General features: G+C 44.1%; 4 protein-coding genes and 1 long non-coding RNA gene across 8 annotated transcripts in view; 1 reads left to right on the top strand and 4 right to left on the bottom strand.

The window, feature by feature from the left end:
- The window catches only part of LOC110503351 (forkhead box protein N4-like), a 26,304-nt gene extending 8,260 nt beyond the window's left edge, over nucleotides 1-18,044 (bottom strand). Inside the window, exons 1-6 of one of the 2 annotated variants that reach the window (XM_090218464.1) lie at nucleotides 17,639-18,044; nucleotides 16,839-16,934; nucleotides 8,113-8,278; nucleotides 5,105-5,467; nucleotides 4,739-4,846; nucleotides 3,910-4,040 (exon numbers count right to left, since the gene is read on the bottom strand). In XM_090218464.1, the coding sequence (XP_090074590.1) occupies nucleotides 3,910-4,040; nucleotides 4,739-4,846; nucleotides 5,105-5,467; nucleotides 8,113-8,250 (740 nt within the window). In that variant the 5' untranslated portion in view covers nucleotides 8,251-8,278; nucleotides 16,839-16,934; nucleotides 17,639-18,044. Of the gene's footprint in view, nucleotides 1-3,909; nucleotides 4,041-4,738; nucleotides 4,847-5,104; nucleotides 5,468-8,112; nucleotides 8,279-16,838; nucleotides 17,144-17,638 lie in introns of those variants that run through there. The other variant, XM_021581716.3, reaches the window with a different exon arrangement.
- A 7,492-nt stretch (nucleotides 18,045-25,536) lies between these two features.
- On the bottom strand, nucleotides 25,537-40,349 carry LOC110503851 (solute carrier family 13 member 2). Of its 2 annotated transcripts, none has more exons than XM_036962058.2 (13): nucleotides 40,033-40,349; nucleotides 38,587-38,715; nucleotides 38,125-38,261; nucleotides 36,962-37,209; nucleotides 36,719-36,781; nucleotides 31,026-31,206; nucleotides 30,435-30,557; nucleotides 29,881-30,090; nucleotides 29,477-29,571; nucleotides 27,291-27,406; nucleotides 27,021-27,182; nucleotides 26,627-26,764; nucleotides 25,537-26,270 (listed from the first exon to the last, which is right to left on the bottom strand). In XM_036962058.2, exons 1-13 carry the CDS (start codon nucleotides 40,132-40,134, stop codon nucleotides 26,142-26,144), a joined length of 1,833 nt encoding a protein of 610 aa, XP_036817953.2. In that variant the 5' UTR covers nucleotides 40,135-40,349; the 3' UTR covers nucleotides 25,537-26,141. The 2 variants fall into 2 exon arrangements, with proteins under 2 accessions (XP_036817953.2, XP_036817954.2); XM_036962059.2 differs by having other exon boundaries at nucleotides 40,106-40,287.
- Nucleotides 40,350-47,617: 7,268 nt separating this feature from the next.
- On the bottom strand, nucleotides 47,618-50,095 carry LOC118944076 (uncharacterized). Its single transcript, XR_005039384.2, has 3 exons — nucleotides 49,977-50,095; nucleotides 47,968-48,031; nucleotides 47,618-47,793 (listed from the first exon to the last, which is right to left on the bottom strand). It is a non-coding gene; the product is annotated as an uncharacterized LOC118944076 (long non-coding RNA).
- Nucleotides 48,450-57,449, top strand: slc46a1 (solute carrier family 46 member 1). 2 transcript variants are annotated; one of them, XM_021582410.3, is made up of 7 exons: nucleotides 48,450-50,460; nucleotides 51,410-51,644; nucleotides 51,879-52,035; nucleotides 52,206-52,690; nucleotides 53,180-53,263; nucleotides 53,446-53,602; nucleotides 53,703-57,449. In XM_021582410.3, exons 1-7 carry the CDS (start codon nucleotides 50,140-50,142, stop codon nucleotides 53,758-53,760), a joined length of 1,497 nt encoding a protein of 498 aa, XP_021438085.3. In that variant the 5' UTR covers nucleotides 48,450-50,139; the 3' UTR covers nucleotides 53,761-57,449. The 2 variants fall into 2 exon arrangements, with proteins under 2 accessions (XP_021438085.3, XP_090074588.1); XM_090218462.1 differs by having other exon boundaries at nucleotides 53,708-55,255.
- An 885-nt stretch (nucleotides 57,450-58,334) lies between these two features.
- Nucleotides 58,335-71,189, bottom strand: LOC110503849 (NAD(+) hydrolase SARM1). Its single transcript, XM_090218463.1, has 11 exons — nucleotides 69,801-71,189; nucleotides 67,982-68,369; nucleotides 67,597-67,827; nucleotides 64,070-64,096; nucleotides 63,175-63,360; nucleotides 62,339-62,430; nucleotides 62,012-62,205; nucleotides 61,803-61,935; nucleotides 61,444-61,633; nucleotides 59,306-59,427; nucleotides 58,335-59,069 (listed from the first exon to the last, which is right to left on the bottom strand). The coding sequence occupies exons 1-11, from the start codon at nucleotides 70,277-70,279 to the stop codon at nucleotides 58,901-58,903; spliced, it is 2,211 nt and encodes a 736-aa protein (XP_090074589.1). The 5' UTR covers nucleotides 70,280-71,189; the 3' UTR covers nucleotides 58,335-58,900.
- Between the last annotated feature and the right edge of the window lie 527 nt (nucleotides 71,190-71,716).

Raw genomic sequence — 71,716 nt, 5'->3', positions numbered from 1 at the left:
CCCTCCATCCACCTCACAACTCACGCCGCACACCTCACACCTCACACACACCCAATCCACCTCACATCTTATACACACACCCCATCCACCTCACACCTCACACCGCACACCTCACACCTCACACCGCACACCCCCCATCCAACTTACACCTCACACCCCTCCATCCAACTCACACCTCACACCCCTCCATCCACCACACACCTCACACACACCCCATCCATCTCACACCGCACACACCCCCCATCCACCTCACACCTCACACCTCACACACCTCATCCACCTCACACACACACCATCCACCTCACATCTCACACACACATCTCATCAACCTCACACCTCACACACACCCCATCCACCTCACACCTCACACAGCCCCCATCCACCTCACACCTCACACAGCCCCCATCCACCTCACTCCTCACACCCCCCCATCCAACTCACACCTCACACCCCTACATCCACCTCACACCTCTCACCCCCCCCCATCCAACTCACACCTCACACCCCTACATCCACCTCACACCTCACACAGCCCCCATCCACCTCACACCTCACACCGCACACCCCCCATCCATCTCACACCTCACACCTCACACCTCACACAGCCCCCATCCACCTCACACCTCACGCCGCACACGCTGCACACCTCACACCCCCCCATCCACCTCACATCTGATGCACACACCCCATCCACCTCACACCTCACACCGCACACCCCCCATCCAACTTACACCTCACACCTCTCCATCCAACTCACACCTCACACCCCTCCATCCACCGCACACCTCACACACACCCCATCCATCTCACACCGCACACACCCCCCATCCACCTCACACCTCACACCTCACACACCTCATCCACCTCACACACACACCATCCACCTCACATCTCACACACACATCTCATCAACCTCACATCTCACACACACCCCATCCACCTCACACCTCACACAGCCCCCATCCACCTCACACCTCACACCCCCCCATCCAACTCACACCTCACACCCCTACATCCACCTCACACCTCCCATTCACCCAATCCACCTCACACCTCACACAGCCCCCATCCACCTCACACCTCACACCGCACACCCCCCATCCACCTCACACCTCACACCTCACACACCTCATCCACCTCACACACACACCATCCACCTCACATCTCACACACACATCTCATCAACCTCACATCTCACACACACCCCATCCACCTCACACCTCACACAGCCCCCATCCACCTCACACCTCACACCCCCCCATCCAACTCTCACCTCACACCCCTACATCCACCTCACACCTCCCATTCACCCAATCCACCTCACACCTCACACAGCCCCCATCCACCTCACACCTCACACCGCACACCCCCCATCCACCTCACACCTCACACAGGCCCCATCCACCTCACACCTCACACCTCACACCGCACCCCCCCTCCACCTCACACCTCACGCCGCACACGCTGCACACCTCACACCCCCCCATCCACCTCACACCTCACACAGCCTCCATCCACCTCACACACACTCCATCCATCTCACACCTCACACCTCACACCTCACACCTCACACCTCACACAGCCTCCATCCACCTCACACACACTCCATCCATCTCACACCTCACACACACTTCTCATCCACCTTACACCTCACGCACACCCCATCCACCTCACACCTCACACACACCCAATCCACCTCACACACACCTCATACCTGACACACCCCTCATCCACCTTACACCTCACACAGCCCCCATCCACCTCACACCTCACACCGCACCCCCCCATCCAAATCACACCTCACACCCCTACATCCACCTCACACCTCATGCCGCACACCTCACACCTCACACCTCCCATTCACCTCACACCTTACACCCCCTCCATCCATCTCACTCCTTACACCCCCTCCATCCACCTCACACCTTACACCTTACACCCCCTCCATCCACCTCACACCTCACACCCCTTCCATCCACCTCACACCTTACACCCCCTCCATCCACCTCACACCTTACACCCCCTCCATCCACCTCACACCTCACACCTTACACCCCCTCCATCCACCTCACACCTCACACCGCCTCCATCCACCTCACACCTCACACTCCCTCCATCCACCTCACACATTACACCCCCTCCATACACCAAATATACAGTATATACTTTGGTTCCCTTTCAATCTAAACTGGTAAACTGGTTTTAGGGGTTATTAAAGAACTGACATGCTTACAGTTCAACTGATTTTTGTTTCGCCCTGTAAACATGACTTCAAACAGGCAGAGAAAGAGGAGTAATCAATATTGAGAAATGGGTTTGATTGAATAAGGTCTTGATTAAATAAGTTCTTGATTAAATAAGGTCTTGATTGAATAAGGTATTGATTAAATAAGGTCTTGATTGAATAAGGTCTTGATTAAATAAGGTCTTGATTGAATAAGGTATTGATTGAATAAGGTCTTGATTGAATAAGGTCTTGATTAAATAAGGTCTTGATTGAATAAGGTCTTGATTGAATAAGGTCTTGATTGAATAAGGTCTTGATTAAATAAGGTCTTGATTAAATAAGGTCTTGATTGAATAAGGTCTTGATTAAATAAGGTCTTGATTGAATAAGGTCTTGATTAAATAAGGTCTTGATTGAATAAGGTCTTGATTAAATAAGGTCTTGATTAAATAAGGTCTTGATTGAATAAGGTCTTGATTGAATAAGGTCTTGATTAAATAAGGTCTTGATTAAATAAGGTCTTGATTGAATAAGGTCTTGATTAAATAAGGTCTTGATTAAATAAGGTCTTGATTAAATAAGGTCTTGATTGAATAAGGTCTTGATTAAATAAGGTCTTGATTGAATAAGGTCTTGATTAAATAAGGTCTTGATTAAATAAGGTCTTGATTGAATAAGGTCTTGATTAAATAAGGTCTTGATTAAATAAGGTCTTGATTGAATAAGGTCTTGATTGAATAAGGTCTTGATTAAATAAGGTCTTGATTAAATAAGGTCTTGATTGAATAAGGTCTTGATTGAATAAGGTCTTGATTGAATAAGGTCTTGATTAAATAAGGTCTTGATTGAATAAGGTCTTGATTAAATAAGGTCTTGATTGAATAAGGTCTTGATTGAATAAGGTCTTGATTGAATAAGGTATTGATTAAATAAGGTCTTGATTGAATAAGGTCTTGATTGAATAAGGTATTGATTAAATAAGGTCTTGATTGAATAAGGTCTTGATTAAATAAGGTCTTGATTAAATAAGGTCTTGATTAAATAAGGTCTTGATTGAATAAGGTCTTGATTAAATAAGGTCTTGATTGAATAAGGTCTTGATTAAATAAGGTCTTGATTGAATAAGGTCTTGATTAAATAAGGTCTTGATTGAATACAGTCTTGATTGAATAAGGTCTTGATTAAATAAGGTCTTGATTGAATAAGGTCTTGATTGAATAAGGTCTTGATTGAATAAGGTCTTGATTGAATAAGGTCTTGATTAAATAAGGTCTTGATTGAATACGGTCTTGATTGAATAAGGTCTTGATTGAATAAGGTCTTGATTAAATAAGGTCTTGATTGAATAAGGTCTTGATTAAATAAGGTCTTGATTGAATACAGTCTTCATTGAATAAGGTCTTGATTGAATAAGGTCTTGATTAAATAAGGTCTTGATTGAATAAGGTCTTGATTAAATAAGGTCTTGATTGAATACAGTCTTGATTGAATAAGGTCTTGATTGAATAAGGTCTTGATTGAATAAGGTCTTGATTGAATAAGGTCTTGATTGAATACGGTCTTGATTAAATAAGGTCTTTAATATATAATTAATGTTACGCCAAATTCCAAAACCTGATTGTACGGATTGGTAATAGATTGTGATTATGAACATGTATGGAGTATCGAAGTAGCGTGTTCACCTGTATGAGTAGATGGGCTTGGGGAAGAGGGACTGCATGCTACTGTCCTGATGGGTTGGAGTGGAGAGGCACTGGAGAGAGTACTGAGAACTTTTGGATTGTCCACTGGTAGAATACACACCTGGTGAGAACTAGAGAGAACACAAACACATACATACACACATTGTTACAGCAGAACTTGTATTACTTTAGTAACAAAGTGAGTACACAGTGAGGTTTTTCCAAACCGCACAGCTGTGTTCTGCCAACCCTATACTGTTACAAGTTCACGGTATGATATAACCAAGCCCTGTTGGCAAAGTGTTGTTTTCCTTGGCAAGGAGTTTGACAAGTTATCTTTTCAAGGGCCCTAACTCTTGAAAAGATATGCAGTACCGTTGGTAGTTTCTGTGTCAACCAACCTATACAGCACCAACATTCCACCCAAACCAACAGTTTGTAGACCTAAAAAATATAAATGAGTTTTGTTCTTTGAGAGAATATTAGTCAGTTAACCGGACATTTATGAATTATGAAGCCTTTAAGTGCTTTGTGTGCTTGTTTTGATTACATAAATGCATCAAAATTCAATATTTTTACGTTAGCAGATTAAGATTCTCTCATAGAACAAAACATATACCATAAGATCTCCTAAACCCGTGTTACCATAGACCTTATTTTCTGTGTTTATCCAAAAACCCTACAAAATCCCCTCCGTTAGTGCCTACAAAAAGACACCATTACTATTGCGCTCTATAGCCTACCTAAACCACCCTATTGAGTTAAGCTCCTCTAAGAACCTCCCCCTTAAGTTAACCCCTCCCCCTGTACTTTGGTCCTGCCCACTCACCTGCTGCAGTGGGGCTAGGGGGCTGTAGGAGGCATGGCCTTGGGACAGGAAGCAGGAAGGTTCCTTGGGTGCAGCCAGTGGTTCTGGGTAAGAGTGCTGGGAGCCCTGCTGTGTTGAATGAAGGGAATGAATGAATATAAATGCATTATACAAGTAATGAAATCTGAGGAAACTCATTGGCAGCATTGTGATCAAATCAAATCAAATGTTATTTGTCACATACACATGGTTAGCAGATGTTAATGCGAGTGTAGCGAAATGCTCTCCTCAATGGCCATGTACATTTGGGTATGGTACTACAGTTCAGCTGTTAGCGTGTACCATGAATTAATAGCCATTTAGAGTATGAATATCACTGTATCATACCATCAGTCTGGAAGCTTGGAAACTCCCGTTGTATGTATCCCAGCATGTCTGTTCCTCACTGGTAGATGTGTCTGTGAAACTATCTGGAGACTCCACCTCTCCGAGACTGATGAAGGGATGAGACCCAGGGGGACCAGGGGCCAACCAACCCGTGGCAACCCCACCGTTGCTGAACTGACGACGGTAGGGGTGGAAGCGGTCAGCTGACACTGACCCTAAGTTTGACCTTTGACTCTGTGTTACCATGGCTCCATCAATGCTGTGCCTCCTGCAGGTCTCTGCAGCGGCATTTCTCTGTCTGTAGGTGGCGCTTTCTTTCTCACGCTGGGCAGTGGTAAATGACACAGAACTGCTGTCATCACACTGAGGAGAGATTAATATACAAATTGTTAGCTGGTTATTTAGCAACATCCAGAATCTCCTGGCTGGCATCTGCAATCATGAAACAATGCAAGGAAATAGACAAGAAACACATGCATTTTATCTCCTGGCATTGCCTGTATCCCAAATGACATCCTATAGGGCGCTATTTGGGACGCAGATATAATTTGGGTTTAAACACAACATGCCTGTTTTGGCGGGGGGGGGGGGGGGTATTTACATCTCCTTATAGATAGAGATCTCCAGTATTTACTGGCACATTGCTGCCCCAGGGGTGGGTAATTCATTAGTCCAAAAGAAGAGGAACGTGATTAATGTCAGGATAAAACTTAACACATTTCCTCCAGGGCATCTTGTCCTTGAAAAGGTCTTGTGTATGTGATAAGTAGATACAGTGCCTTGCGAAGTATTCGGCCCCCTTGAACTTTGCGACCTTTTGCCACATTTCAGGCTTCAAACATAAAGATATAAAACTGTATTTTTTTGTGAAGAATCAACAACAAGTGGGACACAATCATGAAGTGGAACGACATTTATTGGATATTTCAAACTTTTTTAACAAATCAAAAACTGAAAATTGGGCGTGCAAAATTATTCAGCCCCCTTAAGTTAATACTTTGTAGCGCCACCTTTTGCTGCGATTACAGCTGTAAGTCTCTTGGGGTATGTCTCTATCAGTTTTGCACATCGAGAGACTGAAATGTTTTCCCATTCCTCCTTGCAAAACAGCTCGAGCTCAGTGAGGTTGGATGGAGAGCATTTGTGAACAGCAGTTTTCAGTTCTTTCCACAGATTCTCGATTGGATTCAGGTCTGGACTTTGACTTGGCCATTCTAACACCTGGATATGTTTATTTTTGAACCATTCCATTGTAGATTTTGCTTTATGTTTTGGATCATTGTCTTGTTGGAAGACAAATCTCCGTCCCAGTCTCAGGTCTTTTGCAGACTCCATCAGGTTTTCTTCCAGAATGGTCCTGTATTTGGCTCCATCCATCTTCCCATCAATTTTAACCATCTTCCCTGTCCCTGCTGAAGAAAAGCAGGCCCAAACCATGATGCTGCCACCACCATGTTTAACAGTCGGGATGGTGTGTTCAGCTGTGTTGCTTTTACGCCAAACATAACGTCTTGCATTGTTGCCAAACAGTTCAATTTTGGTTTCATCTGACCAGAGCACCTTCTTCCACATGTTTGGTGTGTCTCCCAGGTGGCTTGTGGCAAACCTTAAACAACACTTTTTATGGATATCTTTAAGAAATGGCTTTCTTCTTGCCACTCTTCCATAAAGGCCAGATTTGTGCAATATACGACTGATTGTTGTCCTATGGACAGAGTCTCCCACCTCAGCTGTAGATCTCTGCAGTTCATCCAGCGTGATCATGGGCCTCTTGGCTGCATCTCTGATCAGTCTTCTCCTTGTATGAGCTGAAAGTTTAGAGGGACGGCCAGGTCTTGGTAGATTTGCAGTGGTCTGATACTCCTTCCATTTCAATATTATCGCTTGCACAGTGCTCCTTGGGATGTTTAAAGCTTGGGAAATCTTTTTGTATCCAAATCCGGCTTTAAACTTCTTCACAACAGTATCTCGGACCTGCCTGGTGTGTTCCTTGTTCTTCATGATGCTCTCTGCGCTTTTAACGGACCTCTGAGACTATCACAGTGCAGGTGCATTTATACGGAGACTTGATTACACACAGGTGGATTGTATTTATCATCATTAGTCATTTAGGTCAACATTGGATCATTCAGAGATCCTCACTGAACTTCTGGAGAGAGTTTGCTGCACTGAAAGTAAAGGGGCTGAATAATTTTGCACGCCCAATTTTTCAGTTTTTGATTTGTTAAAAAAGTTTGAAATATCCAATTAATGTCGTTCCACTTCATGATTGTGTCCCACTTGTTGTTGATTCTTCACAAAAAAATACAGTTTTATATCTTTATGTTTGAAGCCTGAAATGTGGCAAAAGGTCGCAAAGTTCAAGGGGGCTGAATACTTTCGCAAGGCACTGTAGTTGACTTAAGCAATAAGGCCCGAGGATGTGTGGTATATGGCCAATATACCACGGCTAAGGACTGTTCTTAGGCACAATGCAACGCGAGTGCGTGGATGCAGCCCTTAGCCGTGGTATATTGTCCATATATCATAAACCCCCGAGGTGTCTTACTGCTATTATAAACTGGTTACCAACGTTACCAGTGGTATACGGTCTGATATACCACGGCTGTCAGCCAATCAGCATTCAGGGCTCAAACCACCCAGTTTATAAATCCTTTTAGATTCACTTAAAAACAATCTCCATGTTGCAAGCAGACCTGGGTTCAAATAGTATTCACTTTAAAAAATATACTTTATCTGTCACAATGAAAATGACCAATGAAAAGCAACCAATGGAACCAAAAAATACTACTTGAACCGAGGTCTGGTTAGTCAAACAGCTATGGGCTTATGCACTAAGATCACAATGTGGATTCTGGAATTACCTCTGGAGGAACAGCAGCCTAATGCAGGTGCAGGAAAGGAGATGAGATGGGTAAAGCATGCATGGCTTTGGGCTGAATCAAAATGGAGGGAGTGTATTTCTAGGTGAAACTGTAAAATAAACCGTTTTCAGTGGATTCTGGTACCTGTGAGTGCACCATCTGCTGGAGGGAGGACCCTGGAGGCTCACAGGTGCGTAGGGAGGAGATCTGAGGGGCTGGTGTCGTTGTCAGGGACCTGTTGGCACTGTGAGTACACGTGGAGCTGGTAGATTCTGTAGACATGATGATGTGCCTATGAGGAAATCTGCACCTGGGAAGAAAAGAAACGTGTTTGAGTTTGGGGCGTGGTATACACTGAGGTTATAAAATATTAGGAACACCTTCCTAATATTGAGTTGCACCCCCATTTGCCCTCAGACAGCCTCAATTTGTCAGGGCATGGACTCTACAAGGTGTCGAAAGCGATCCACAGGGATGCTGGCCCATGTTGACTCCAATGCTTCCCACAGCTGTGTCATGTTGGCTGGATGTCCTTTGGATGGTGGAACATTCTTGATAAACATGGAAAACTGTTGAGTATGAAAAACCCAGCAGCGTTGCAGTTCTTGACACACTCAAACTGGTGCACCTGGCACCTACTGTTCAAAGGCACTTAAATATTTTGTCTTGCACATCCATGTCTCAATTGTCCCAAGGCTTAAAAATCCTTCTTTAATCGTCTACACTGATTGAAGTGGATTTAACAGGTGACATCAAAAGGGGATCATGGCTTTCACCTGGATTCACCTGGTCATGGAAAGAGCAACATACCATGGTGCTCTTGTCCATGTTTTGTACACTCAGTGTAGTTGAATGTGTGTTATGAGTCACAATCGCATTTCCTGTGTTTTTTTAATCTATGTTATTTGGAATTGTAAATGTGTCATGCCTAGCTTTCACAGGTTCATGACATGTACTGTATGCACAGTGGCTTGCATGATTAATCTGTGTGTGGTTGACGCTTGCCAGTGCCATCCATGCGTTACATCATATCCTTATTGTATCTTTCATAGTCTGTGTCATTCATAGTATGAATGTACCTTTCAGGTAGGCTACAGCATTTAACCCCAGTGTAACATCTCAGCGGTCTTCTGGGCATCTCTGAGTTATCATTGTTAACAGACTAGGGGCTATACAATATGTGATCTTTTAGTGTACAGTTATGGGTACTGCAGGCTCGATGAAAAAGTAGCCCAGGCACAGATTAAGCCTAATCTTTGACTAAGAAGCACTTTAAATGGAGAAACATTTAGTCTAGGACTAGGTTTAAGGGATACTGTGAGATTCTAGCAATTAAGCCATTTTTCTACTTAGCTAGTTAGCATTGGCTCGCAAAACTACTGTTGAAGTCAGAAGTTCACATACACTTAGGTTGGAGTCAATTAAACTTGTTTTTCAACCACTCCACAAATGACTTGTTAACAAACTATAGTTTTGGCAAGTCGGTTAGGACATCTACTTTGTGCATGACACAAGTAATGTTTCCAACAACTGTTTACAGACACAAATACATTTAAACTCAGTTTTTCACACTTCCTGATATTTAATCCTAGTAAAAATTCCCTGTCTTAGATCAGTTAGGATCACCACATTATTTTAAGAATGTGAAATGTCAGAATAATAGTAGAGAGAATTATTTATTTCAAGTTTAATTTATTTCATCACATTCCCAGTGGGTCAGAAGTTTACATACACTCAATTAGTATTCGGTAGCATTGCCTTTAAATTGTTTAACTTGGGTCAAATGTTTCGGTTAGCCTTCCACAAGCTTCCCACAATAAGTTGGGTGAATTTTGGCCCATTCCTCCTGACAGAGCTGGTGTAACTGAGTCAGGTTTGCAGGCCTCCTTGCTCACACACGATTTTTCAGTTCTGCCCACAATTTTTCTATAGGATTGAGGTCAAGGGCTTTGTGATGGCCACTCCAATACCTTGACTTTGTTATCCTCAAGCCATTTTGCCACAACTTTGGAAGTATGCTTGGGGTCATTTACGACCAAGCTTTAACTTCCTGACTGATGTCTTGAGATGTTGCTTCAATATATCCACATAATTTTCCTGCCTCACTTCACATCTATTTTGTGAAGTGCACCAGTCCCTCCTGCAGCAAAGAACCCCCACAACATGATGCTGCCACCCCTGTGCTTCATGGTTGGGATGGTGTTCTTCGGCTTGCAAGCCTCCCCCTTTTTCCTCCAAACATAACGATGGTCATTATGGCCAAACAGTCCTATGTTGGTTTCATCAGACCAGAGGATATTTCTCCAAAAAGTATGATCTTTGTCCCCATGTGCAGTTGCAAACCGTAGTCTGGCTTTTTTTATGGCAGTTTTGGAGCAGTGGCTTCTTCCTTGCTGAGCGGCCTTTCAGGTTATGTCGATATAGGACTTGTTTTACTGTGGATATAGATACTTCTGTACCTGTTTCCTCCAGCCTCTTCACAAGGACCTTTGCCGTTGTTCTGGGATTGATTGGCACTTTTCGCACCAAAGTACGTTAATCTCTAAGAGACAGAACCCTTCTCCTTCCTGAGCAGTATGATGGCTGCGTGGTCCCATGGTGTTTATACTTATTTACTATTGTTTGCACAGATGAACGTGGTACCTTCTGGCATTTGGAAATTGCTCCCAAGGATGAACCAGACTTGTGGAGGTCTACAATTTTCTTCTGAGGTGTTGGCTGATTTCTTTTGATTTTCCCATGATGTCAAGCAAGGAGGCACTGAGTTTGAAGGTAGGCCTTGAAATACATCCACAGGTACACCTCCAATTGACTCAAATGATGTCAATTAGCCTATCAGAAGCGTCTAAAGCCATGACATCGTGTTCTGGTATTTTCCAAGCTGTTTAAAGGCACAGTCTGTGTATGTAAACTTCTGACCCACTGGAATTGTGATACAGTGAATTATAAGTGAAATAATCTGTCTGTAAACAATTGTTGGAAAAATTACTTGTGTCATGCACAAAGTAGATGTCTTAACCGACTTGCCAAAACTATAGTTTCTTAACAAGAAATTTGTGGAGTGGTTGAAAAACAAGTTAATGACTCCAACCTAAGTGTATGTAAACTTCTGACTTCAACTGTAAGTTGGCTCTATGGCACTGGCAAGGTGCTTTTCCATCTTCATCAGTTTACAGTTCTGTTATCAGATCCCAGCAGAGGTGTGAGACATGTGGCAGAGGTTCCAAGAAGCGTGACCTCATACACACACTTATACACATCAATGCACGCACAGACGCACACACACACACACACACACACACACACACCTCAAAGCTCATTAAAATGGGCAACAAACCGTGAAGATTAGATCACTCACAACCAGCTATTGCTGAGTTGGGTTGAAGGGGGAAATCAAGACCCTTGTGTGTGTGTGTGTGTGTGTGTGTGTGTGTGTGTGTGTGTGTGTGTGTGTGTGTGTGTGTGTGTGTGTGTGTGTGTGTGTGTGTGTGTGTGTGTGTGTTTTGCATATCCCAACTCCCCCTGAGACACCCTCGTGAGTGGTGTCAGGTCCAGGGTCACGGCCAGGGTCAGCCATTATTGATGGTGACCTGTTTTAGAGAAGTAGAGCGCGCGAGAGAGAGAGAGAGATTCAATACAAAAGTAAAAAAGGAAGTGAAATGTCAGAGTTGAGACAGCCTTTGTTCTGTTGCAGCAACTGCTCCTTTGCCCTGCTTGACACAAACCTCTGATTGGCCATTTGGAGTTGCACTGACGAGGAAGAATGGTTGATCAAGAGAAAAAAACACTGTGCTGTCATTTCTTTGGCCATAGAAGATTAACTACATTCAAGGTGGAGCGGGATCTGTGGGAGGTTGAGGACTATAGTGTGACATCCCTGTTTGTGTGTGCACTGTGACCTCTGACAAAAGGGCTGGACCTTCATGGCATAGGTGAAGTGTACTTACCATGTGACAAGTACACTTTCACATTCACCTCATGTGCATGTATGGCTTTTTCAAGTTTTATGTGTGCTTGTTTTTTTAAATGGTCAAATAAAATAAAATAAAACTAAAAACAGCAGGGTCATTCGTTGGGAACTAACCAATATACTGCAATACATCTACAGAATTAACCTTAATGTCAAAATGATTTAACTCTAGGAACTGTGTATTGATAATGCTCCCCACAACCAGAAGCTAATACTGACAAATGTATGTGCCGTTCAGATGAACAAACGCTGCCATTGTCTGTGAGTTGATGTGGGAAAAGGAATGACACCAGTCTGCCAACTCTGCCATGTTATCATAACTCTACAGAAAACTACCAATTTAAAAATCAGATATTAAAATGTCCACAGTTTGTCCTGGGGATATTCCCACAATTTACAAGCCAAAATGTATGAATGAATGGTTCCCATCTGATTTAAAGACAAAAAGATATATGTGAATAATTTGATACACCAATGTTTAGTGGTGTTGGTTTTCCTCTAAGTGTCCAGTTCCTCTTTAAAGCTTTTCTAAAGCTGAATGGTGTGTTGGTTTCTGACAAGACCTGGGTTCAAATAGTATTTGACATAATTACGGGTACTTTATTTGTTTTTGATTGAGTATGCCTGGTTTAATGGACCAATAGAATAGTTCCAATACTGCAAAACCCACCCATCTGGCACTCAAGGCAAGCTAGAGCAAACGCTCAATGTATTTCAAAGGTTTTAAATAGTATTTGAACCCAGGTGTGCTTGTTTCTGAGCATGTTTCAGTGGTCCCAGTCCTGAGGTGTTGCCATAACTAACCCTCACCTTTACACCATTTGATTGGCAGTTCTAATGGACCAAGAACGTCTACCTTTTCACTTTCATCCATCATGTAATTAGGAAGTACTTATTTTCATCTCCTTCTTTTATTCTCCTTTGCTCTGTCGGTTCCTGTGTTGTTATAACTAAAGCCCAGAGTGCCAGCAGTGAGATGAGGGGAGAAAACGAATATTATCTCAAAGAACAAATACTAGGGACTTAACCCTTGTTCACTTTACTTACAGTTTTGTGACCTGTTGACATCCGAAATCCTCCATCACAGACGTTATAAGCTTCTGTGCAATATCTCTATGCTCCTATATGTCATGTCACAGACAGTAAGACATGGGTGGGCAACTTCTGACTCAACGCTAACACAACTGTTTCAACTACTACACGTTTAAATTGAAGATCATGATTAGTTGATCTGTTGTATCAGGTGTGTTAGAGCTGTGCTGGAACCTAAGCCTGCAAATACTGGGGCTACTGTTTCCTGCCCCTTAACTATATGCCTTTCTTGAGGAATTTAGATATGCATTACATACAAAATATGTATGCAGGGTGTTCCTCCAACCTGTTTACCATGAATTAGTCCTTTTGGGGAAGTTTTTCCTGGGTAAACCCTATCACTGAATTAATGTCATTATTGAAACACACCATTGGGTAGGCTCATGAAACCGGGCTAAAACATAATCCCAGAGCCTCTCCTCTCTGCACAGTCTCTTATGCCTGCATGTGAATGTGCTGGCTGGGCTGTTGTCAACCATGTGATACAGTAATATATGCAAATCACAGTGCTCCTGTTAGGTCTTTGTTTGACTATTATTTAGTCAAACAAACACTGGCAGTGTTCCAAAATGCATACTTGTGTTCTATCTAGAACGTATAGCAAGTACGGAAATCAACTGTCATTTTCAAGTGCGGTTGCAAACATAAGAACGTGAAAAGACAAGTATGTGCTAAGTTTACCGGATGTTCTATAAGCGTACTTGGGAGGTCTGGAAAACAAAGTACACATGGAAGCATACTTTTTTGTTCTTTTCGCCAGGGAGGCTATCCCATAACACCTTGCGACACAGCGAAAATGACAAAAACTTCTGAATGAATGGCGGACTGAAGTCCCCGCTTGGGAGAAAATGTTCCAGTTCAATCTAGGCTTGCTAGACAGCCAAGTTATTTGTGCATTCTTACGTGATCAGTCAGACATGTAGTGTCTGTTTACCTAACGTTAGCTAGCTAGATAACTTTCTTCTTGTCACTTTGCCCTCCCTTGTGTTTCACCATTGCATATAAAGAAAATGTATGTGGAATAATGATATGATAAATTAACAGTAAATCGGTGAGAACTTGACCAAGCTTATGAATATGTAACACTGTTTACAAAGCAATTGCACATTAAAAAAGGTAGTTGTGGTTCTCAGCAACTTGAACCAGCACTGAAATTTGAGCAGTGAGGTTAATGTATCCTCCCTTGGCCTTATGTTTCTGCTCTATTTTCCTCAGGTTGAAGCACATCCCACCCCATCACCCAGACAGATGGAAAGAACTTGGGAACCTCCTGTCCATCAGGAAAATCACCCTATCACAGGACTTTAGTCAGGAATTTATTCAGCAGTGTGCAACATTACTATGTTAGAAGTAGATCCACACATTGTTCTCTATCATGCAAAATTGTCAGCTCATGGTAATATATGACGGTCATTGTAAAATACAGACATGCGTGATTTCTGCCACTGTGCGCAGGATTTTATTCCTGACCCCAACTATTCATCATCTACAATTTAGACCACAATAAGCTGAATGAGGTGTTAGTGAAAGACTGGAACAAAAACCTATAAACTCCTGTCCTGTGTATAAACAGCCTGTAAACTCCTGTCCTGTGTATAAACAACCTGTAAACTCCTGTCCTGTGTATAAACAACCTGTAAACTCCTGTCCTGTGTATAAACAACCTGTAAACTCCTGTCCTGTGTATAAACAACCTGTAAACTCCTATCCTGTGTATAAACAGCCTGTAAACTCCTGTCCTGTGTATAAACAACCTGTAAACTCCTGTCCTGTGTATAAACAACCTGTAAACTCCTGTCCTGTGTATAAACAACCTGTAAACTCCTGTCCTGTGTATAAACAACCTGTAAACTCCTGTCCTGTGTATTAACAACCTGTAAACTCCTGTCCTGTGTATAAACAACCTGTAAACTCCTGTCCTGTGTATAAACAACCTGTAAACTCCTATCCTGTGTATAAACAGCCTGTAAACTCCTGTCCTGTGTATAAACAACCTGTAAACTCCTGTCCTGTGTATAAACAACCTGTAAACTCCTGTCCTGTGTATAAACAACCTGTAAACTCCTGTCCTGTGTATAAACAGCCTGTAAACTCCTGTCTTGTGTATAAACAGCCTGTAAACTCCTGTCCTGTGTATAAACAGCCTGTAAACTCCTGTCCTGTGTATAAACAACCTGTAAACTCCTGTCCTGTGTATAAACAGCCTGTAAACTCCTGTCCTGTGTATAAACAACCTGTAAACTCCTGTCCTGTGTATAAACAGCATGTAAACTCCTGTCCTGTGTATAAACAGCCTGTAAACTCCTGTCCTGTGTATAAACAACCTGTAAACTCCTGTCCTGTGTATAAACAGCCTGTAAACTCCTGTCCTGTATATAAACAGCCTGTAAACTCCTGTCCTGTGTATAAACAGCCTGTAAACTCCTGTCCTGTGTATAAACAACCTGTAAACTCCTGTCCTGTGTATAAACAGCCTGTAAACTCCTGTCCTGTGTATAAACAGCCTGTAAACTCCTGTCCTGTGTATAAACAGCCTGTAAACTCCTGTCCTGTGTATAAACAACCTGTAAACTCCTGTCCTGTGTATAAACAACCTGTAAACTCCTGTCCTGTGTATAAACAACCTGTAAACTCCTGTCCTGTGTATAAACAGCCTGTAAACTCCTGTCTTGTGTATAAACAGCCTGTAAACTCCTGTCCTGTGTATAAACAGCCTGTAAACTCCTAGCCTGTGTATAAACAGCCTGTAAACTCCTGTCCTGTGTATAAACAGCCTGTAAACTCCTGTGATGATCAAAGCTTTTGAATGTTAATCTCCTTGATGTCCCTCACTTCAGGATGCGAAAATGTTTATTCTTCTGAGCTATTTGCTTTATGTTTGTATTCTTACCTTTGGTTATTTCTTATTGTCACCGCTAAAAAAAGCATCCATAACATTTCCTGCCAATTACATTTTACGGCTCAAGATTAATGTTATGTAAGTGTTTCAAAATAAGAAGTCTGTTTATTCTCTGTAAACTACAGAAACCTTCAGTTCCCAGGCACCATGTCATTATGTCATTATGAAACCTGTCATTCATCTGTCGTAAAGATGTCATTATAACCTTTCCCCCTTGGAGATTTATTGACAGCTGTCATGCTAACAATTCTAACCTCTCAGGACTTCTCTAGATTATCTGATTGTCTCTGCGCCTCCCTCTGACCTAGATTACCTTGTCTCTAACTTTGTTATGCTATATAACCCTAGCCTCTGTCACAGGCTTTCACCTCACCATCGGTAGCACAGCCTGGGAGTGGAGGTTAATATATCCCTAACCCCGACATGATCCATATATTTGCTTACAAGAGCTTATCACTTAGCATTTGGCTCTACAACACCTAATCCATATATTTGAAAATCACAGATGCTTGGATGACAGTAATGACTGAAATCTGTTAAATATTTTATCATGAATTAGTTCATCATACAGTAGGGATAGTTACTCAGTTCATTGTTGCTGACACAGGGCCAGTGGGCCACTAAAGCATGTTTAAAGTCATTAGTCGGTGTCCTTTCAACCGTTAAACATCAGAGATGCAGGTAAGAAGACAAGACTCATCTTTGTTCAACGACACAGCTTTTCTTTTGACACTAGTGTCACCCCAGCAAACACACAACCACCACACAAGGTCCCCTCCTTGTGGGCCTTAACATGCTATACATGAGGTTTTTCAATGCAATTTCACAGGCATGTCACAGGTTCGCCATACTTGCTCAAAAGTTTCCAACCTTTTCACATTCTTGACCATTTAGAGATGCTCAACTCACCCTCTTTGACTCGACAACAATCTTGTTCTGCCTTATACAGTAGGCCACAGTATCTTCTTTAAATCTCGTAGAGTCAATCAATCATTCCAGTCCAGTCTGATGAAGAAGAAGAATTTATTAAATTCACTTGGCTTAGCCTATACACTTTGAACACTTTCCAGCAGAACGATTCGATTCGTCTGTTGAAGAATACTGTTGATGTGATATTGAGTCAGAAGAGTGTGGTAGTAGGAAGCAGAGCTGAAGGGCTGGTTCCAGCCTTCAGAGCATTAATCTCATCCTCATTCTCTCTCTTCTTTAACTGTGTCTCTCTCTTTTTCTCTCTTTCTGTCTGGCCCTCAGCCAAACCACGGCAGCCCAGCAGAGCGCTACGAGATACATGGAAGGAAACCTGTCACAACAAGTTCCAAAGGCCTAGCTACTGTACTGCTGAAGTCACCACTTCTGTCTCTCTCTCCTTCTCTCTTTCTTTACCTGACTCAAAGAAGGGGACTTGTGTGAATGGGACATCAAATACACCTTAATCACATCCCCTATCCACTGGCAGAGAGTGGGTAGTTAGTGGTTTCAGAGCTCGCCCACGGCAAGAGGACCTGTAGGATAGGATCTGGTTCACTCTGTGTAATTGCACCAATCATAAGAGCCTGTATAGCACATTAGTTAAATTAGCTAGTTTGGTCTATTGACACTCATTTTTGCATATTTAACATTTTTGACAGTTTGATGCACCTGCATAAAAAAAATCAGCACCTGCATAAAATAGCATTAGCTAACTAATGAAACCACTGGATTAGACGTACCCAGGTGTGTCACGGACGCGGCGCCAGGCAGTCAGGTGCTGAGCAGACGGCACAGGGTCAGAGAAGAAGTGCCAGGTGTGTCACACTGTGAGGCCGGTCACATGCCAAGGGTTAGATAGACTGAGTGGCTCTGGGTAGAGGAGAGGTGTCGACCCTTTGAGCCTCTCATTGACAGAAGACCTCTCAATGAGAAAGGAAATGATGGACTGAACCGCTGAAGACCTCTTCCAAACTTTTATACTCACAGATGGACCAAGATCCACACCTGAGCCTAGAGAGGGAGAGAAGGGGAGGAGGGGGGAGGGAGCTGGAGAGAGGTGGGGAGAGGGAGAGAGAGAGAGAAAGTAAGAGAGAGGAGTGGAAGAGGTATGTCAATACAGGTAAATTCCTATCCTACCCTTCAAGTGAACCAGGAAAGTAGCACCCTCCCTCTCCCTCTCTCTCTCTCTCTCTCTCTCTCTCTCTCTCTCTCAGCTACCTTATTATTCAAACCATGTCCTCATCAGGAGGGCAAGGCTGAGGTGAATGATAGATAGACAGAGGGATAAATTACTGATGAATAATCTCTTAGGTTACAGTGGGAGGTCTCAGCCAACCTCTCAACACAGTCAAGTAGCCGCAGGGGGCGCCTCCTGACAGAACCAGGGGTTTCTGAAGAGGTGTAATGTGGGAAAATATTCTGAAGTGCACTTTACTGAAATGACACCAAAACCCACTACCGTCTGGGTAAAAAAAAAATGTCCTGGAGCACTGAGGTGTCCTTATTTGCTGTTGTTTTACTAGAATGGTCTCTTTTCGGGCAATGGAAGGGGATTGGAGTGAATTCAAGTCTTGTATCATTCTGGCACACGCTCCAGACAGGCTCATCAAAACAAACTGACCCCGCAAATCTCTGAAATTATTCATGTTGCAACATTTTTAACAAAATTTGTGTGCTATGTTATTACATGGTAACAGAGTGTAGTGGGTGCTAAAGAGAAACAGACATGTCTGAAGTGAATTATACCCTGTTCCTTGTTACAATTGTATCAACCAGTTCCTAGACAACTAAGATCCTTAGATCAGAATTCTATCAACCCTGGGATTCCACTTGTGTTACATATCTACAGTATGTTACAGTGGGGCAAAAAAGTAATTAGTCAGCCACCAATTGTGCAAGTTCTCCCACTTAAAAATATGAGAGAGGCCTGTAATTTTCATCATAGGTACACTTCAACTATGACAGACAAAATTAGAAAAAAAATCCAGAAAATCACATTGTAGGATTTTTAATAAATTTATTTGCAAATTATGGTGGACGGGCAGGCGACTCTGGCATCGCCGGACGACCCTTGCAGCGCCGGATGGGCGGGCGACTCTGGCACTGCCGGAGTGAAGGGTGACTCTGGCAGCGCCGGACTGGTGCGCGACCCTGGCAGTGCCGGACTGGCGGGCGACTCTGGCTCTGCCGGAGTGAAGGGCGACTCTGGCACTGCCGGAGTGAAGGGCGACTCTGGCAGCGCCGGACTGGTGGGCGACCCTGGCAGCGCCGGACTGGCGGGCGACTCTGGCTCTGCCGGAGTGAAGGGCGACTCTGGCACTGCCGGAGTGAAGGGCGACTCTGGCAGCGCCGGACATGCTCTGGCAGAAGACTCTGGCAGAAGACACTGGCAGCGCCGGACTGGCGGGCAACTCTGGCAGCGCCGGACTGGCGGGCGACTCTGGCAGCGCCGGACTGGCGGGCGACTCTGGCAGTGCCGGACTGGCGGGCGACTCTGGCAGCGCCGGACTGGCGGGCGACTCTGGCAGCGCCGGACGGGCGGGCGACTCTGGCAGCGCCGGACGACCCTGGCAGCGCCGGATGGACGGGCGACTCTGGCAGCGCCGGACGATCTTCTTAAAGAAGAAGTGACAGGTCTGTGAGAGCCAGAAATCTTGCTTGTTTGTAGGTGACCAAATACTCATTATCCACCATAATTTGCAAATAAATTCATTAAAAATCCTACAATGTGATTTTTCTTTTTTTTTCTCATTTTGTCTGTCATATTTGAAGTGTACCTATGATGAAAATTACAGGCCTCTCTCATCTTTTTAAGTGGGAGAACTTGCACAATTGGTGGCTGACTAAATGCTTTTTTGCCCCACTGTACATAGGTATAGGGGCACTGAGGGTAAAGTGTTGCCAGTTAACTCTGATGTCACGGTCGTCATAATGAGGAGACCAAGGCGCAGCCTGATAAGAGTACATAACTCTTTTAATGAGAAGAATGAACACTGAACAAAACAACAAAACGAACCGTGAAGCTATATGACTAGTGCAAACAGCTAACTAAACATAGAATAACAACCCACAAAATATCCAAGGAATATGGCTACCTAAATATGGTCCCCAATCAGAGACAACGATAAACAGCTGCCTCTGATTGAGAACCAATCTAGGCAACCATAAACATAAAAACACCTAGACAATACAAAAGAAGAACATTCATGAGATGCAGAAAAAATGCAAAGATGCCGGAGGAGTACTTGACGCCATCTGTGAAGCATGGTGGAGGAAATGTGATGGTCTGGGGGTGCTTTGGTGGTGGAAAGTGGGAGATTTGTACAGGGTAAAAGGAATCTTGAAGAAGGAAGGCTATCACTCCATTTTGCAATGCCATACCCTACCCTGTGGACGGTGCTTAATTGGAAACCAATTTCCTCCTATAACAGGACAATGACCCAAAGCACAGCTCCAAACTATGCAAGAACTATTTAGGGAAGAAGCAGTCAGCTGGAATTCTGTCTATAATGGAGTGGCCAGCACAGTCACCCTATTGAGCTGTTGTGGGAGCAGCTTGACCGTTTGAGGTGCCCATCAAGCCAATCCAACTTGAGGGAGGTGCTTCAGGAAGCATGGGGTGAAATGTCTTCAGATTACCTCAACAAATTGACACCTAGAATGCCAAAGGTCTGCAAGGCTGCAATTGCTGCAAATGAAGGACACAATTATTGTTTCAATTAAAAATAATTATTTATAACCTTATATTTCCTATTCATTTTGCAACTAATTTCATGTATGTTTTCATGGAAAACAAGGACATTTCTAAGTGACCCCAAACTTTTGAACAGTAGTTTACATATCCATCTCTCTTTGGTGAATGAGAACTTTCAATCAATCACAGACTCTATTGCTGTGAGTTTTTGCTTTGGTTATTTGGCTCAGGTGCTGACAGGGGTGCTCCCTGGACACACCTGCTTACCTGAGAAAACCTGACAACAGCTGCCCTGGAAATAATACAGAGCTGTCAATCAGAGCTCTGCTCTCATTCTTATAGAACAAGACTGTGGGTACTGTATTGGTAGCTTGATGATGTTTGATGCCAATGTGAGAGGCAGGTGAGAGAGGTAACATGTTGATGACCTGCTTTACTCAGAAAGAGAGGAAAAATCATGTTCCAGATTCCAGTTATTGTGTCCTTATATATTATGATTTATGACTTTAAACTCTGGAGAGAACATACCCAGCCCGCAGGGGAACCTATACAGATGTATAACTTAGTGATTCCACTCTTGGCTGATGGTAAAGGAATATAAATTATATATTTATTTACCCTCCCAGTGATTCAATGGGGACATCCAAAGTGGCACCCTATGTGCTTTTTGATCTGGGCCCTATCAAAACTAGTGTACAATGTAGCAAATAGGGTGCCATTTGGGACAGATGCAATATGCTATTAAACAGCAGCTGTCTACCCAGCAGACATATTAGAACAATATTATGCAGGTTTCTTATTTTACCTCTCTCTTTGAAAAGAAAAATGGGCATAAAAACACACCGTAAAAAGATATTGTGTACCTTGTCTTAAACAGAGTGTGGTAGCCTACAGAAAATGTGTGAATGACCTATATGCTCCACACAGGGTCAAAGGGCTTAAAGGTAAGCAAGTCCATTTATGAAGCTTGGCCACCAGAAATACGCTAAACCTCATAAAAAAGACATATATGTTACCTTTATTTAACTAGGAAAGTCAGTTAAGAACAAATTCTTATTTACAATGACAGCCTACCGGGAAACAGTGGGTGAATTACCTTGTTCAGGGGAAAAACGACAGATTTTTACCATGTCAGCTCGGGGATTCAATTCTGCAACCTTTCGGTTACTGTCCCAATGCTCAAACTAGGCTGCCTGCCACCCCATCAATAATTATCATCAATCCACAATCAATGGCTAATTTCATAAGCTCTATCCAGTAACACTTGCACTGTCTGAGATGACAGAGAGAAAATATATTGCATATATTGCAAACATATAGGATAAATACATGGCTAGTTAAACACCACTCAGAAGGGGGTGTGGTGGACCTAAAACTAAAATGTATATTTTGTTCATTTATGAATAAATGAATGAATCAATCTAATGTATACAGCCCTTTCTACATCCGCAGTTGTCACAAAGTCATTTTCAAGTAATCCAGCCTACTAGTGGCCTTACTGACCAAAAAGTATAGAAATAAACCCAAAGTGTCCCTCTTTGGAAACAAAGTAGGAGATCTATTGAGTGAGAAAGAGAGAGAGGGAGAAAGAGAAAGAGAGAGAGAAAATGAGAGAGAGACAAGGAGGGAGAGAAAAGGAGAGAGAGACAAGGAGGGAGAGAGAGAGAGACAAGGAGGGAGAGAGAGAGAGAGAGAGAGAGAGAGAGAGAGAGAGAGAGAGAGAGACAAGGTGGGGGAGAAAAGGAGAGAGAGACAAGGAGGGAGATAAAAGGAGAGAGAGACAAGGAGGGAGAGAGAGAGATCTGCTAAAAAGGTCTGAAAGACGATGATGATGACTCATCCGTTATTGGAACTGTGGTAGTTAGTCGCCCGTCACACTCCTCAATTCTCCGCAATACGGAGTTGCTGGAAGGAACCACCTGACTATGCATGGAACCACCCTAACACCCGACTATGCATGGAACCACCCTACCACCCGACTATGCATGGGACCACCCTACCACCCGACTATGCATGGGACCACCCTACCACCCGACTATGCATGGAACCACCCTACCACCCGACTATGTATGGAACCACCCTAACACCCAACTATGCATGGGACCACCCTACCACCCGAGTATGCAGGGGCCACCCTACCACCCGACTATGCATGGAACCACCCTACCCCCCGACTATGCATGGGACCACCCTAACACCCGACTATGCATGGGACCACCCTAACACCCGACTATGTATGGAACCACCCTAACACCCGACTATGTATGGAACCACCCTAACACCCGACTATGCATGGAACCACCCTACCACCCGACTATGTATGGAACCACCCTACCCCCCGACTATGTATGGAACCACCCTACCACCCGACTATGTATGGAACCAACCTACCACCCGACTATGCATGGGACCACCCTACCACCCGACTATGCATGGGACCACCCTACCACCCGACTATGCATGGAACCACCCTACCACCCGAGTATGCATGGTACCACCCTACCACCCGACTATGTATGGAACCACCCTAACACCCGACTATGCATGGAACCACCCTACCACCCGACTATGTATGGAACCACCCTACCAGTCAATCACTATTTACCTTGGTATGCTGTCGATTTACTGGTGTGAGCAACAGTCTTGAGTCTCCATTTCCAGTCTTTCCACAGTTTTTCTGCCTCCTTTTTATTTATTCTATGATGGAGTGATAAGCAGCTGTTGTGTATGTTTTTTTTTTTGTTTTGGCATTTTGTTTTGTCATTCATCTGTTGACAGCCTTCGTGGACCACTGATCGGTTCTACATCTTGGATTTTCCCTCACACTTTTAGAAGTTAAATCATTTTTAATTTTTAGACAGTGTTTTATGACCCTAACACCTGACTATGTATGGAACCACCCTACCACCCGACTATGCATGGAACCACCCTACCACCCGACTATGTATGGAACCACCCTACCACCCGACTATGCATGGGACCACCCTACCACCCGACTATGCATGGGACCACCCTAACACCCGACTATGTATGGAACCACCCTACCACCCGACTATGTATGGAACCACCCTACCACCCGACTATGTATGGAACCAACCTACCACCCGACTATGCATGGGACCACCCTACCACCCGACTATGCATGGGACCACCCTACCACCCGACTATGCATGGGACCACCCTAACACCCGACTATGTATGGAACCACCCTACCACCCGACTATGCATGGAACCACCCTACCACCCGACTATGTATGGAACCACCCTACCACCCGACTATGTATGGAACCAACCTACCACCCGACTATGCATGGGACCACCCTACCACCCGACTATGCATGACACCACCCTACCACCCGACTATGCATGGGACCACTCTACCACCCGAGTATGCATGGTACCACCCTACCACCCGACTATGTATGGAACCACCCTACCACCCGACTATGCATGGGACCACCCTACCACCCGACTATGTATGGAACCACCCTAACACCCGACTATGCATGGAACCACCCTACCACCCGACTATGTATGGAACCACCCTACCCCCCGACTATGTATGGAACCACCCTACCACCCGACTATGTATGGAACCAACCTACCACCCGACTATGCATGGGACCACCCTACCACCCGACTATGCATGGGACCACCCTACCACCCGACTATGCATGGGACCACCCTACCACCCGAGTATGCATGGTACCACCCTACCAACCGACTATGTATGGAACCACCCTACCACCCGACTATGCATGGGACCACCCTACCACCCGACTATGTATGGAACCACCCTACCACCCGACTATGCATGGGACCACCCTACCACCCGACTATGTATGGAACCACCCTACCACCTGACTATGCATGGGACCACCCTACCACCCGAGTATGCATGGTACCACCCTACCACCCGACTATGTATGGAACCACCCTACCACCCGACTATGCATGGGACCACCCTACCACCCGAGTATGCATGGAACCACCCTACCACCCGACTATGTATGGAACCCCCCTACCACCCGACTATGCATGGGACCACCCTACCACCCGACTATGCATGGAACCACCCTACCACCCGACTATGTATGGAACCACCCTACCACCCGACTATGCATGGGACCACCCTACCACCCGAGTATGCATGGAACCACCCTACCACCCGACTATGTATGGAACCACCCTACCACCCGAGTATGCATGGTACCACCCAATTATGCATGAAACCACTGAGTCTTTCTCTTGTTTGTTTGCCTCTGATTGACACTACCATAGAATGATCACGGGAGAATGGTACCTAGATTATAACCCAAATGTTTTTATATCTCATTATATTACCGGCTGCCCTGATGACCCTAGGTCATGGAATGGTCATCCAAAGGTCATCCTGTCCTACTGTCCAATGAACACGGCCCCATGCCAGTGGTTCCTTGGAGTCATTCTATAAATTGTCATTTAATTTGATTAATTTCCTTCTTTAACCTAATTATTATTTTGTACTATATTTTCCTTTATTTTTTACCTACTGCTTTGAAAAGACTTGGAATTATCTGAAAGCTTTATAATTGAAAACAACAATAATAACATTGAAATAGAAAGGATTTTCCTTCTGTACCCTTGTCTCCGTTCAAACCCAGTGGGGTCTCCGCCAGTGGGCATAATCCTATGGATGTCAATGGGATTTGAGCCCATCATTTTTGCCCAAATTCATATTCTGCAAACCTACAGGAAGTGGGTATGAAGGGAGCCCTGCCACAAAATGTATGAACCCAAGAAATTAATGTGCAAACCAAATAGTAATGTCATCATCATACATGAACTATAATACAATTACAACCAATACAAATAATAAAAACACATTTAAAATACATTTTGATTTCGTTTGAGATGGCCTGTGATTGGACACTTGAAATGATTCTCCTATTTCGAAGGCTTGAGTTTTTTTCTGTGTGCAGTATTTAATACAGTAGACATGATACATAAACACTGTCGAAACAATAGTAAAAATATATATTTTGTGCAGCAGCTTTAAGAACGTTTCATAATAATATGCCACTGATGCTTTTCCTGACTACAAAAATAACATTTGTATTCCAACACAGATTGCCTTTCACATTAAATAGATGTTTGTTTGTTGTTGTTTTTGATATAATAACATAATCATAGATCTCCCTCTTGTGTCCGCTCCTCTAAGCATAAACAGATTTGACAACCTGCATGTTTTAGCTGTACAAAAACCATTGATTAATCTAAATTCATTTAATTCAAATCAATCTAAACTTTGACAGAGGGAAGGACGAGTACCAGTCCGACAGGGTAAACAGATACTGTGTGCGTTGTTATATGGAGTGTGTATACAGTAGTAGCCTAGAACACCCTGAGTGGGTTGACCATCAGCACTGTCTTCTGTTCACAGCCTGTCCCAGATAGACGTGTACATACAGTATCTCTCCCCTCTTCCCATCCCTCCGCTCTCTTCCTCCTCTTCTTTTTGTTCTCCCCTTCCTTCCCTCCTTCCTTCCTTCCTTGCCAGTGTCTCCAGATCAGGGTATGATGGTAACATTGGCCCAGTCAGGGAAGGTGTTGAGATTGAACATGGCTGCTCCCCAGGTGTTCAGTGCGATGTTGATGGTGATGACACCAACAATGTTCAGAACAAATCCAGCCTTCGCCTGTTGTCAGCATGGTGAAAAACAGGTAGAAACATTGGTCACAGACGGAATGATTCCCAACCATGTATTCTACGAGCCTGGATCCAAAGTGAATTGCTCCGTTTCACTTCTGGTTTCAATGATTCTATCAATGAATCACATTTACTGTATTTACAGAATAAAACTATTTTTATATCAGCAATTGTCACAGAGTGTTTTTTACAATGAAGAGATGCCCAGACTGAAACAGTGAAACAGAACAATTCAGTTTGGATCCAGGATAGTATTTCACTCTCTACACAAAGTACTGTATGGAGAGGGGTGAGGGGTGAGGGGTGAGGGGCGAGGGGTGAGGGGTAAAGGGTCATAGGTCGTACCATGTCCATGACTTTGAGGTTGCCATAAGAGAAGGCGATGGCATTAGGGGGCGTGGCCACCGGCAACATGAAGGCCAGCGAGGCACAGATGGTGCAGGGCAGCATGACGTACAGTGGGTGGAGCTTAATGGCTACGGCCTGGGAACAGACAGACCCCTCATACATGAGTCAAAGAGGTGAAATGAACATATAGTGTATGCTTAATATGCTGACCAAACCACTCACGGGCCTTTAGTTTTCCCGGTGAAATGGAACCAATGGAATGGTCCCAAAAGGAGCACCACTTAAAATCATTGATCCAGGTTTTCTAAGTGGGACATGTGTGTTACCATGTGTGTTACCATGTGTGTTGCCTGGGTATGTGTATGTACATTTCTAAGGGATTCTGTCTTACCATAGAGGCCAGTATAGGCAGGAACAGTGTGGTAGTAGCTACGTTACTGGAGCACTCAGTGAATGTGGCAGTGAGTAGACACAGGAGGAAGGAAATGGCAAAGGGAGGGATGGACTGCAGGGGGGCCAGACTTTCTCCTAGCCACTGAGACAGACCAGACACCTGCACACAGAGAAAAACATATCCACAATTTTCATCATTTTTGTTTAAAAAAAGAAAACACAGACCGACCGATTTGGACAGACTGACCAACCTACAGACAGACGGTACCTCACTTCCCCGGGCCAGAGCGAAGCCTCCTCCCAGTAGCAGGAGAATGTTCCACGGCATCTTCTGTTGGACCACGTCCCAGTTCAGCAGGGTGGAAGGGGCCTTCAGGGGCTTTCCTATAGGGACAAGACACACACAGGAGAATGACACCAGGTTTACCATCACGGTCCTTACAGCCTTGATTCCAGGCACTCCTGCAGGAACTTGATAGTATGGTAACTCAAGACTACAGTCCCGGAGATCTGTGTATTTACATGGTAGTTAGGAAGGTACAGTGTTATTAAAGTGTACAGTATCTCTGTCCAAATCTATATGGGCAGAGATTATACTGTTATGATGTACAGGACTCTGTCCTAGATAGAACTGTACTAACTTACTTACATTGATACTCAGGGAGTAAAGGCCATCGATAACTCCTAGACACTAACATGACCACAAAAACACTCTATGCCAGGAACGGAAAACCAGAAGTCAAGGAGCCATGACAAGGCACCTCAAAGTCTGCCTCGCAAACTCTGCTGCCTCGCACTCCGAACTCGAACTCTTCACTAAGTGCCTTTAATCATTGTGACACCCATTTATTTACCAAACACATTAAGCTGCTGCCGTTTTGAGGTAGGAGCTGCATTACTGGAGCACTTCGTTTTGACCTTGTCACTTATCAGGAGTAAGAACACTAAACTCAGTTTAGGTTACAGAGGGAGAAAAGTCCATATGTATTTATATGAATGAATGAAATCTTATTTGGTGTCAAATCGCCAGTTGGCAACCCATCCCTTATGGCATTAATTGACACAAACAAACATTACAATAATTCACTGTGAAAATTCAGTGATTCTTGTCGTTCCGGTGTTCTCTGCAGTGCGTATTGCATAAAGAGTGAATTAAATGTTTTAAAGGGCAGAACAGAGAATACAGCCGTGTAGGGCAGGGCTGACCTTGAGGCTAGCGCTATCACGCTGCAGCCCTCTGATGTGTCTCGAGTATGTGTGTGTGTGTGTGTGTGTGTGTGTGTGTGTGTGTGTGTGTGTGTGTGTGTGTGTGTGTGTGTGTGTGTGTGTGTGTGTGTGTGTGTGTGTGGTGTGTGTGTGTGCGTGCAAGCGTGTGTGTGGTGTGTGTGTGTGTGTGTTTGTGTGTGTGCAAGCGTGTGTGTGTGTGTGTGTGTGTGTGTGTGTGCAAGCGTGTGTGTGTGTGTGTGTGTGTGTGTGTGTGTGTGTGTGTGTGTGTGTGTGTGCGTGCAAGTGTGTGTGTGTGAGCGTGTGCAGCCCTGAGAAGTAAGGGTGCTATCAGGACGATTACAAAGCACTGAGTCCTGAAGATTATATCTCTATACCAGGGGTTCTTAAACTTTTTCAGCCTGGGACCCAAATAAGTCCTTCTTGGGACCCAAGCTCATGAAAACATGTGAGATTTGTTTGAGGGGCCTCCCCTCCTTGCAGGCAAAACATTTTATAGGCCTCCTTCCTGGCGGCGGAGAGAAAGGTTTTACAGCTTATTTCCTGCAATTCTACACATTTTGCCATGACTTATGCCATGTTTATATGATATCTGAGCGAGAGTGATGGCTGTGGAGGTCAAGACCCCTGGCGAGTGCCCTGCTTGGCCGGTCGGTATTCGACCATGACTACTGCAAGTTTAGATAGCTGGCTAGACTAATTTACTAATCTAAAAATTGTTAGCTGACATGGCTAATTGAGTGACTGTCAGAGACTGTTGTCACATTGTGGCTCAGTTGGTAGAGCATGGTGCCTGCAACGCCAGTGTTGTGGGTTTGATTCCCATGGGGGACCAGTATGAAAATGTATGCATTCACTACTATAAGTCGCTCTGGATAAGAGCGTCTGCTTTATGACTAAAATGTACAAAAAAAAATCAGACAATAAGAGAAAAACTGCTGATGCCCAATCAAATTTCAAAAGTGCACCTTGTGTATTCTACTATTCAAACTGTCAACAGTAAGTTGAGACCCTGACCGAGTTCCCCCCCCCCAAAAAATGATGTCACGACCCACCATTAACATGTCCGAAAGTCTGCTCTATACAATAGTATCACAGACAGACAGGTAGACACACACACAATGTCTCTCTCAATCACACACTCGTTAACACACCTATGTACTCTCACCACTCATAGATATATTGACAAAACACACACATGCACAAACGTGCGCACACACACACACATACCATCCTCAGAGTACCCGCCACATCTGGGTAGTTGGGATGGGATCATAAAGAACAGTGTTGACATCAGGATGGCCACCGTGCCATCAGTGACGTACCTGGGACATAGAAATCTACATATAAACAATGTCTCTTGGTCCCATTTCTCAATGTGTCCATATGTATTGATATGGTAGTTACATAGACATGTACTGTGTAATTACAGTTTATGTCCACATTATGTGTAAAGCTAAATTGTTAACTTACATTAGAGTAAGAAAGCGGGAAAGAGCAAAGCCTGGGATACACAGCAGAAAGCTATCAGATAAAAAAAAAGTGAGAGAGAACCAGGAAGAACCACAGGGAGTGACTAGCAGACACAACACCCAGGAGTTACAACACAGAACATACTGTTATCTATCACTCACGGTCTGTCCTTGTTGAAGAGCACAGTGGCCCAGCCGGGCATGAAGCCTGGTTCTCTGGTGAACCAGAGCAGGACCAGCAGGACAAACAGCACCAGGACACAGCCCTCAGCGAAGCGCATACTGCCCAGCTTCTTATACTCATTCTTTATCACCCCGTACGCCTCCTTGTCACCATCTTTATTCATCCCGCAGCCAAACGACTTCTTCATGCTGTGGGTGAATGGGCCAAATAGATCTGAGACATATCAGAGATCTCTATATAGTGTCATATAGGTCTCTGGGTCTTACATAGGCGTGTATCTACTTTGTCTATATGGCAATGTCTTACATAAATGGACAATGAAGTATCTATATAAGTGAAATATGAGCATAAACCATTACCTTCTATTGTTTTACTATGCTTAGTCATTATATTGCATTTTTATGTTTGTGAATGTGTCACCTTTCAATATGGATTGCAGGCACACAATCATATTGCTTCGGCTTCCAGCCACGAGACGGTGTAATGGATATTGTTGGCTGTAGATAAAACATAACAGGAAAGAATGACTCACTTGCAGCCCAGGTACATAAACTGCAGCCACAGCCAGGAGATGATCAGCATCAGAACCATGTTGGGGAAGGAGAAACCAAACCAGCTGGCAAAGTTGATGATGTCTTCATTCCCTGGGAACAGCCTGTGGGGAAAGAATGATAGAATGATAGAATTAGAACTAGCATTAGTTACAGGAACATTCTAAAGGGTACTCAACTGTAGGTACACCCAATATGGCCGCCAGGCCGGTGCACCTGCCACAAAAAACTGCTTTGAACGGGAATGTGCAGGGAATTCTAATGCTATGCTAATGCTATGGAGGAAGTGACAAAGATGTTAGCTAACTCCCAAGCCAGGGAAGGAATTGGAAACATGATCAGAGGAGCCACTGTACAGTCAGTGTATCCATCCTTGTGCTTTAGCTGCTGTAAGTAAAGTAGACTGGGCACTGCAGTACTCCCAGAGATTAACCGTTGCTTAACCGGTTTGCAATACTGTATCCACACACAATAACCATTTAATGAGAGCTACTCAGATGGGTATCTTACTGTATTTACTTGTAATACTACCCACGCATATTAAACATTTATAAACAGACATATAAACGTACTCATCGACCTGTCCCTTGAGGATGAGGTTCGGGGTGGTGCCGGTGAGGGTGGCTGTTCCTCCGATGCTGGCAGCGTAACACACACTGAGACTCATGCCTTTATCTAGGTTCAGGTACTTAGCCTCCCTCTTCAGCCTCCTCTCCCTCGCCTCCAGGCTCTCCTCCACCTCTGGCTCGGGCTCTGGAGGGGGAGATCCATGGGTCAGCCAATCAAAATGTTCAGGGTTTAGAGGTCAGTCTATCAGAAGTTTTCCCAGGGGTAACTAAGGGTTTAGGGCAAAGATTTTTCACGTTGTATTCAGGGAGAAACAGGGATTGAGAGTATCTGGTGGTGATATTGAACATGATGTTCAATGCATCCGTGTACTTTGTATTCTATCTCAACCAGATGAGACGATAAGTCCAAACAATCTTGTCTCAACCAGACAAAATCAACAAGGTCACATCCTGAATTATCATATCAATGACATATCAATATCTCTTACTTAACTGTGTTCCTCTACTAAGATGAATGGTTGAATAATTGACAGAGGGGTGTTTCAGGGAATCCACAACAGGTGTGAATGAGGTGTGTTATTCCTGGGCTGGAACAAAAGCCTGTACACCCTGTGGGTTTCAAGGACCATGATAGAGGAACTGTTAAGGTGCGTGAATGAGGACCCAAAAGCGAATTAACAAAACAGAGTTACTTTAATGACGAAAACAAAACGTAGGCTCAGACGGACAGGCAGATTCCGACAGGACAGGACAAGGTTACAGTAACACGACGATGGTCTGGTTCAGGCATGAATGACACAAACAAACAAACAAGAATCCGACAAGGACAGGAGCAGAAACAGAGAGAGATATAGGGACCTAATCAGAGGGAAAAAGGGAACAGGTGGGGAACGGGGTGAATGGGTAGTTAGAGGAGACAAGGGACAGCTGGGGGAAAGCGGGGGAGAAAAGGTAACCTGACACGACCAGCAGAGGGAGACAGGGTGAAGGGAAAGGACAGAGACAAGACAACATGACAGTACCCCCCCACTCACCGAGCGCCTCCTGGCGCACTCGAGGAGGAAACCTGGCGGCAACGGAGGAAATCCTCGATCAGCGCACGGTCCAGCACGTCCCGAGAGGGAACCCAACTCCTCTCCTCCGGACCGTACCCCTCCCAATCAACAAGGTACTGGTGACCACGGCCCCGAGGACGCATGTCCAAAATCCTGCGGACCCTGTAGATGGGTGCGCCCTCGACAAGGATGGGGGGGGGGGGGGGAAGACGAGCGGGGGCGCGAAGAACGGGCTTAACACAAGAGACATGGAAGACCGGGTGGACGCGACGAAGGTATCGCGGAAGAAGAAGTCGCACTGCGACAGGATTAATGACCCGAGAAATACGGAACGGACCAATGAACCGCGGGGTCAACTTGCGAGACGCCGTCTTAAGGGGAAGGTTCTGAGTGGAGAGCCAAACTCTCTGACCGCGACAATATCTAGGACTCTTAGTTCTACGCTTATTAGCAGCCCTCACAGTCTGTGTCCTATAACGGCAAAGTGCAGACCTGACCCTCTTCCAGGTGCGCTCGCAACGTTGGACAAAAGCCTGAGCGGAGGGGACGCTGGACTCGGCGAACTGAGATGAGAACAGCGGAGGCTGGTACCCGAGGCTACTCTGAAAAGGAGATAGCCCGGTTGCAGACGAAGGAAGCGAGTTGTGGGCGTATTCTGCCCAGGGGAGCTGTTCTGACCAAGACGCAGGGTTGCGAAAAGAAAGACTGCGTAAGATGCGACCAATAGTCTGATTGGCCCGTTCTGCTTGACCGTTAGACTGGGGGTGAAAGCCGGAAGAGAGACTGACGGAAGCCCCAATCAAACGACAAAACTCCCTCCAAAATTGAGACGTGAATTGCGGACCTCTGTCCGAAACGACGTCTGACGGAAGGCCATGAATTCTGAAAACATTCTCGATGATGATTTGTGCCGTCTCTTTAGCAGAAGGAAGCTTAGCAAGGGGAATGAAATGAGCCGCCTTAGAGAACCTATCGACAACCGTAAGAATAACAGTCTTCCCCGCTGACGAAGGCAGTCCGGTGACAAAATCTAAGGCGATGTGAGACCACGGTCGAGAGGGAATGGGAAGCGGCCTGAGACGGCCGGCAGGAGGGGAGTTACCGGACTTAGTCTGCGCGCAGACCGAACAAGCAGCCACGAAACGACGCGTGTCATGCTCCCGGGTGGGCCACCAAAAACGCTGGCGAATGGAAGCAAGCGTACCCCGAACGCCAGGGTGGCCGGCTAACTTGGCAGAGTGAGCCCACTGAAGAACGGCCAGACGAGTAGGAACGGGAACGAAAAGAAGGTTCCTAGGACAAGCGCGCGGCGACGGAGTGTGAGTGAGCGCTTGCTTTACCTGCCTCTCAATTCCCCAGACAGTCAACCCGACAACACGCCCCTCAGGGAGAATCCCCTCGGGGTCAGTGGAGGCTACTGAAGAACTGAAGAGACGAGATAAAGCATCAGGCTTGGTGTTCTTAGAGCCCGGACGATAAGAAATCACGAACTCGAAACGAGCGAAAAACAGCGCCCAACGCGCCTGACGCGCATTAAGACGTTTGGCAGAGCGGATGTACTCAAGGTTCCTATGGTCAGTCCAAACGACAAAAGGAACGGTCGCCCCCTCCAACCACTGTCGCCATTCGCCTAGGGCTAACCGGATGGCGAGCAGTTCGCGGTTTCCCACATCATAGTTACGTTCCGACGGGGACAGGCGATGAGAAAAATACGCGCATGGGTGGACCTTGTCGTCAGAGAGGGAGCGCTGAGAAAGAATGGCTCCCACGCCCACCTCTGACGCGTCAACCTCGACAACGAACTGTCTAGAGACGTCAGGTGTAACAAGGATAGGAGCGGATGTAAAACGATTCTTGAGGAGATCAAAAGCTCCCTGGGCGGAAACGGACCACTTAAAGCACGTCTTGACAGAAGTAAGGGCTGTGAGAGGAGCTGCCACCTGACCGAAATTACGGATGAAACGACGATAGAAGTTCGCGAAGCCGAGAAAGCGCTGCAGCTCGACGCGTGACTTAGGAGCGGGCCAATCAATGACAGCTTGGACCTTAGCGGGATCCATCTTAATGCCTTCAGCGGAAATAACAGAACCGAGAAATGTGACGGAGGAGGCATGAAAAGTGCACTTCTCAGCCTTCACAAAAAGACAATTCTCTAAAAGGCGCTGGAGGACACGTCGAACGTGCTGAAGATGAATCTGGAGTGACGGTGAAAAAAATCAGGATATCGTCAAGGTAAACGAAAACAAAGATGTTCAGCATGTCTCTCAGGACATCATTGACTAATGCCTGAAAGACAGCTGGAGCGTTAGCGAGGCCGAAAGGAAGAACCCGGTATTCAAAGTGCCCTAACGGAGTGTTAAACGCCGTCTTCCACTCGTCCCCCTCCCTGATGCGCACGAGATGGTAAGCGTTACGAAGGTCCAACTTAGTGAAAAACCTGGCTCCCTGCAGGATCTCGAAGGCTGAAGACATAAGAGGAAGCGGATAACGATTCTTAACTGTTATGTCATTCAGCCCTCGATAATCTATGCAGGGGCGCAGAGACCCGTCCTTCTTCTTGACAAAAAAAAACCCCGCTCCGGCGGGAGAGGAGGAGGGGACTATGGTACCGGAGTCAAGAGCTACAGACAAATAATCCTCGAGAGCCTTACGTTCGGGGGCCGACAGAGAGTATAGTCTACCCCGGGGGGGAGTGGTTCCCGGAAGGAGATCAATACTACAATCATACGACCGGTGTGGAGGAAGAGAGGTGGCCCTGGACCGACTGAACACCGTGCGCAGATCGTGATATTCCTCCGGCACCCCTGTCAAATCACCAGGCTCCTCCTGTGAAGAAGAGACAGAGGAAACAGGAGGGATAGCAGACATTAAACATTTCACATGACAAGAGACGTTCCAGGAGAGGATAGAATTACTAGACCAATTAATGGAAGGATTATGACAAACTAGCCAGGGATGGCCCAAAACAACAGGTGTAAAAGGTGAACGAAAAATCAAAAAAGAAATGGTTTCGCTATGATTACCAGAAACAGTGAGGGTTAAAGGTAGCGTCTCACGCTGAATCCTGGGGAGAGGACTACCATCCAGGGCGAACAAGGCAGTGGACTCCCTTAACTGTCTGAGAGGAATGTCATGTTCCCGAGCCCAGGTCTCGTCCATAAAACAGCCCTCCGCCCCAGAGTCTATTAAGGCACTGCAGGAAGCTGACGAACCTGGACCGACAAGGTAGTGCAGGATCTTGAAGGAGAGACAGGAGTAGTAGCGCTCACCAGTAGCCCTCCGCTTACTGATGAGCTCTGGCTTTTACTGGACATGAAGTGACAAAATGACCAGCAGAACCGCAATAGAGACAGAGGCGGTTGGTGATTCTCCGTTCCCTCTCCTTAGTCGAGATGCGGATACCTCCCAGCTGCATAGGCTCAGCTCCCGAGCCGGCAGAGGAAGATGGTAGTGATGCGGAGAGGGGGGCAACGGAGAACGCGAGCTCCTTTCCACGAGCTCGGTGACGAAGATCAACCCGTCGCTCAATGCGAATAGCGAGTTCAATCAAGGAATCCACGCTGGAAGGAACCTCCCGGGAGAGAATCTCATCCTTTACCTCTGCGCGGAGACCCTCCAGAAGACGAGCGAGCAAAGCCGGCTCGTTCCAGCCACTGGAGGCAGCAAGAGTGCGAAACTCAATAGAGTAGTCTGTTATGGATCGATTGCCTTGACATAGGGAAGACAGGGCCCTGGAAGCCTCCTCCCCAAAAACAGATCGATCAAAAACCCGTATCATCTCCTCCTTAAAGTCCTGATACTGGTTAGTACACTCAGCCCTTGCCTCCCAGATTGCCGTGCCCCACTCACGAGCCCGTCCAGTAAGGAGAGATATGACGTAGGCGACACGAGCAGTGCTCCTGGCGTAAGTGTTGGGCTGGAGAGAAAACACAATATCACACTGGGTGAGGAACGAGCGGCATTCAGTGGGCTCCCCAGAGTAACACGGCGGGTTATTGATTCTGGGCTCCGGAGATTCGAAAGCCCTGGAAGTGGCCGGTGGATCGAGGCGGAGATGGTGAACCTGTTCTGTGAGGTTGGAGACTTGGGTGGCCAGGGTCTCAACGGCATGTCGAGCAGCAGACAATTCCTGCTCGTGTCTGCCTAGCATCGCTCCCTGGATCTCGACGGCTGAGTGGAGAGGATCCGAAGTCGCTGGGTCCATTCTTGGTCGGATTCTTCTGTTAAGGTGCGTGAATGAGGACCCAAAAGCGAATTAACAAAACAGAGTTACTTTAATGACGAAAACAAAACGTAGGCTCAGACGGACAGGCAGATTCCGACAGGACAGGACAAGGTTACAGTAACACGACGATGGTCTGGTTCAGGCATGAATGACACAAACAAACAAACAAGAATCCGACAAGGACAGGAGCAGAAACAGAGAGAGATATAGGGACCTAATCAGAGGGAAAAAGGGAACAGGTGGGGAACGGGGTGAATGGGTAGTTAGAGGAGACAAGGGACAGCTGGGGGAAAGCGGGGGAGAAAAGGTAACCTGACACGACCAGCAGAGGGAGACAGGGTGAAGGGAAAGGACAGAGACAAGACAACATGACAGGAACACTGATGTGGAGAGAACACATACTGTATTCTACTTACCTAACTTGACCCCATTCTCCCTGGGCTTGACATCCTTTGTATATGTAGCAGCACCTCCATCATCTGCCAAATAAGGGAGATATAATTTATTACAAAAACAGAAAGATGTGGACTAGCTTGTGATTGTGAAAGCTCATGGTCGAACTAATGGACACATAATCTTGTGGTACCAGGCTGGTCACACACACACCAGGCTGGCCCCCCCCCCCCCCACCCACACCACTTTCTCCTAACAACACATACCTATGGTAATGCTTTTTTCCTTGTCACCCATCTCAAAGGCCTGGTTTTCCTGGTCCTTAGGTATCCCAGTTCCAGTCCAGGCCCCCCTGATGGCCATCAGGTCCATCTCCCTCTCCTCTGCCTGGGCCTCGGAGTCACACAGCTGCTTTAGCACGGCGTTAGCGATGGGCAGCATCATGGCAGTGGAGGCTGTGTTACTGATCCACATGGACAGGAAGGCTGTGGTGCCCATGAAGCCCATCATCAGACTGGAGAGACAGTGGAGAATAGAGAGAGAGAGAGAGAGAGAGAGAGAGAGAGAGAGAGAGAGAGAGAGAGAGAGAGAGAGATGTGTAATGTTTACTGTTAATTTGTATTGTTTATTTCACTTTTGTATATGATCTACCTCACTTGCTTTGGCAATGTTAACACATGTTTCCCATGCCAATAAAGCCCCTTGAATTGAATTGAATTGAAATTGAGAGCGAGAGAGAGAGAGAGAGAGAGAGAGGGAGAGAGAGAGAGAGAGAGAGAGAGAGAGAGAGAGGGGAGGGAGGGAGGGAGGGAGGGAGGGAGGGAGGGAGGGAGGGAGGGAGGGAGGGAGGGAGGGAGGGAGGGAGGGAGGGAGGGAGGGAGGGAGGGATGGTTGTATGGATGGATGGATGGATGGATGGATGGATGGGGAGAGAGAGAGAGAGAGAGAGAGAGAGAGATGTGTAATGTTTACTGTTAATTTGTATTGTTTATTTCACTTTTGTATATGATCTACCTCACTTGCTTTGGCAATGTTAACACGTTTCCCATGCCAATAATGCCCCTTGAATTGAATTGAATTGAAATTGAGAGAGAGAGAGAGAGAGAGAGAGAGAGAGAGAGAGAGAGAGAGAGAGAGAGAGAGCGGAGGGAGGGAGGGAGGGAGGGAGGGAGGGAGGGAGGGAGGGAGGGAGGGATGAATGGTTGGATGGATGGATGGATGGATGGATGGATGGATGGATGGATGGATGGATGGATGGGGAAAGAAAATGGAGATAGAGTGGAAAAGCAAGAGTGAGGAGGATAGAGAGGGAGATAAAAAAACATTTAAAAATAAAACATTTAAGACACTTAATATGAATAAAACATTGGGCTATCAGAACACTAGACCAAACAGCTCTGTGATAGAATCATTAAAACAGGTATCTTACAGAGCAGGCCTCACCCCTACTAGGAGCAGTACTCTGAGGGCGATGCGTTTGTGAAGGTTCCAGTATTCCACAGCTATAGCCACCAACAGCCCTCCGACGAACAGCATGTTAGAGTCCTTCATGTACTGGTTACACACCTGGATGAGAGACAGACAGGGGGGTTCTGAACGAGTGTACTGGCCTGAGACAGGTTCTGCTTAGAAATACCATAATGTACTAATAATGGGATCAACAGTAAGAAGTTTATCAACAGTACTTAGGTGCTTTATTCATACGTCCTCAACACTGTATCTACTAAACAAAGATTTACATTTCACATTTTAGTCAACTGTTGACCTGTTTATTCTGATCATAAAACAGAATGGTGTTGTCTCCATTACTGAGTCTAATGGGTGGGTAAGAACCAGTCATTAGGTATGGAGGTGGTTGAGTAGAGAGGGGAGAGGATAGTGGTGTTGGTACCTCGCTTGACTCCATGATGCCCATCATAGGGAAGAGGATGACAGGCAGCAGACCGGTCACAGCCAGAGGCATACACTCTGTACACCAGTACAGGGCCATCAGGATGATCACATAGCCACAACTAGCCTCCTGTACACACACATGAGACAGACAGGGACTGTAAGAGTGTTGTTGAGGTAGGACAACATGTACAAATGCACACAACACACAGTCATTCCTCTCTCAGGACCAGTTTGTTCTTAGTAAATAATCATCTGAGACAACAGCCAAGAGCATCAAAGCACAGACAAGCTGTATAACTATTTTAGAACATAAAGAAGTGTCCTTGTGTGCAATTCAATAAATCTATTCAATAAGTCAGTTATAGATCTTGCAATGCATAGTTAATAACAATCAATTAAAACAAATATCATGCCTACCCAAATGCATATTACTGTCATTTCTAAAGGTGCTCCAGTTCTCTCCAGTTCTCCATGGCCATAGTATCTCCCTTGTAACTTAACATGATCACTTTGTTGTAGGCCTAATCTTTAACCACGATGGAGACGTCAAGAGAGGTTGTGTCTGCAGGATATAAACTGTAGCTGGGCCAGCAATGAGTTGGCATAATTATGTAATTTAGTTACAATGCCCTTCAGTTAACCAATTAAAGCTAGAATCCTCAGTTGCTACATCCATTTATTGGGATTATGTATGAATTATGTACCTGTTGATTTTTGAAGAATATAACTCATGATCTTAGTTTAAGTGTCAGACCCCTTCAGAACCCAAAATATAAGCTTGTTTTACTACACTGTTTGTAAACAATGTCAATGCAAACAAACACTGTATAGCCTCAAAACATGCTTAAACTTATAATTGCTATATCGTGGATGGTCAGTCCTTGCATCCCTAGCTCTGTCTATGAATTTGAGAGTGGTTATACTTCTCCAGCTCCATCCCTCAGCTGTTTACCAAAAGTTTTAATCAGTGACGGGGGGGGTAGTTGTATGAACTGCAGATTGCCCTTTTAATATCCATTTTGATCAAACAAATCCATTCTTAGAGGGGAAAAACAGGCTTGGATTTTCTATAAATATATTTGTGATACATGGTAAGCCCTTGGGGATAAAAGATGAAGAAGGAACTAAAGTGACTGTCATGCAAGTCTTTCATTCCTGATGGTTTATTGTCCTGGAGGACAACTGTAACTCACAGCGAACTCTGAACCAGCAATGTGCATGGCTGATGAAGTTCTTATCTACAGTGTCTACACACACTAAATGACCAGTCTACAGTGGACTCCTGGATATTCTGAAATAATACAACCAGGACTTGAAATGCTACAGAATAACTTCTGAACTTTCAATAGGTTTAAAACAAACAAATCACAGCCTCTGCACAGTTAGACACAAACAAACAGACACACACACACACACACACACACGCATACACAAACACTCTTACCGGTCCCCCAACTATTAGGGGTAAAGGTAGAATCAACAGAGGGATGAAGAATATGATCAGGTAATTCCGATACCTCCATAGTCCACTTAGACACACCACCATGGCTGGTCCAGATATCCAGAGGGTAGCGCAGGTACACAGAGAAGAGAAATTGATATATTAAATAGAAAATCTAATTGGAGTGCGGGGGAGATGTTACGAGATAAATGAGGACACTACCACAAAGAGAGAACAGGAGATAAAGGTGCAGTATATATATCACACAGAGAGAATTAAATATTAACTTTGGAGTGAGGTGACTGGGCTGAGGAGGGAGTGTGTTGTACAACACAAGACAGTAGTGTAACTGAGTGAGTGAGTGAGTGAGTGAGTGAGTGAGTGAGTGAGTGAGTGAGTGAGATCACCTTACCAGTGAAAGTTTGAAATTACAGATTCCTATTGCAGGATATACTGTATAAGGATGAGCATGGTTTTATAAAGTGTGAGTGTACAAATCTCTACAATCCAGGGAAATATTGTGTACTGTTATTTTGTCCAAACATATTTAAGATGGATAAAAAAAAGCATGAAAAGGCTAAATAAAACGACCCCCCCCCCCCTCCCCACCCAGCAGAGAGAGAGAGAGAGAGAGAGAGAGAGAGAGAGAGAGAGAGAGAGAGAGAGAGAGAGAGAAAGAGAGAGGGAGGGAGGGAGGTGAGGGAGGGGAAAGGAGAGGAGAGAGAGAAGCCTTCTATACCATCAAGAGGAACATAAATTTCAACATACCAATTGGGATCTGGCTAAAAATACTTGAATCAGTTATAGAACCCATTGCCCTTTATGGTTGTGAGGTCTGGGGTCCGCTCACCAACCAAGAATTCACAAAATGGGACAAATGCCAAATTGAGACTCTGCATGCAGAATTCTGCAAAAATATACTCTGTGTACAACGTCAAACATCAAATAATGCCTGCAGAGCAGAATTAGGCTGATACCTGCTAATTATCGAAATCCAGAAAAGAGCCATTAAATTCCACAACCACCTAAAAGGAAGCGATTCCCAAACTTTCCTTAAGAAAGCCATCACCTACAGAGAGATGAACCTGGAGATGAGTCCCCAAAGCAAGCTGATCCTGGGGCTCTGTTCACAAACACAAACAGACCCCACAGAGCCCCAGGACAGCAACACAATTAGACCCAACCAAATCATGAGAAATCAGAAAGATAATTACTTGACACATTGGAAACAATTAACAAACAACAAAGCAAACTAGAATGCTAATTGGCCCTAAACAGAGAGTACACAGTGGCAGAATACCTGCCCACTGTGACTGATTAAACTTATGGAAAGCTTTGACTATGTACAGACTCAGTTAGCATAGCCTTGCTATTGAGAAAGGCCGCAGTAGGCAGACCTGGCTCTCAAGAGAAGACAGGCTATGTGTACACTGCCCACAAAATGACGTGGAAACTGAGCTGCGCTTCCTAACCTCCTGCCAACTGCATGCCCATATTAGAGACACATATTTCCCTCAGATTACACAGATCGACAAAGAATTCGACAAAACATACCCAATTTTGATAAACTCCCACATCTACTGGATGAAATACCACAAGTGTGCCATCACAGCAGCAATATTTATGATCTGTTGCCACAAGAAAAGGGCAACCAGTGAAGAACAAACATCATTGTAAATACAACCCATATTTATGTTTATTTATTTTCCTTTTTGTACTTTAACTATTTGCACATCTTTACAATACTGTATATTGACATAATATGACATTTGAAATGTCTTTATTATTTTGGAACTTCTGTGAGTGTAATGTTTACTGTTAATTGTTATTGTTTATTTCACTTTTGTTTATTATCTACTTCACTTGCTTTGGCAATGTTAACATATGTTTCCCTTGGCAATAAAGCCCCTAGAATTGAATTGAATTGAGAGGTGGGAGTGAGAGCGTGGGAGAGAGAGATGTCCAATTACATAAGCCTACAGTACACTGTAAAATCCCCAAAAAGGTGAAAACAAGATCATTTTCATGTTCCCTGTTAAGGTATACAGTCTTGCTGAATAAATATACACTGAGTGTACAAAACATTAGGAATGTTTTCATGACCAGGTGAATCCAGGTGAAATCTATGATCCCTTATTGATGTCACTTGTTAAATCCACTTCAATCAGTGTAGATGAAGAGGAGGAGACAGGTTAAAGAAGGATTTTTAATTATTGATACAATTGAGACATGGATTGTGTATGTGTGCCATTCAGAGGGTGAATGTGCAAGACAAAAGATTGCAGTGCCTTTGAACATGGTATGGATGGTAGTAGGTGCCAGGTGCACCGGTTTGAGTGTTTTTTACAAATTTGATTTATTTGACCTTTATTTAACTAGGCAAGTCAGTTAAGAACAAATTCTTGAGGCTGTTCTGAGGGAAAAAGGGGGGGTGCAACTCAATATTAGGACGGTGTTCTTAATGTTTTGTACACTCAGTGTATCTCCCACCCCATCCCACCCCCAGCCCTTTAGGCACTGCTGGCTTTTCAAGTGTTACCTATTGCTCTGTTGATCTATTGGGCACCCTGTCACGTGATCATCACATTCACCTGAGGCTGCCTCTCCCATCCACCTCACCCTTGTTTGGGTTGTGCCAAAGTCTATTGAAGAGAAAAACAATAAGAGCTGAGCAGATGGCCTTGTCAGCCAAATACCTGCATAAGGGCCTCTCCTACAGATACCTGGGTGGTTTTCAGTAACCATAAACTAAATTAAACGGGGAGTTACAATCTGAATGTTTCTAACATGATACACTCATATTCCTTTTCCATTGTACAAATGTCGCTACAGAATGCCCTAATGAACACAACCCATGAACTCCATCTTGCAGTTTTTTACAATCCCTAGGACCCAGTTCTCAATACTTAAGTCACTTTTGGAAAAACTATTCACACAGTTCTCCTAACCAACTTTCAGCTTGGCACAGCAGTTAATTTCACATCCAATATGCACCAAAACACTTCATACATGTCTCAAATCAACTCAGTCTTCCATAACACTAGCAAAGGTTGTCACCCAACAAGCACACTTTGTCACTCATAAAACAATGACCTAAAAAACACTAACAACAGGTAACATTACACAATGTTTTATTTTGTAAAATGTCTACAAAACAAGAATGACACCTCTCTACTGTTTAGAATTCACTGCAGTATATGTTACATGAATGAATCAGACATGATGCAATATGCTCCAATATGTTTAATGTCATTTTTTGGCATTGAGTCATTCCAAAATACAAGAATTTGTATGTACACCATCTACCGATACAGATACAATAGCAATGCTAGTCAACCCTGTCTTCTGCATTTGGCCACAGGTTCTCATTCACATCACATCTTATGTTGTTTTGGGCAATACAGCTACTGTAGGAAATAATATTTTGGCATGCCTGGTCCATCCCTGGCAATCTTCTGCAGATATGTCTAGGCATCCAGCATTCATTGCGGCCAGGAGGGACATTTGATCATGTGAATGGTGGTCATAAACCTTCCACCTCCATGAGGAAAATAATTCCTCTATGGGGTTGAGGAATAGAGAGTAAGGTGGGAGGAAAAGTGACACCATCCTGGGATGGGGCTGCGTGCCATTCTGTGACTGCACGGGAGTGGGGAAATGACACATTTTCCCATACAATTAAAAACATTGGCTGATTTTGCCCCAGTGCAACCCTTTCCTCACCTGGTACAACCCTTCCATAGAGGTCATCCAGGAATGAAATGAGACGCTCTGTGTTGTATGGCCCAATTAGCGGTTTGTCTAACAGCAATCCATCAGAGGATATTGCTGCACACATTGTGATGTTGGCACCCCTCTGGCCCGGGACATCCACTGTGGCTCTTTTCCCCAATCACATTCCTTCCTCACTGCCATGTTTATGTGGGGGGTTTGTGGGGTGTTTGCCTGGCTTCAATCTCCATGACTCTCTAAAATAAATCCACAAGGCAGCAGAAGAGTTAGGCTATTATGGTAGTTTACATTATACCTACAAATATGCCATTGTGTGCCGCTGCCCTGTTTGGTTTTGTTCAAAACCCGTTCTGTATTTTATAGTCATCTTACCTGGACATATTGGTTCCTGAGTTGCTTGACTCGTTCAGAGTTCCTCTCAAAGGGGACAGTGTACAATTGCTTCATCCTGACTTAATGTTGTTTCAGGACTCTAGAAATAGTTATGCTTACATTGTGAATATTTCCAAATGTAATGTGGAACTAACACCTGGGTAGGTGTTCAGCTACAATGGCAATCAGCTGTGGTTGGTCTAATTGTTTTGATTGCCAACACTGTCCCGAATCTCTGTGAGTTTTATGCCATTGTTTCTGAAGACCATATCAACGATTGCAGTTTCCTGCATAGCATTGAAAATCCTACCTGTCCCACCTGTGGGAGGTAACCTTTGGGTCCTAAGCAGAAATACAAAAACAATTACACACAAGTGGGTTTGGAGGCTTTGCTCAATTTACTTCTGTGGTGTACAGTTCAGTCAGATGCCCTTGCAGAATGCATATATTACCTGTTGTTTTGCCGGAAATTTCTCACAATAGATGCCACTGTTGAGCATTGCAGATTTGGCTGCACTCTCAGACCAGCCTCTCTTATTGATAGACCATGATTTATTACATGATCAATTATAGTGGCCCTAATCTCATCTGAGACTACAGCTCTTGATCTTCCTCTCAGTCTTCTTCCACCTCGCAAACGTACTCCTCTCCCTCTTCCTCTCCCAGCCACTCTTCTTCCTCTGTCAGCCACTTCTCTATCTCTGGCTCGGTCCACATTATAGTACAGCATTATTCCTAAGATGTCCCTTTTTGTAAAGATGGTAATGAAATTGAAAGACTAACACCTGGGTAGGTGTTCAGCTACAATGGGAATCAGCTGTGGTTGGTCTAATTGTTTTGATAGTATTTCATGTTTTAGATTTGGAATATATTTCAATACGGTATTACTGTAGAAATGTAGCAAATCGCTGTCTTATTCAAGTGTGTTATGTTCGGTTTTGAACTTAAGTTTAACAGTTTTGAAAAGAGTATGTAAACATGCAAATTGGCCTGTAGGTATATAGAGTTTTGGTGGTGGTTGTGTCTGAGTGAGAAAATAATTCATGAAATTTGAAAGATGTTGTCATTGAATGCATTTTGTGCCAAAACAATGAAAAATGATCCACAGTTTAGCCCACTTATACTGCTGTTGTGCTCACTGTGTGAAGAGTTTTGAAAAAGTGACCTAAGTATTGAGAAATGGGTCCTAGCAATTGTAAAAAAATGTTTTTTAAGAAAGAGTAAGAGCACCCCTCCCCCCATAAACCTTTTTTCTGACAGAGCAAATGACAGATTTTGGAATACCATCAACTTTTTCAGATAGGTTTGGATGTTTTGAAACTATTCACTCTCTTTGAAGAGATTACAAATGATTGATCCCAAAGCAAAACAAATGTTGAGCCAAATGAAAATGTAACACCTGAAATGACTTTGTATTACCTTGCATCACTTAAACATTAAGCAAGCCAACTATAACGGTAAGCTTGTAATGAACATGATGTGAGACAGAGAGCTGGTTTCAAGCGCAGGGCGCAGCAGGTGTTTATTGGAAAAGGGCCACAGGAGGAGGCAGGTAGCTGGGTCCAGGGGCAGGCAGAAGGTCATACACAGGAGGAGGCAGGTAGCTGGGTCCAGGGGCAGGCAGAAGGTCATACACAGGAGGAGGCAGGTAGCTGGGTCCAGGGGCAGGCAGAAGGTCATACACAGGATGAGGCAGGTAGCTGGGTCCAGGGGCAGGCAGAAGGTCATACACAGGAGGAGGCAGGTAGCTGGGTCCAGGGGCAGGCAGAAGGTCATACACAGGAGGAGGCAGGTAGCTGGGTCCAGGGGCAGGCAGAAGGTCATACACAGGAGGAGGCAGGTAGCTGGGTCCAGGGGCAGGCAGAAGGTCATACACAGGAGGAGGCAGGTAGCTGGGTCCAGGGGCAGGCAGAAGGTCATACACAGGGGGCCAAAAAAAGGCTACAGTACAGGCAGGGAAAGGCTAGTAATGTCATCCAGGAGATCATGCAATTGGTTGATAACAGGAAATCCGATAGGCTAAAGTACAGGCAGGGAATAGTTTTTGCCAGCCTCGCTAACAATGCCTATCATTCATGGGAAACCCAGCACTCAAAAAGCTGTGTGTCACAAAACAAACAACACCTCACAGTGATGGGGTGCAAAGAACTGAACTAAATAGTGTGGGTTAATGACATACAGGTGTGTGAACAGGTGATCAGAATTCAGGTGATTGGGATCTGGAGAGTGAGCTGCGTTCAGGGGATCTACGTGTTTGAGAGTGTGAGCTGGAAGCAGACGTTATAAAGCTAGTCAATGTAATATGTATGAATCACCAACGGCAACAGGCACAGACATTTCCCTGCATCTGTCCCTTTTCTAACCGGTGTCTATACATTCATCAGAGAGAGAGCGACAGAGACAGTGTGTGTGGACGTGCATATGAATACTTTAAAATACAAAGTGTAAACAGATATGAGATGAGACAAGAATTCTCACCTCTTGGCAGCTCAGTTCAAGGACTGAATGTGGGTGGGTGTGTTCCATTTAAACCAATGAAAATGATATTAAGGTAAATATATTCTCTGAGTTAAACTGAGATAGAACTTCATCTAATTACAGCTCATCCTCGTCCTTCATTGTATCCATCTTGGACAACTGCACGTACAAAATAATACATGTTGGACATAAATCTGATTAGTGACAGACTATTATCCATAACTGTAACTAAGGAAACAAAAAAAAAAAGATTTGTGTTTTATGCCACTTTTCTGTTGAAGCCAGTTTATTGTGCCATAACAACGGTCATCTGCTGTACAGTAGAATAATAGTTGTTGGAACAACCCTAGGCCACTATGTTTTCCAAGTGAATACATCATATTAGACTAGAAAATGCAAGCTTCTGAGCATGTTTGGTGCTTTAACCACTGTCATTACATGGCTTTAACCACTGTCATTACATGGCTTTAACCACTGTCATTACATGGTGTCATTACATCATCTCTGGGTAAATTGCCCACATCACTGTTTAGAAACATGAAGGAATATTCCTCCATGCCACCCATAACTCCATAACTCAGATTCCCAGATAGTGTGTGTTTGTGTTTGTGTGTGTGTGTGTGTGTGTGTGTGTGTGTGTGTGTGTGTGTGTGTGTGTGTGTGTGTGTGTGTGTGTGTGTGTGTGTGTACCACAATACGTAAACTAGCATATAAACTTTATTGCCCAAGTCAGCCTTGAATTGGGTTGAGATAACTCTTCAGCACAAATTCCTGTTGAGTTATAAAGAAAAGTCTTTATATGACCTGTGTAACAATGCACTTCAGTTGCTGCAGCTGGAAGTCAAAGTTCCCTTTCTCCCAACAAGCCTTTTGTTCTCAGTAATAGTGGAATTTGAACTGCAATAATGGAAAGTACTTTTTCATCGATATGATTGATTGCTTAATTTTGGGTTATTTCTGATAGTAAACTAGCTTCAAATGATGTTCTGGAATTCTGTGCCTTTACTGTACAGATGTTTCATAGACATTATTTGGAAATATTATGGAACGCACCTTTAATACAACAGGATATGTCAGGATATTTCTGAGAGGGATTGGTGAAACATGTGAGGACACATGCAGGATGAAAATTCCCACCCAAGGCAGCAGCTACTCTTCTTGGGGTCCAAACACACTAAGACACTTACATTACACATAAAACCAAAGATAAAACAACACATCATATAACATTGTTACACCACTATATATTTACAACAAAAAATGTATGATACCACCATACAACAATATTACAATTACAATGTACGTGTGTGTGTAGAGTGTGTGTGCTAGCGCCCATGTGTGTGTGCGTGTCTGTACCTGTGTGTGTCTCTTCACAGTCCCCTGCTATTCCACAAGGTGCATTCTTGATACACATGGGAAGCTGTTGAGCATTAAAAAAAAAACAGCAGCGATGGAGTTTTTGACACACCAGCACGCCTGGCACCTACTACCATACCCCGTTCAAAGGGACTTAAATATTTTGTCTTGCCCATTCACCCTCTGAATGGCATACATGCCCAATCCCTGTCTCAATTGTCTCAAGGCTTAAAAATAATGATTTAACCCGTCTCCTCCCCTTCATCTACACTGACTGAAGTGGATTTAACAGGTGACATCAATAAGGGATCATAGCTTTCACCTGGATTCACCTGGTCAGTCCATGTTTTGTACACTCAGTGTATATCCATTGATTTTTGAAAATGTATTAATGCCTCATGAGTACAACTGTCACACCACATCAGAATCCAAAATATATGCTTGTTTTACTCCATTGTTAGTAAACAATGTAATTGTTTTTTTTTTTAAACTCCTCAAAAACATGGTTAAAACTATTATTCTGGTATAATGGATCATGGACAGTCCTTGCGTCGATGGCTCTGTCTATGCATTTGAGAATTGTTTCCCAAAAGTTTTAAACAGTGACGGGTGAACCTTTGTAGCTGTTCGAACTGCAGATTGCCCCTTTAATATGTATTTTGATCATTAAGTTCATCAAATCAATTGTTAGAGTGGAAAAAATAGACTTGGATTTTATAGAAACAAAGGTATTTTTAAGAAACGTTTTTTTAATAAATGTAAGTTTATCCAATGATGTAGGTCTAGAATTAGGAAACATGTGTAATAACTATCTCATAACATAAAGAGTACAGAATGTGTAATCATTTGTAGATTAAATGTCTAAATGTTTGACCATTTTTTTTAAATAATTACTTAACGAAATAAAACAAATGCATGTGGTGACATTGTGACAATTTGATGATCGGCAATTCCAAAGCAACAGTGACACAGACCCAGATTTTTCACTTTAAAATGTATATAAAACCAAAACCAATTATTGTAAAGTTCAACTCCATGCACAAGGACAAGGCCTACTTTTAGCAATTCCCACAGACATTTTTACAAAAACACATTTACTTGAAGAACATCGCAAATGCTAAATTTGGTAACAGAATGACAGAGCCACAGATGAGACAGATATTTAACCGGATGTATAAATGTGAAGCATCCGTTTGGCATTTACACACACTACCAAATATAGTGGTGAGAGAAAGCCCAGTGGCCGGCAGTGGGAGAAGATGGATTTTTGCCGACATTCTGCAAATGTTCTCATCGATGAAACATTTTATCTCAATACAGTTTTCTGTTTCCAAAACTAGAATATGTTACGAACAGAGTGGACTAAGTTTTGTAGACTTTACCCTTTGCCAAAGTTTCAAAAAAATGTGTTGTTTAGGAGTGCAAAGGCGAATTGAGTTACTGCATACGCGCACTTCACAGAGTAGGTGTTCCTTAACTGAAATATGCAAATACATGCTAGAAATAATAGGCTCTCACTTGCTCGTGTTTGGTTCTGCCCACCTCCCTGCTTGTTCTGCCTGCTATGATTCGTTTGCTCCCATTGGAAAAATCAGGCTGTGTTCTATTTTGGGTTGGTTCTAAAAATCTCTGAGAGCACCAACAGCACAAACCATCTGCACTGTTCCTAGGCCGTCATTGTGAATAAGAATGTTATCTCAACTGACTTGCCTAGTTAAATAAAGTTTTTTTTTTAAATCTGTGTTTTTGTCAAATATTCTGAGAAAATTGTTAAAAGTAGTCATTGTGCATAGAAGTGTGTGGTTTGTTTAACTTTGCAATCATTGGTTTTTGTTTAGCATTCAGTACATTTGAAAGTGAAATCGATGTCACTGACATCGTGGAATTGTCCTGAAATGGGAGAGTAACAGAAGCTCGAGGTGCAGTTCGAAGCTTCGTCCAGATGGGGCAATCTCGAGTCCATTATGCGGACAAGACTAGTGTTATTAACTTCTAGAGGTTTTACTTACAGTTTAAGTACGTTTTGTCTTTGTTTCTGATCCGAACAAGTGAATTATTTGAAGATTTTGTCCGCAAACTATTCAGTCTTGCAAAGACGAGTCTATAATAACAAAGAAACCGGATATCTTAGTTGGGGTCTTGAATCTTTTTTTAGTATCCTACAAACTGGCAATGGAAGATTCGGACACCAGAGCAATTCTTCCCGAAGATACTCTATCGTCTGTAGACGACGAAATACGGATAAATGACACATTTTGTAATAACGAGGAGGTTGAGAATAAGGGACACGTTTGCTATAGACGGCCGCCGTTCGCTTGCCCGCTTTCGGTTTCTGTTGAACCCGTATTGTTCTTATCGATGTTCTCGCTGTCTCTTCAGTGGCCGCTGTCTACGCAGTACCTATGGGACCGCATCAGTGAAGACGTAGGTTACAACGGAACAAAAGGAGGGGGGTGTGCCAACACTTCTGGGCCCCCAGACCCACTTCAAAAGGTGGGGGAAACCTAGACAATCCTCTATCACTCCTGTTCTTGTGTGCACGCTTTTATTCCAGCCTAGCACTAACACGGCTGGTTTAGCAAATAAAGGTCTTGAATGATGGTTAAATAATTGCTTAATTGGTTGAATACATCAAATAATAATCAAACTTCACGTTTAACATCTTAATGATTATTATGATAAATGTTAACCATGATCTGTACAATTAAGTTCCAATCCACAAATGTAAATCACTTTCCACAAATGTAAATAACCAATCCACAAACAAACACCATTACATTTGTATATCGATATATTGCATTAGATTTATTTTTATTCCTACAGATATGCAGGTCATTTCCAAGGGCCTTAAGTAAAATGAGTGCCATAAGGTTTGTACATAGGAGAGATATGGCAAACATGACAGTTTTGGCAAATTATGTACATTTCTTGTGTTACTTTTTGATTGATTCGATTTTTTAAAACTTTAGTTTATTTAGAAAATATTTTATTTAGTAAATATCTATTTCTTGAACTGCATTGTTGGTTAGGGGCTTGTAAGTAAGCATTTCACTGTAAGTTCTACACCTGTTGAATTCGGGGCATGTGACTAATACAATTTGATTTGATTTGATACACATCAATATTAAAAGCAGCACGTCAGTAAAGGACATGTACATGACACAATAGAGTGCAATATATCAAACGACGGCCAATAAAATAAGTATCAAAATACTTCATGTAAGACAGAATCCTTCCTTACATACTGCAACGCCAACTAGTGACATCAGGTGACAACTAGAAACAACTACATGTCTCAACAACCAGTCCATCTATTTGTCCTTTGAACTCCTCTTGGGACACCAGGTACTGGAGTTTTAGGTTGGCATGCAGATACCTGACCATGACAGTGAACTGTTTGCTTTCATCATAACTCAAACCATATCCTCTCATCATTCATCAGGAGGTAGAGACCCTGACAGCCCACTGGAACCTGTACATCAACTTGGGAGGATTTGCAGTGGGGCTGTTTGTGGTGACTCTGCTTGGCTCCTGGAGTGACCAGGGGGGCCGGCGGCCCGTGCTCATCCTGCCCAGCCTGGGTCTGGCCCTGCAGGCTGGGGTCTACCTGCTGGTCATGTACCTCAAGCTGCCCGTGGCCTGGTTCCTCCTGGGCAGGCTGCTCTCGGGCCTCTCAGGTAGGGATATGTCCTGTATTGATAAGAAGATGGGACATCATTATGTTAGCTTCAGGAAGATCTTTACTAAGATACAACCAGATAATACATCATGTCCAACTCAAGTTTTTCAGAATAAATTAGTTGCTCGGGCCAATTAACCAATTAATCCACTTCTTAAAAATATTTTTTTGATCAATGTGGGCATGCTTGACCGACTTATCGATTAATCAACTAACTCATCCTTACTCTCAGGCGACTTCAACACCATCCTGGCAGGCTGCTTTGCCTATGTGGCTGACACCAGCGACAGGGGCTCCCGGACCTTCAGGGTGGCAGTGCTGGAGGCCTGTCTGGGACTGGCGGGCATGCTGGCCAGTATCATAGGGGGGCAGTGGCGTCGGGCACAAGGGTAGGTTATATCATCTTAAGATGGCCCAAGGTAGCTCGCTATCTTCTTCAATTCATTTTTTGATTACAGTATGTTTGTAAGCTTCTTAACTGGATAACACTTATACCCCTCATGGGGACTTGATCCATACTGAAATAACCAAATTCTCCACCCTTTCTTTTCTTCCCCAGGTACATTAACCCATTCTGGCTGGTGCTGGCCACTAACCTGGCTGCTGCCCTCTATGCCTACCTGTTTGTACCCGAGTCCGTCACCCCTGACCCCAGTGCCAAACTCTTTACCACCCGTCACCACCGCGCCGTCTACCGCCTCTACTCTGCACTAGGCGACCCCACCGAGGCCGGCAGTTACACAAAATGGAGGAGGTACAAACTGTGGCTCTACATCTTCTGCTTCTTCCTGGTGGTGACGGTCCACTTTGGCAGCCGCGAGCTGTTTGTTCTATATGAGCTGAGCTCTCCGCTGTGCTGGGGCCCAGGGCTGATTGGCTGGGGGTCTGCAGCTCAGAACCTGGCCTACCTCAGCAGCCTTCTGGGGTTGAGGACCTTGCAGCGATGCCTAGAGGACTCCTGGGTGTCTCTGGTGGGACTGGCCTCAAACATGACCGGCCTGGTGGTCATCTCACTGGCCAACACTACTGAACTCATGTTCACAGGTGAGAGGCTATCCCAGAAAACAAAACGAGTTAAAATGACATCATTACAACCAGATTACAATCAGTTTAGAGTTTACTAGATGTATTGACCCTTTTCACAGTTTATTATTAGTCTTAGTGAACATGTGCTCTTGGCTCTGCTAGCAACAGTATAAGTCAGCAGTATTACCCGATGGTGTCTGGAGAACAGTACACAGGGAGAAACGCTCTAGTAGCACACAGTAAGACACATGTCTCCCAGAGTACTAGATCAATAAGCCTGCCCTGGAGGACTTCTGTTTTCTCTCTCCTCCTGTCTGGTTTCTTCCACAGAGATCACACAGCTGGGAGGAGGTTGCAAAACTCACTGCTTATCCACTGTCTTCTAGTGATGGTGATAGATTATACATGGAATATCCCCATCATCATTGTTGTGTGTCCATTCCCCAAGTTAACTTCCATAGTGTACCTTTAACAGGTAAACGTGTGTCTACTCCCCTTCTCTAACAGGCTATGGGCTGTGCTTCCTCTACATGGCAGCCACTCCAGTCCTCAGGGCCAAGCTGTCCAAGCTGGTGGGGCCTGAAGAACAAGGTGAGAGAGCGCTTTCAAAAGAAAGCCCTTAGCTGGGATATATTCGCCTCTCATGTATACAGTTTCATAGTGCTCTATGACTACATCTATAAGGTGCTGTAAATGTTCATAAGGTAGCATAACACTTCATAAGAATATGCTTTAAGTGCTACGTGCTATTTCCTGTCCTGTGTGTGTTTCAGGTGCGTTGTTTGCGTCGGTGGCCTGTGTGGAGGGGCTGTGTTCCCTGGTGGCCAGCAGCCTCTTTAACTCTCTCTACCCAGCCACCCTGCACATCATGAAGGGATTCCCCTTCCTGTTCGGAGCCCTCCTCCTCCTCATCCCCACAGGGATCATTGGGTAAGTCCTTCCTTACCTGAAATTCCAATTTCAGTTTTCCCCATTTAAAACACTGAGGCCATAAATACCTTGTGATTCATGCATGCTGTTGTGTGTTTAGGATAGTTGAGTGTCGGGATCAGAAGACAGACAGAAGAGAAGACTCTGCAACATCCTGACACTGACAGACAGACAGACAGACAGACAGACAGACAGACAGACAGACAGACAGACAGACAGACGGGTAGTAGATAAACTTCCTCACATCACAGCTTGAGCCTGGAAGGCCACAGCCTCTGCTGCCCTACATACACCTTTTTACCAGTGTGCTGGAGAGGTAGCTGACTGTCATTAGACCACACAGAGTTTGGATTCCGTGGCTTCAACACCAAAAGACCAAGACCAAAAAGCTGAAATCACCAGCCAACCCACCATATCAGACATCACTGTGCACTACGTCATCTGAGACTAGAAGAGAAAGAGGTCTGAGTTCTCTGTTGTATTTTAAACTGAAAACCTAATGTGAGCTGACATACAATTGTGGTCAAATAATACCCACAGTACTATATCAAACTATCCAAGGACAGGCAGAAAATACATGACTCAGAAAATATGAAATTCAATAACAGTGCATCTCAATGTCACCATAGCATGCGAGCAGCAGATAGATCGACTTTAGCCCAACTTGTCCAGACTCAACCATTAGTATCTCTGAACAAAACGAGACCCATCCGCTTCTAGCAGCAGTCAGGGAGTACTGAGTTACACTGCTTACAGTTTACTGTCATCCCTCCATTCAACAGATAACCCAGTCTAACCCCTTAAGTGCCCTAACACAGCAACCCTGTCACCCCTCCATACTATACAATAGATAGGCAAGTAAGTGTGTGTGTGTGTGTGTGCCAGTGTGCCAATAGATGGCCTAGTCTAAACTCCATGCTCCCTAAAGTGTTCTCACATAGCAACACATGATAACCCCCCAGCACAAGGCCACAGCTAGCTCACACACACCACACACACTGTCCTGGGTTCAACCCTGCGTAGCACAGGGGGCAACCAGATATCTTATAACACATTTAAAAGGATGCAACAGAAACTGAGGGGTTGCGGTCAGGGGGAGAGTTGAAGCATTAATGTCACTCAGTATTTGGGTGATATATTTTGATTTGCTGTTAGGGAGAAGTAAGGCCTGTGATATGCCTACTGGCTTTCTGTCTTCTGTTAGGGAGAAGTAAGGCCTGTGATATGCCTACTGGCTTTCTGTCTTCTGAAGTCATGTAACCAATGTGTTCAATGCACTGACTGGAAGTTGCTTTGGATAAGAGTTTCTGCTCAGTATTGTGAATTGATTTTAATGTCTGCACCGTACAGTATTACTGATTTTTAAATACTGTGAATGATATTTATCATCTTTAGAAAATGGTACGAATGAATGATTGAATCATGCTACTGATATATTTGACACTTAAAGTTAAGTGGCTTCTTATGAAATATTATTGCCTCATAAAACATTCATAGCATCTTGTAGATGCTGATGTGGAAAGCCAATTATATATTTGATAACATTTAACTGGCTTCTTATGAAATGTTATTGCCTTGTAAAACATTTATAGCACCTTGTAGATGCAGACGTGGAACATATGAAACTCTACAATAAAGCAAGCCACAAAAGGTCATGGTATATGATGAGTGTTTCACAACTAGGGGCCTTCTGCCTCATGCCTTACTGATTTAGTATACCGTTTCATAATACTATTGAATCTATTAGCTGCTATGAATATGTTAATAATAATAATAATAAGGCAATATAACGCTTCATAAGAATCCATTTCAAGTACAGTGTTGCACTGTATTTTAATGCACAGAAAGATTCACAGATTTACTGTATCCTTTTTATTGCGGCACTATATTGTAAAATGACAACCATGCCTAAATCTTGAAGTCCAACATGTCTATGTATACAGTATATAATCAACATACCTATATTAAGAGCAACACATATATTAAGGCAACAGGGGAAATAGCCCAGAAGAGCCATCAAAACAGTGTCAAGATATACAGTGCCTTGCGAAAGTATTCGGCCCCCTTGAACTTTGCGACCTTTTGACACATTTCAGGCTTCAAACATAAAGATATAAAACTGTATTTTTCTGTGAAGAATCAACAACAAGTGGGACACAACCATGAAGTGGGACGACATTTATTGGATATTTCTAACTTTTTTAACAAATCAAAAACTGAAAAATTGGGCGTGCAAAATTATTCAGCCCCTTTACTTTCAGTGCAGCAAACTCTCTCCAGAAGTTCAGTGAGGATCTCTGAATGATCCAATGTTGACCTAAATGACTAATGATAAATACAATCCACCTGTGTGTAATCAAGTCTCCATATAAATGCACCTGCACTGTGATAGTCTGAGGTCCGTCAAAAGCGCAGAGAGCATCATGAAGAACAAGGAACACACCAGGCAGGTGTGTTCCTTGATTTCCCAAGCTTTAAACATCCCAAGGAGCACTGTGCAAGCGATAATATTGAAATGGAAGGAGTATCAGACCACTGCAAATCTACCAAGACCTGGCCGTCCCTCTAAACTTTCAGCTCATACATGGAGAAGACTGATCAGATATGCAGCCAAGAGGCCCATGATCATTCTGGATGAACTGCCGAGATCTACAGCTGAGGTGGGAGACTCTGTCCATAGGACAACAATCAGTCGTATATTGCACAAATCTGGCCTTTATGGAAGAGTGGCAAGAAGAAAGCCATTTCTTAAAGATATCCATAAAAAGTGTTGTTTAAAGTTTGCCACAAGCCACCTGGGAGACACACCAAACATGTGGAAGAAGGTGCTCTGGTCAGATGAAACCAAAATTGAACTTTTTGGCAACAATGCAAAACGTTATGTTTGGTGTAAAAGCAACACAGCTGAACACACCATCCCCACTGTCAAACATGGTGGTGGCAGCATCATGGTTTGGGCCTGCTTTTCTTCAGCAGGGACAGGGAAGATGGTTAAAATTGATGGGAAGATGGATGGAGCCAAATACAGGACCATTCTGGATGAAAACCTGATGGAGTCTGCAAAAGACCTGAGACTGGGACGGAGATTTGTCTTCCAACAAGACAATGATCCAAAACATAAAGCAAAATCTACAATGGAATGGTTCAAAAATAAACATCCAGGTGTTAGAATGGCCAAGTCAAAGTCCAGACCTGAATCCAATCGAGAATCTGTGGAAAGAACTGAAAACTGCTGTTCACAAATGCTCTCCATCCAACCTCACTGAGCTCGAGCTGTTTTGCAAGGAGGAATGGGAAAACATTTCAGTCTCTCGATGTGCAAAACTGATAGAGACATACCCCAAGCGACTTACAGCTGTAATCGCAGCAAAAGGTGGCGCTACAAAGTATTAACTTAAGGGGGCTGAATAATTTTGCACGTCCAATTTTTCCGTTTTTGATTTGTTAAAAAAGTTTGAAATATCCAATAAATGTCGTTCCACTTCATGATTGTGTCCCACTTGTTGCTGATTCTTCACAAAAAAATACAGTTTTATATCTTTATGTTTGAAGCCTGAAATGTGGCAAAAGGTCGCAAAGTTCAAGGGGGCCGAATACTTTCGCAAGGCACTGTAGCTAGCAGTGCTGAGAGCAAATATGGAAGCTTGGGACTGAGGTGACATTTTTTGTTTTCCTTTCCCCCACACTGTTTAGTACTGTGTGGACACATAAGTATCTACTGTACATCACTAACAGATATGAATCCACAAAACCAACACGTCACTAATAACCTAATAATTCCATGTTTAAAGTAAAGTGTTAGCATTCCACTTCATTGATTTATAAATACAATAACTTGGCGATTTTACCACTTCTGTGCTCATTTTGCAACACTTGGTTAGTAATATCTAAACTGATAATCAGGAACTGCATGATTGTTTTGTTAGATGTTTTTCTGATCATGTTACAGATAATAGTATAGACTTCAAATTATTTAGGCGGGTGGTGCATGCTGGTCTAAAAAAGATCCTCAATGTGAGCCATGTATACAGTATTTAGCGCTGCCCTCAATGTGATATCATTTATCTACTGAATTGCTTCTATCCAATAGATACAAGCCAGTGAACTAAGGCTAACTGTCAAGCAGCCAAGTCAATGACAGAATCTCTTTTGGCGTGAGGAAGGAATCAAACCACAAATCAGCATTGTAGTTACATCAGTTTAGCTGAACAAAGTAACGCAGCATGTTGTGACTGTATACTACAAGACTTTCTGACAGGCAGGGGATGGAAGTGTTTTCATGGAGTAGCTTCAGCCTTAGGTGGTAGTGTAGATATTGTTTTTGTAAACTGATTGTATCTTTGTGAACAGTGAGAGAGAGTGTCTATCCATTTTCACATGAGCAAGATACATTGATAATGGTATTTTTCATTGTCTCAAGTTTGGTTGAGAGAGAGAGTTCTTTGTGAACCCCTGATTGTCGCTGGGCAGATGAGTGTAAGTGTATAATGAGTATAGTTATTGTAGACCTCTTCTATCCTGGTCCCAGATCTGTTTGTGTAGTTTCGACATCTCATATGGTCCTTGTCACGACAATGACCATAGGAGTTGGCAAAACAGTACATAAACAGATCTGGGACCAGACTCGATCTGTATCGGTCAGAGGTCATCTCTGTTGGATTAGGCTGTTTGCCAGCACCCAGGTTACACAATCGTAAAGACACATCAAATCAATGCAATAGTCGACCACCAATGAGCTTGCAGGATTCCATTTAAGCACCATGAGAAGAAAAAAAAGTACATATAAGTACATACAAATACAGTATTTCGCATACACTATGTACTTTACGCAGGAACATTACTAAAAGCCTGGTCCCAGATCTGTTTGTACTCTTGCCAACTCCAAGCCTAACATGTCAAGGAGTTGGAATGATAGCACAAACAGGCTGGTACTCAGGCTACTATAAACCTGAATGTTGTATTTTCTTTGAAAGTATGGGCTTATTTATAACAATGAGAGAGCAGTGCTATGGAGAGGAAACAGAGATACTCCACATTTGTATTACGTGTAATGCATGATGCCATCAACGGCTGACTTTTAAGACGGGTTATTTCCTGAGAGACAAACAATATACCTGACCATGCTAATAACAGCTTATGACAGTTTTGGAGAGCACTACATGGTATTTACAAGTGCTGCAAAACATATGATTTAAATACTGACTATTAAACGTGTCTTCACATGCACACGGGTAGAGCTGACCAACCAGAGCGCAGACCATGCTCTGTTTGACATTATTGATTACTGATCACTAATGGTCACACTTTTATATCATCACAGACCAGAGCTCCACTAGGGCACTCTGTCTTGGGACAGTCTGCCTTGGGACAGTCTGTCTTGGGACAGTCTGTCTGGTCTTGGCTGGGGTTGCCTTTGAGAAAACGCAGGATCTTCTCAATGGTGGCCTCTTGGTACTCATGGGACCACCTGTATCGAGAGAGAAAGGGAGGGAGGGAGTGAAAGAGGGAGAAAGAGAAAGAGGAAGGGAGAAAGAGGGAGAGATAAAGAGAGTTTGAGTGATAGAAAAAGATAAGAGAGAAGGAAAGAGAAAGAGAGGGAGACAGGGGGAAAGAAAATGTAAGAAACTCCAGCGAAGTGCACTTTGGATAAGTGTTCAAACTGCTCATCTCTCTCAAACAGTCTGCCGTCTCTGTCTGACTCACTTGATGCCGTTGAAGTTGAGGATGGTTTTCATGTCCTCAGGCAGAGAGTTTGGGTCAGGCCACATGAAGTTATCAGTGACAGGGACGATGTTCTTCTTCTCAGCGAGAGCTGTGACAATCTCCTGCAGGATTTACGGGAGGTACGTTAAATCACAGACAGACACAGTGTCTACGCAGTCTAGACATGTAAGGGGCACGGGTATATGGGGAAAATAATGTCTCAACTGTAACATTGTTCTGTATGCAGTGCAGGGGCGTCAATAGGGCATGGCAGAGTATGGCAGTCGCCAGACCCTAGCTCAACACCAACAACTTAAAATAGGCTACTAAAATCCTTCCAAGGCAAATGCATTATTAGTGGGCTGGCTTTAGGACCATGCACACGCCTTTGAGCGTGCGAGAAGGGTGTTTGTCCGGCTGGATGCCTTTGAGAGAGCACATCGACGCAGTTGCAGTGAACAGTGCAACTTTTCTTTCAAAACAGTGCAGAGGTGGAAGATGGTTGTAGATGGCTAGGTAGTTACTGTTTGACTTGACATGAAACTAAACTTGAGTTTTTAATACCGGTGCTGAACTAGTGGGTACAGTAGCAGCTCATTTCTGTATGACGTGATTGTAGAACCTTAAGTCCTTTATTGACTAAGGTGAATGAAGCTACAGCAGCAAGGTGATAATATCACGCCCTGACCTTAGTTATCTTCGTTTTCTTTATTATTTTGGTCAGGTCAGGGTGTGACTAGGGTGGGTATGTTAGTTTTGTATTGTCTAGGGGTTTTTGTATATCTAGAGGGTTTCGTAAGTCTAGGTATATGTAGGTCTATGGTGGCCTGAATTGGTTCCCAATCAGAGGCAGCTGTTTATCGTTGTCTCTGATTGGGGACCATATTTAGGTAGCCATAGGGTATTTGTGGGTTCTTATTCTATGTTTAGTTGCCTGTCTGCACTAGCCGTATTAGCGTCACGTTTCGTTTTGTTAGTTTGTTCAGTGTTGCATTTCTTTATTAAAAGAAGTATGTATGCATATCACGCTGCACCTTGGTCTCCTCCATACAATGAACGTGACAGATAATGTCCAGTCAATTTTGCTTTTAGCATTTTTAAATTGTGTAGCAATGGAGTACATGAGCTTCAACTTTATATAAATTCCTTGGAGCTTCAACGTTGCCATAACCTAAGTTCAGCTGAAATGTTTTATTTGACCTTTATTTAACTAGGCAAGTCAGTTAAGAACAAGTTCTTATTTTCAATGACGGCCTAGGAACAATGGATTAACTGCCTTGTTCAGGGCCTTGTTCATTTTGCACCTTGTCAGCTCGGGGATTTGATCTTGCAACCTTTCGGTTACTAGTCCAACACTCTAACCACTAGGCTACGCTGCATCCCCAAATGACACCACAGGTGCAGGAGACCTCTCTATGTCTAATATTGTATATCACCAACATATAGATGGAACATCTAGACATGTAAAGGCAAGAGTGACAGGATTATACACATAGAAACATTTTGGAATTCCATCTAGATACTATTGGATCTAGACTGAATGAATAAAACATTATGAACACCTGCTTGTTCCATGACAGACTGACCAGGTGAATCCACATGAAAGCTATGATCCCTTGTTGATGTTTGTCGGGGCATGGACTCTACAAGGTGTTGAAAGCGTTCCACAGGGATGCTGCCCCATGTTGACTCCAATAATTCCCACAGTTGTGTCAAGTTGGCTGGATGTCCTTTGGGTAGGGGACCATTCTTGATACACACAGGAAACTGTTGATAGTGAAAAACCCAGCAGTGTTTCAGTTCTTGACACAAACCGGTGCAAACCGGGTAACAAACCAGGTAAGTATTGCATACCCCATTCAAAAGCACTTAAACATTTTGTCTTGCCCATTCACCCTCTGAATGGCACACATACACAATCCATGTCACGAGGCTTAAAAATCCTTCTTTAACCTGTCTCCTCCTCTTCATCTACACTGATTGAAGTGGATTTAACAAGTGACATCAATAACGGATCATAGTGTTCACCTGGATTCACCTGGTCAGTCTATGTCATGGAAAAAGTAATGTTTTGTATACTCAGTGTATATTGTCCTGTATGCAGAACCGATCTATGTATAGATCCGTCTATGTCTGACCTTGTGTACCCAGTCCTTCATGCCAGTGTCACCCATGCACTTGTCGAGGGCGTTGGCAGACAGCACCAGGATGAAGTTCCGTGCCCGCTGGACACTCTGGATCAGCTTGTCAGCAAACTTCCCTGCTTCCAGCTTCTCCACGTCAATGAACACACTGAAACCTCTGACCTGCAGGTGGACCTTCAACAGACTGGGGGTGGGGGGGGGGGGTAACAATTGACGATCTATAGATCTTAGCCTCCAGATAATCCTGACAAACCTGTTAATGTTGTTCCAAAGCTCCCTAGCTTTCCCTCTCTCCTGACTATTATTCCTCGCCCTATCCATGACTCTCCCTCTTCCTCTCCCTCTCTGCAGACCTGGCGAGCTGGGATCCGGTAGTCCTGCGGTAGCTAATAAACACATCCGGTCCAGGGGGCTGGGCATCGGTCAGACACGGCTTAATCGGCCTACGGGTGGCTGCCAGGATCTTGGCGCGATGGATGCCGTTCTCTAGAAGGAGAAAGGAATACTTTATTCTCCATTGTCTTGCAGGGAACATAAATGTGGCTTTTGGCTCACAACCCACCTATGTAACAGTCTGACTGGAGCTGTTGGTCGGTGAGGTGGAGGACGTTCTTGCGGTCCACGCCAGACTGAACCAGGCCGTAGGTGTACTGGCGGAAGCGTGGGCTCACCTCGCCCAGCCAGTCAGCCATGTTGTTGGGGTCACAGGTCGAGTAGTTGGCGTAGGTCTTCAGCACACGCAGGTCACGGAGGAACCTAGAAGACAAAACAAAATGGAGTGGGAAGGGTGAGGTGGGGATTTTATTTCAATGCTCAATTTCACTGATGTTGACTGGTGTAACAGACGTTTTATAAGCTTGACATAAACTTGATAGATGATTGAACTAACCTCTTGCGAGTGAGTCCTGCGGTCATGCCCAGGTCAGTGCTCAGCTCCTGGTCTGTGATGTTCAGCAGTAGGTCACCATCCACCTGCAGGTCCTGAAGGATGGGCAGAGAGAGTAGAGAGAAAGACTGAGTTAATTTAGTGAGAAGAGGCTAAGGAGAAATACAGGTAACTGCCAAAACAAAGGAAACACCAACATAAAGTGTCTTAATAGGTTGTCGGGGCACCACGAGCCAGAACAGCTTCAATGCGACTTGGCATAGATTCTACAAGTGTCTGGAACTCTATTGGAGGGATGCTTTGCTGATGGTGGTAGAAAACGCTGTCTCCAGAATCTTCTATAAGTGTTTAATTGGGTTGAGATCTGGTGACTAAGAGGGGCACGGCATATGGTTTACATTGTTTTCATGCTCATTAAACCATTCAGTGACCACTCGTGCCCTATGGATGGGGGCATTGTCATCGTATGGGGGCATAGCCATGGTTGACAAAATAATGGCCAAAATACTGGCCTGCCCAGCATTTTTATACATGTCCCTAAGCATGATGATATGTTAATTGCTTAATTAACTCAGGAACCACATCTGCGTGAAAGCAGCTGCTTTCAATGTACTTAGTATCCTTCATTTACTCAAGTATTTCTATTATTTTGGTAGCTACCTGTAGGTATCCATATCTAATAGATATGAAACCAAACATTCACCTTATTTGGTGACCATCTTTACAAGGACTATAGAAGAACATTCTCATTGTTTATTGTTCAAATCTTGTCTTTGCTATCGCTATCTCTATATATCTTTCTCACTCACAAACACACACTGAGACACAGAAACACACACCTGGAAGCGCTCAGTATAAGAGCTGAATCCAATTACTTGGAGCCATCTCTGCACCTCACCGCCCTTCCAGTTGGGCACGGAGGACAGGATACGTCGCGGCACCTCCTCCCCCATCATCCCCAGTGCCCGCTTGGCCAGGGCACAGGCCGTCCCGTTGCTGGAGTACATGACAATCCTTTTCAGGCTCTGCATGTGGTGGATAATTGAATCAATTATAACGCATGCCAGAACTTGTGAAATCAATCAGGCTTTTAATACAAGAGTATTGCCAGCCAGGATGGTCCGCGGAGCACACACCCCTTCCCAGAGCCCTGGCCCTCATATTTATACACATACAGCATATACGTCCATCCCATATGTAAATAGACATATTTCCCCTATCCATCTGCCACCATTATCTTTCAGTCTAGGCTTCCTGCTTGTTCACGCCCAATAACGCCCACATCTTCTTTTGGTTAGTTTATAATGGTGGCAGGATTCTTGCTTCGTCCTAAAAAAAATAGCATGCGTCTGGTTATTCTATAGGCCTGTTCTTTGGCCCTGCACTTAACCTATGGTTCTCATGTGTGTGTATTTTTGTCAGCCATCTGTGTGTTCCCTTTTAGTGAATTAGTGTCCCTGCACTTAACTTATGGTTCCCATGTGTGTGTATTTTTGTCAGCTATCTACATGTCCCCTTTCAGTGTATCCAATTCTCCCTACATGCCTATGTGTTCTATTTACTCCCACAATAGGTCAATAGGCTATGTGTCTCCTCTTACTTAGTGTATCCAATTCTCCCTAAGTGCCTATGTGTTCTATTTATTCCCACAAATAGGTCAATAGGCTATGTGTCTCCTTTTGCTTTAGTGTATCCAATTCTCCCTACGTGCCCATGTGTTCTTTTTACTCCCACATGCACCGCACCTATCTCCTGGAATATCTGGGAGGAAGAATGTACACACATTCAATTGTATGTCCATTGATATTGTAGGGCTGGTGATTTTAATGAAGGAACATTTAAATCTCTTTTACTTCATTTTTACCTGTGCAACTAGATGAAACAAAACTTGATCACATTTACTCTACACACAGAAATGCATACAAGGCTCTCTCATGGATTACAGGCAACATCCACACTGAGCTATAGGTTGGAGCTTCTGCTTTCAAGGAGCAGGATACTAATCCGGATGTTTATTCGAAATCCTGCTACGACCTTCAATGAGCCATCAAACACCCAGCTTGAACGCTTGTCGGATGTGACAGGGCTTGCAAACTATTACGGATTGCAAAGGGAATCCCAGCTGCAAGCTGCCCAGTGACACGAGCCTACCAGACAAGCTAAATGCCTTCTATGCTCGTTTCGAGGCAAGTAACACTAAACCATGCATGAGAGCGCCAACAGTTCCAAACGATTGTGTGTTCTCACTCTCCGTAGCCAATGCAAGACCTTTAAACAGGTTAACATTCACAAGGCCGCGGGGCCAGATGGATACCAGGACACGTACTAAGAGCATGTGCTTACCAGCTGGCGGGTGTCTTCACGGACATTTTCAAACTCTCCCTGACCCAGTTTGTAATACCTACATGTTTCAAGCAGATCACCATAGTCCCTTTGCCCAAGAACGCCCAGGTAACCTGTCTAAATGCCTATTGACCATAGCACTCACATCATTAGCCAAATGCTTTGAAAGGCTGGTCATGGCTCAGTTTACATACACTAAGTTGACTGTGCCTTTAAACAGCTTGGAAAATTCCAGAAAATTATGTCATGGCTTTAGAAGCTTCTGATAGGCTAATTGACATAATTTGAGTCAATTGGAGGTATAACTGTGGATGTATTTCAAGGCCTACCTTCCAACTCAGTGAGTCTTTGCTTGACATCATGGGAAAATCTAAAGAAATCAGCCATGACCTCAGAAAAAAATTGTAGACCTCCACAGTCTGCTTCATCTTTGGGAGCAATTTCCAAACGCCTGAAGGTACCACGTCCATCTGTACAAACAATAGTACACAAGTATAAACACCATGGGACCACGCAGCCATCATACCGCTCAGGAAGGAGACGCGTTCTGTCTCCTAGAGATGAATGTACTTTGGTGCGAAAAGTGCAAATCAATCCCAGAACAACAGCAAAGGACCTTGTGAAGATGCTGGAGGAAGCAGCTAGAAAAGTATCTACTGTATATCCACAGTAAAACGAGTCCTATATCGACACAACCCGAAAGGCCGCTCAGCAAGAAAGAAGCCACTGCTCCAAAGCCGCCATGAAAAGCCAGACAACAGTTTGCAACTGCACATGGGGACAAAGATCATACTTTTTGGAGAAATATCCTATGGTCTGATGAAACAAAAATAGAACTGTTTGGCCATAATGACCATCGTTATGTTTGGAGGGAAAAGGGGTATGCTTGCAAGCACACCATCCCAACCGTTAAGCACGGGGGTGGCAGCATCATGTTGTGGGGGATGCTTTGCTGCAGGAGGGACTGATGCACTTCACAAAATAGATGGCATCATGATGTAGGAAAATTATGTGGATATATTGAATCAACATCTCAAGACATCAGTCAGGAAGTTAAAGCTTGGTCGCAAATGGGTCTTCCAAATGAACAATGACCCCAAGCATACTTCCAAAGTTGTGGCAAAATGGCTTAAGGACTACAAAGTCAAGGTATTGTAGTGGCCATCACAAAGCCCTGACCTCAATCCCATAGAACATTTGTGGGCATAACTGAAAATGTGTGTGCGAGCAAGGAGGCCTACGAACCTGACTCAGTTACACCAGCTCTGTCAGGAGGAATGGGCCAAAATTCCCCCAATTTATTGTGGGAACCTTGTGGAAGGCTACCCGAAACGTTTGACCCAAGTTACACAATTTAAAGGCAATGCTGCTAAATACTAATTGAGTGTATGTAAACGTCTGGCCCACTGGGAATGTGATGAAAGAAATAAAAGCTGAAATAAATCATTCTCTCTACTATTATTCTGACATTTCACATTCTTAAAATAAAGTTGTGATCCTAACTGTAAAAATAAAGTTGTAATCCTAATTTTTACTAGGATTAAATGTCAGGAATTGTGAAAAACTGAGTTGAAATGTATTTGGGTAAGGTGTATGTAAACTTACGACTTCAACTGTATGTGAGAATGCTGTTCATTGACTACAGCTCAGCTTTCAACACTATAGTGCCCTCTAAGCTTATCACTATGCTCAGGACCCTGGGACTGAACACCTCCCTCTGCAACTGGATCCTGGACTTCCTGATGGGCCACCCCCTGGTGGTAAGGGTAGGCAACAACACATCCGTCATGCTGACCCTCAACACAGGGGCCCATCTGGGGTGCATGCTTAGTCCCCTCCTGTACTCCCTGTTCACCCACGACTTTGTGGCTTTGCACGACTCCAACACCATCATTAAGTTTGCTGACGACACAACAGTGGTAGGCCTGATCACCATCAACAATGAGGCCACCTATAGAGAGGATGTCACAGACCTGGCAGTGTGGTGCCAGGACAACAACCTCTCCCTCAATGTCAGCAAGACAAAGGAGCTGATCGTGGACTACAGGAGGGTCGAGCACGCCTCCATCCACATCATCGGGGCCATAGTGGACTTGTCAAAGACTCCAGCCACCCAAGTCATAGAATGTCCTCTCTGCTACAACACGGCAAGCGGTACCGATACACCAAGTTTGGAACCAACAGAACCCTGAACAGCTTCTACCCCCAAGCCATAAGACTACTAAACAGTTAACCAAATAGTTAACCTGACAATCTGCATTGACCCCTTTTGGACTAATTATTTTGACTCATTACATATGCTGCTGCTACTGTTAATTATCTATCATGTTGCCTATATGCACATATCTACCTCAATTACATCATACCCCTGCACATTGACTCTGGTACTGGTATTCCATGTACAGTTTTTAGCCAAGTTATCGTTACTCATTGTGTATTTATTCCTTGTGATATTATTTGTATTCATTTTTCTCTCTTCATTGTTGGGAAGTAAGCATTTCATAGTTAGTCTATACCTGCTGTTTACAAAGCGTGTGACAAATGCAATTTTATTTTATATATAGTTAGGTAAGTGGGCACCAGAAGGGGTTTTAGGCCCCAAAAGGTTGTTGGGTGATATCCCTGTATCCACTACCCACTAGAGGTTTTTGTCCTAGCACTACACAGCTGATTCAAATAAAAATTAATCATCAAGCTTTGATCATTTTAATCAGCTGTGTAGTGTTAGGACAAAAACCTAAACGTGCACCCCTCGGGGCCCCGAGGACCAAGTTTGTGAAACTCTGCACTAAGGTGTAGTGGTCACCACTGGGAGGGCGTGCAGGCTTTTGTTCCAGCCCAGCACTAACACATCTGATTCAGCAAATCAACTGCTTATCAAGGTTGAATCAGGTGTGCTTTTGTTCCCTGATACTGACCTTGGTGTTCCGCTGGCGTGACTTGATGCTGGTCTCGACACACAAGTAGAAGGCAGCGATACACTTTCCCTCCAGTCTGGCCCCATCCAGTAGTGGCAGCAGCTGCTGTAGGTCTGCAGCCGTCCTCCCCTGCATGCTGTCTGCACTGTCCAGCAAGCTCCTGGCAAACTCATCAGGATCCAGAGATGCAATAAAGGGCTCCACCAGCTCCAATGTCCCGGACTTCACCACCTATAATAATACATTTAGCAGACACTTTAATCCAGGGAAATTTACAGTGTTGTGTGCATATGTGTTTTTGTATAGGTGGCCAGTGCAGGAATCAAACCAACCACACTGGTGTTACAACCTCCATGCTGTACTAACTGAGCCACACAGGACCCACCTCCTGCTCAATCTCCCGGTTATTGGCGAGCACGGCCACCGCTAAACACGCATGGAAGCGGATGAGCTCGTCCTCTTTGGAGAACGCCAACGGAAACAACCACTCGGCTGCCTGCTTCTCGATCATCAGCCGCTGGCAGTGATGGCCGCCATACATGGCGCAGTTGGCGAGTGCCACGGCACAGTGGCGGAGGACGGTGGGATCGGTACCGCGGCACCAGAAGAGCAGGGCATCCAGGGCGCCATTGGCGATGAGCTGGGTGGACGTCTCCTCGGTGTGTTTGAACATGTGCTCCAGGATGCCTGAGACACTGCGGGCCAGCTGGGCATCCTCTGTCTCCCTCGTCAGGTTCAGGATCACCCCCAGACCCATGTGAGCCACGTAATCTCTGAATAGGAAGAGAGAGAGGTGAAGAGGGTAAAGAAAATGATTAGTATATAACTAGGCAGGGTTGGGTAGGTTAATTTCAAAATGTAATCCGTTACAGATACTAGTTACCTGTCCAAAATTCTAATCGGTAACGTAACTTTTGGATTACTCAAACTCAGTAACGTAATCTGATTACATTCAGTTACGTTTAGATTACTTTCCCCTCAAGAGGCATTAGAAGAAGGCAAAAATGTATGTAACCAATTGAAGACATCTATTGAAGGATAAATCAATGTTAAAGTTTACATATCTGGCCATATGGATGTTAAATTTTACTTTATGAGTTGGTTATGTAAGTTTCTTCTAACCCATCGCTTTCTACTACATATAATAATATGATTAACTTATATCTTTACATTAAAAACCAAAGTCTTTCAGAATTCCAGTCATTCCAATAAATGTTATACCCCTGGATCTTCAGGAATGGGACTTGGAAATATGGAAGTATAGATTATCCAAATTGTTTTACCTGAGCACCAAAAACTAAGGACTTATTAGCCAGCGCTACTCTATTTATGATTTTGTTGTCATGGAGGACTGATTGGGCTCATTGTTTTGAGTTGAAAAATAAATGCTGCGCTCATGGAATGGCATGCTTTGATCAATAATAAGTGATATCTGTATCGCCTAGACTACACCACTGCTGTCATCCTTACCTCCAACGGTGCGACTAGAAAACATAGCTTGGACTGTAGCCTACAAATGACTATTCCTGCTCTTTTCCTTCGATCCATCAAACACATTTGGTGTGTTGTCATAGTGGTCTCTGACTTATGGTCAGACTCACTCAGGTGGAACAAATTTACATTTGCTCCTTTTTTCAATGCTGATTTGAATGTCATTGAGAAAACAGAGAAGTGTCAAATATTTTTTCACAAACATTCTTTCTGAATGTAAAACTTATCCTCAAAGTAATCATCTAGTTTTTCAAAAGTATCTGTAATCTGATTACATTATTTTGGCTGGTAACGCAACAATTACTGTAATTACCGTAACAATTACATGTAATCAGCTCCTCCCCAACCCAGTGGCTGAGTTTATAAATGTTTTTTTTAACCTTTATTTAACTAGGAAAGTCAGTTAAGAACAAATTCTTATTTACAATGACAGCCTACCGGGGAACAGTGGGTTTAACTGCCTTGATCAGGTGCAGAACGACATATTTTTACCTTGTCAGCTCGGGGATTCAATCCAGTAACCTTTCAGTTACTGGCCCAATGTTCAAACCACTAGGCTGCCTCTGCCTGGTCTAACCACTAGGCTGCCTGGCGCCCCAGAACGACTAAGACTTATCTGTATCTGGGTCCTGGAAACTGGCCCTAAAGGTTAGGACGGAGGTAACATATTGTACAACTGAAAAAGTGCTTGTAAGCCTGTAGTGAATACACACCTATTCTCAGAGACCAGTATCTGCTCCAGTAGTTTGGCAGACTCATAGGTGATCTCCACAGCAGGTGTCATTAGGAGTTTCAGGAGCAGCTCCAGTCCTCCGTCCAGTCGTATCCTGTTGCATATCTCCTCCGCGACCTGCCGGCCAACAGTAGGCAGAACCCAGGCCTCCTCCACTAACTGGAACGTCTCTGCGATGGCCCTGCGGGTCTCGTCTAGATCCGATGTATCTTTGGCTGATTTCAGTGTCTTGATAGCGGAGCGCAGGGCCGGGAGCGAGGTATCCAAAACATCCTGGACGTCGGCACCGTGGACACCCGGTGAGACCGGTGGTGCTTTCGGTTCCGAGGATGAGGTCGAGCTGCCCGACCTCCGGTTCCCAATCCGAATGACATATTCCGGTACCGTGAGTCTTTCGGAGCTGAACATGGAGAGGTATCGATAGAGTCTCCAGAGGAAAACGGTTAGAGATAAGAGCATCAACCGCCAATCTCTGTCAGGGCCAAGGGGGCTTGTTGTAGGCCCTGATCAATAACAGATCAATTACCAGGCCAGTTTCTCTGGAGAAATAAACGTGTGCGTAATAACCTGGTTATAACTGAATGGGAAACAATGTTTGTCTTGCAAGCAAGTTGTTTAGATACATGAACAAACCATAATAGGTGAAATTACAATCCCATCATCTGGACTGGATGCTGAGCTATAAAATCAAAGTGACAGCTTTCACTAAATTGCATCATCATCACACTGATGTCATCTTTGAAAATAAGTGAATAAAGACTCATCTCGCATCATCATGACCAAGCCGTCACACTATGCTTGCATTTAAACCCGGATGTCCTCCGTTTTCTCCTATCATTTACACAAGGCCTTGTTGGATCAAATTATGTCTACTCAGAATAACCCGACGCCAAAAAAATTATCAAGCCTTCACTGTGTCCACTATTAGATAATGTATCACCACTGCGGATGTTTAGAGAACTCCTAGACAGGGAAAAACAATTGTCTCAAAAAGCCCATTACATATCAAATTATGTTTACCAGCTGGATGGAGAAATATAAACAGCTCTGTTGTCTTCTGTCTCTCGCTTGAGGTGTAATCCAGACAAAGACGCACTGTCGATCAAAATTACTCTCACGGTTTTCCTTTTCCTGTCTATTCACATGACTATATTGAAACGACTTGTTATGCTTTAATCCATAACACATATATTTTATTTAGGCTACGTATTCTTATAATAGACTCTCTCCTTGACATCCTTGACTCAGCATCCTCGAACGTCCTCGAAGCTAGGACCGCCCATTATCTTCAGGATATATTTACAGACGGACATGTCATGCCGAGGCCCGCTCAGCAACAAAGGGCCAGTATGGTGCTCATCTCCACTATGACCCCTTGTGGATAAAGGTAGAAGTATAATCAATCAACAAGGTGGTACACACATCAACTGTGCTAAATAGGTTATTATGGAGCTACAATAAAATAAAACAGTGCACATCAATTGATACACTACATGTCCAAAAGTATGTGGACACCTACTCGTTGAACATATCATTCCAAATTCATGGGTATTAATATGGAGTTGGTCCCCGTTTGCTGCTATAACAGCCTCCACTCTTCTGGGAAGGCTTTCCTATAAATGTTGGAACATTGCTGAGGGGACTTGCTTCCATTCAGCCACAAGAGCATTAGTGAGGTCGGGCACTGATGTCAAATCAAATCAAATTTAATTGGTCACATACACATGGTTAGCAGATGTTAATGAAAGTGTAGCGAAATGCTTGTGCTCCTAGTTCCGACAATGCAGTAATATCTAACAAGTAATCAAACAATTTCACAATAACTACCTTATACACACAAATGTGTAGGGATGAATAAGAATATATACATATAAATATATGAATGAGTGATGGCCG

This window comes from Oncorhynchus mykiss, chromosome 24 (genome assembly GCF_057628025.1).
Source record: "Oncorhynchus mykiss isolate SJ-2025 chromosome 24, ASM5762802v1, whole genome shotgun sequence".
In the NCBI taxonomy this organism is placed as follows: Eukaryota; Metazoa; Chordata; class Actinopteri; order Salmoniformes; family Salmonidae; genus Oncorhynchus; species Oncorhynchus mykiss.
Note: the sequence above shows the minus strand (reverse complement) of the source record. Positions and strands in the feature narration are given on the sequence as shown.

Excerpts from the sequence above, each read along its gene's own strand:
- LOC110503851 (XM_036962058.2), bottom strand. The coding sequence starts at position 40,134 with ATGGTGGTGTGTCTAAGTGGACTATGGAGGTATCGGAATTACCTGATC. Across the intron at positions 36,782-36,961 it reads GGAAAAAAGCATTACCATAG|ATGATGGAGGTGCTGCTACA; the intron begins GTATGTGTTGTT and ends CTTATTTGGCAG. Across the intron at positions 29,572-29,880 it reads CTCTTCAACAAGGACAGACC|GTACGTCACTGATGGCACGG; the intron begins GTGAGTGATAGA and ends TCTATGTCCCAG.
- slc46a1 (XM_021582410.3), top strand. The coding sequence starts at position 50,140 with ATGGAAGATTCGGACACCAGAGCAATTCTTCCCGAAGATACTCTATCG. Across the intron at positions 51,645-51,878 it reads GCTGCTCTCGGGCCTCTCAG|GCGACTTCAACACCATCCTG; the intron begins GTAGGGATATGT and ends CCTTACTCTCAG. Across the intron at positions 52,036-52,205 it reads CAGTGGCGTCGGGCACAAGG|GTACATTAACCCATTCTGGC; the intron begins GTAGGTTATATC and ends TTTCTTCCCCAG.
- LOC110503849 (XM_090218463.1), bottom strand. The coding sequence starts at position 70,279 with ATGCTCTTATCTCTAACCGTTTTCCTCTGGAGACTCTATCGATACCTC. Across the intron at positions 68,370-69,800 it reads ATACTGGTCTCTGAGAATAG|AGATTACGTGGCTCACATGG; the intron begins GTGTGTATTCAC and ends CTTCCTATTCAG. Across the intron at positions 62,206-62,338 it reads GCAGGACTCACTCGCAAGAG|GTTCCTCCGTGACCTGCGTG; the intron begins GTTAGTTCAATC and ends TTTGTCTTCTAG.